The sequence below is a fragment of the Aplidium turbinatum genome, chromosome 13, assembly GCF_918807975.1.
Source record: "Aplidium turbinatum chromosome 13, kaAplTurb1.1, whole genome shotgun sequence".
NCBI classification, from domain to species: domain Eukaryota; kingdom Metazoa; phylum Chordata; class Ascidiacea; order Aplousobranchia; family Polyclinidae; genus Aplidium; species Aplidium turbinatum.
The window spans coordinates 4,739,280-4,811,368 of NC_137484.1; the positions used below are offsets into that span (position 1 = coordinate 4,739,280).

General features: G+C 37.4%; 2 protein-coding genes across 4 annotated transcripts in view; one reads left to right on the forward strand and one right to left on the reverse strand.

Moving 5' to 3' along the window:
• LOC145782381 (uncharacterized) overlaps positions 1-4,809 on the reverse strand; it is an 8,538-nt gene extending 3,729 nt beyond the window's left edge. Inside the window, exons 1-3 of the mRNA XM_082594164.1 lie at positions 4,211-4,809; positions 3,134-4,078; positions 2,802-3,001 (exon numbers count right to left, since the gene is read on the reverse strand). Coding sequence (XP_082450290.1) covers positions 2,802-3,001; positions 3,134-4,078; positions 4,211-4,809 — 1,744 coding nt within the window. The remainder of the gene's footprint in view (positions 1-2,801; positions 3,002-3,133; positions 4,079-4,210) is intronic.
• Positions 4,810-32,250: 27,441 nt separating this feature from the next.
• LOC145781823 (uncharacterized) lies at positions 32,251-43,687 on the forward strand. 3 transcript variants are annotated; one of them, XR_014290786.1, is made up of 4 exons: positions 32,251-35,626; positions 39,536-41,488; positions 42,161-42,225; positions 43,364-43,687. XR_014290786.1 is itself a non-coding variant. In XM_082593503.1 (2 exons), the coding sequence occupies exons 1-2, from the start codon at positions 41,301-41,303 to the stop codon at positions 43,623-43,625; spliced, it is 450 nt and encodes a 149-aa protein (XP_082449629.1). In that variant the 5' UTR covers positions 40,702-41,300; the 3' UTR covers positions 43,626-43,687. The 3 variants fall into 3 exon arrangements, 1 of the variants encoding a protein (XP_082449629.1); XR_014290787.1 differs by lacking the exon at positions 42,161-42,225; XM_082593503.1 differs by lacking the exons at positions 32,251-35,626; positions 42,161-42,225 and having other exon boundaries at positions 40,702-41,488.
• Positions 43,688-72,089: the final 28,402 nt, after the last annotated feature.

A 72,089-nucleotide genomic window follows, 5' to 3' on the forward strand; every position in this document is an offset into this window, starting at 1 on the left:
CCTAAGAGTCAATGCATTTAACAGTCTGTGTGAAGCTTGTGTTTTTTTTGTTTCGACAACTCATGAATGTGGTGGGAGAATATTGGAAAGAGAATAACGAATATCCTTCTCCACGTCTAATCCGTTTCTCTGTTTTGTTTTCATCTGCAAGAGTTAAAAAACCTGATTTGCATAGATAAGTGGAAACAAACGGAAGGATACTTCGAATAGCTTTCTCTGTCACTTTGGGATAGGAATTACTAATGGCCACAATCCAGTGATTGATTTTTTCTCTGAATAAGTCGACTCTTGCGCAAGAATCCCTTTTGAGTTCAAAAAATTCATTAGAATGAATTGCAGAACTGCAATTTATCGGGAAGCTTTTCTATCAACAATGTGAATGAATGTCGTATTAAATCAAGCTTATCGTCATAAATTTCAGGAAAATATCAAATGAATTCCAGTTCTAATGCTGTGAGATGTTACAAAATCAATTCTTTTTCCAGCTCTAGAAAAACTTATTCTTTGCCGTCAACAACCAGCACTGATGATAATTCTTTAAATATGGTGACATGTTCAATTGTTCATTATAACTTTTCTCTTTCAATTATCAAGCTTGCTGGTGAAAGCTTCCAAAGCATCTTTAAATGCTGAGCGGTACTGGCATCTGCTCCTGGAAGGGCCACCCAAAGGCAGAGGCCAGACAAAACGTAAGTTAGTTTCCCCGCGATCAGAACAGCAGAGCTTTCTAGTGCATTAAGACAATCTCCTAATGACAGTGACATAAATCAATCACTCTCTTCCAACCTGCCTTGAGCCAGCATGAAAGCAGTACAGTTTGTAAATTCACATGGTATCAATATTTTAATGGCTCATGCATACAACCCATGTTGATGCCCAATCTGCTTTAAACGGAGATGGCGATTGAATATATGCCGTATATTGGTGATTTTCCCTTGCATTTTCAGATTCAGCTTATTCAATGGACCAAACATATCAACCAAATAAGCAAGGAATCTAATCCGTCTGTCATCATTCAGCAATGAAACAAATTCCAATTTTATTTAAAGGTCAAAAATTTATTTAAGCTGGACTCTGGACTCTGAGCTCTAACTCTGAGCTTGGTTACTTTTCCTCTTGAAAACCATGAAAAAAAAGTAGGCCTAAGTGATGGTTTGCATCCATGTCGATGCACAGTGTTGCTTAAATAATCGGGAGGGCGCCTGCTTAAAGCTCTGGTCTAGGCCAACTTACTAGGCTTAAACAGCTTTACAATCCTAAAATCAAATTCCCCCCTAAAAATTGCAAAATTCCCCCCTAGTGGGGAATTCCCCCCCAGTTGGGAACCACTGGTCTAAAGTTTGCACTCTTAGTTAGCACGCTAGTCACTGATTAAAAATGGTGTTTGTGTAGGAATGGGGTCAAGCTGAGGTTACAGATAAGAATATAGATAACTATAACCCCTCAGGCCCTCAACCTTAATTCAATTTACAATTCCAATTTTAACACTGGAGGAATATATTAGACATTAGCTGGTAAAAGAACTTGTACAAAACTTGGAGGTGTATTGTGCTGAGTTACCGTATCATATGTAGTTCACTATTCTAAATATGTTTGTCCACAATCTTTGGACACATCTAAACCACTTCAGATGCAGATAACATCAAATAAGTCTTTGATCAAGCTGGGTTGTAGTAGTAGTAGTAGTAGTCCAGTTTTTATCCGGTGATGTCCCCGTTACCGAGGGTGGCCGGATTCACCTCCAAGTGCCGCAATCGTCTTCACACCCTGCCTCCACATCGATCTGTCTAACGCGTCCTCTCTTGTCAAGCCCACCTTGCTGCTTTCTTCCTCAACTTGCTTTTTCCATGTTTTCTTTGGTCTTCCTTGTTTTCTCCGACCCTCCACTCGCAACTCCAGCGCTCTTCTCAAAACATCATCTTCATCCCTTCTCAAAACATGCCCATACCACCTCACTCCATTCGCTTTTGCCAACTTATCAACACTCTCATTCAACCCAAGCAAGCTCATAAGTTCTTCGGTATTTCTTTTGTCCATCAGCTTTACACCACACATTGCTCTCACCATCGCTCTCTCAGTTCTTCTTAAAATCGCCAATTCGTTTTCCCGTAAGCACCATGTCTCACTTCCGTACAGCATTGCAGATCTCACACAACTAGTATAAATTCTTCCTCTCATTTTCAACGGAAATCTTCTACCACATAACAACTCTCGACACTCTCTGAATTTCACCCAACCAAACCTTCCTCTTGCAGTCACTGCCGCTTCACAACCACCACTGGCATTCAATCTATCTCCTAGATAGCAAAAGGCATTTACTGATTCAACTTCATCATTCAGCTTTTCAACAGGACCAATCATTCCTTCCTCAATCTTCTTGCATCTTTCACATTCAAAACCATCTCCAGATCTGCATGTCACTCTCTTCATCTTTGCACATCTTCCATGCACCCATTTCTTGCATTTCGTACATGTAACAGAATTTGCCATCACTCTTCTTCCGCAGACGCCACATGGGTCAATTTTGCTCATTGTGATTTCCCCTTCCGTTCCGCTTATTACGACCTTTGTCTTTTTGATGTTCACACGCATACCTTTACATTCAAACGACTCCTTCCACTTCTCAAATTTCCCTCTCAGATCTTCCATTGTGTCACTCAACAAAACCAAATCATCGGCGTACAGTATCTCCATTAATGAATCTTCTCTTACACATTCGGTAATCACATCAATCACAATGGCAAAGATTAGAGGAGAGAGGACAGAATCCTGGTGTACACCGACCTTCACCGAAAACTCACCTGAGAGGGCAGATCCAACGCGAACTCTCGTCCTTGCACCGTCGTAAAGACCCATTACGGCTTGAACGAGAGCTTCTGGCATTACTTTTTTTCTCATTGCCCATTCCATCACTCTTCTTGGAACTCTATCAAACGCCTTTTCCATGTCCACGAAATGCATGTACAAGTTCTTACCCTTGTCCCGATATTCCTCTTGCAACCTTCTCAAAATAAAAATAGCATCTGTCGTTCCCTTCCCAGGCATAAATCCACACTGCATCTCGTCCAGCTTCACCACAGATCGTATTCTATTCTCCAACACCCTTTCCACTACCTTCATTGCATGCTCCAACAGTTTTATTCCCCTATATGACCCACAATCCATTACATCACCCTTTCCCTTGAAGATGGGTATCACCACACTCATCTTCCATTCATTTGGCATTCCTTTTCCATCTAACACACGTTGACTGATTTCCTGCATTACTTTCAATCCTGTCTCTCCACTTGCGCGTATCATTTCCACAGTGACTTCAGATAGTCCAGGAGCCTTCCCCGATTTCATTTTCTTTATTGCTTGCATCACCTCCTCTCGAGTAACTCTCTTTAATGGACCTGCTACCACGTCGGCTTCCACATTTTGATCCCAATCGTTTTCCTCGTTCATTATCATCTCCATATGTTCTTTCCAATTTCTTCCACGATCTTTCTCACTGAAACCAAGTTTTCCATCCCTTCCTTTAATACATCGTCCACCATCTACATCTTTCCCATCCCGCTTCATAACCTTCATAAACTTATATACTTCGTTAGGATTGTTTTTTAATTTGGTCAATTCCTGCTCAGCTTCTTTCTTCATAGCTTTTGCAACTATTCTCTTTGCCCGATTTTTCAATTGTTTGTACTTGAGCTTAGTTTCTTCTGATCTATTTCTGCACCAAGCCTTGTATGCGACTTTTTTCTCCCCAATTACTTCCCTCACATCTTCATTCCACCACCACGTATCTCCTCGATCTATCCTGCCTTTTGTTTTCCCACAAACTTCATCGCAAGCTTGCAGAACTCCATTCTTGAAGGATCCCCATACATCATTCACATCGTTGTGAACAAGACTTTCAACTCTCTTTTTAAACCTTTCTCTTGTGTCGGCATCTTCTAACTTCCAAACTTTTCTTTTGATCACCCTTTTTTTATTTACAGTTTTCTTCAGACCTTTCTTGTCCAAATCGATAACCACCAACCTATGCTGAAGTTCGCATGGTATCGCTTTCACATCTTTGATCAGTTTTCTGTTTTTCCTGCATACCAACCCAAAGTCAATTTCGGTTTTATTTCCACCTGCACTGAAAGTCACTTTTCGTCCTTCCTCTTTCTTGAACCAGGTATTTGCAACACACAGGTCCTTTTCATCACAGAACTCAAGTAGTCACCTTCCATCGCGATTTCTTTCTCCCACGCCAAACCCTCCATGAACACCTTCAAACCCATCAATTTGTTGGCCAACGTGGCCATTAAAGTCCCCAAGACCCAATACAATTTCCTGATCACTTCTTGTGCTCCATTCATAGGCCATTTCGTCATAAAACCTTTCTTTTTCTGCATCGGATCTTCCACTTTGTGGCGCATAAGCACAAATTACTCTCATCACTACATTCTCGACCACCATCACTATCGCCATTACTCTGTCACTCTGTCTACGAACCTCAACAACATTTTCATATAGCTCTTCCTTTACCAAAATCCCAACTCCTCCGGTCCCAATATCATTGCCCGACCACCACAGCTTGTATCTCCTTCCTTTGACACCCAAAAACCTGGCTCCTTTGTTCCTCCATCGGACTTCCTGTAAACAGCAAACATCTACCTTCCTCATTCTCAGCTCTTCACTCACCTCAGTACCTCTACAACGCAAACTTCCAACATTTAGACTTCCTAGTCGTATCCCTGAATTTTTAACAGAAATGTCAGACAACCCGGAGATTCTTCGCACCCCCTGCCCATTTAAGGGCTGCCGGGGACTGGGGGCCATTCTATTTTTGACACTTATCATTAGGATTTTTTGGTGCATGGTTTTCTACAGGGAGCATGCCCTTGCTTACCCCCAACCTCCATTTAAAGACGGGAGTGGTCTTGATGACCGGCTGCCTCTGCACGACAACTAACGAGTTCGGCCAACCCGGGTTTGACTTAAGTTTTTCTTCTTGAAAGATGTTGCCATTGTAGCCGTTGTAGCATGTAGCTATCATCCGCTTACGCCGACAACCTGCCTGGCACGGGCATCAATGTCAGAAGTGAGGTCCAGAACTACCAGCGGGACGTGTTCCGGTGCCAACGGGCCCAGACCTGGAGTAAGGTGCTACCTCTCCTCCTGATATTGAGGATGCAGTTTAACGTCATACCCAGGACCAAGGACCTAGGATACCCAGGACCTAGGGTTGTCTACTTTCATTATATGCTAGTAAATTCTATCCAATTAAACACAACCTTAAAGCAAAAAAAAACAAGACTGGGCTCTGCCCAGGTTAAGCAGGCAAGGAATCAAATTGACTGCTTGCTCCCATTTTCATGGAGTCAAAATGAATTTTAGGTGTCATTCAAATACTGGTGATTTTTTTCTAAACCTTGTGTTTTGTTAATTCAATTCTGTAGGCCTCTGTGAGGCTATTTAAGCTAATTACCTTTTAGCCTACTAAGTTAACTGTTGTTTTAGGTTTATGCTCTTAGCACTTAGATTGGATTGAAATGTCTGCTTCTGAATCGAGTGTAGTTTGTAAGTCTACTAAAGGAAAGTATTGTTGCTTGCCAGGATGTAGAAGTTGTTCTGGTAGAAAGATTAAACTGTACAAAGTTCCCCATGGTCAACGTCGTTTTGGTATATCAACAGCGGAATGGTCAGCCAGATTTCATCAGGTTAACAATCTCACAATAAAAGTTAGGCTTTAATCAACTCTTTGTTAATAGATTTTACAATGACTTGTGCTGTTTTTTCCCATGCTTTACAGTATCTGCCAGTTTGCAACTGTTAGTAAAAGGGGTATTGTAGTTGTAGTACTATAATGGGAGCTGGTATACAAGTCTCCCCCCCCCCTTGGTAACTCATGTAGACAGGAATTGACCAAAACATGTGGATTGAAGCGTATGAACAGTAAAGCAAAGGTAAAGTAGTTTCACTCGGGTGCAACCTAGTTTGTACCCTGAAAAGATTGAGAGAAAAAATTAAAAAAAGCCGAAGTTGCCGATTGCAGTTTAATAGCACAAAGCCGAAGTCGCTGATCAGAGTTTCCGCAAACAAACTCGAGGGTTACGGTTAGCGGAAACTGCGATTAGTTAGGGTTAGAGAGCATAGACTACCCAATGGTTAGAGTTAGGGTACCGGTAAGCGGAAGCTGCAGAAAAATGTTTGCGAAAACTGTGATCAGCTAGGGTTAAGGTTAGAGCATAGATTACTCTATGGTTTGGGTAAAGGTTAGCGGAAACTGCGGTTAGCCGAAACTGTGAAAAAATGTTTCCAGAAACTGCGATCAGCGAGGGTTAGGGTTAGAGCATAGATTACTCTATGGTTAGAGTTAGGGTAAGGGTTAGCGGAAACTGCGGTTAGCAGAAACTGCAGTTAGCGGAAACTACGGAAAAATGTTTGCGGAAACTACGATGGGTTAGGGTTAGAGCATAGATTGGTCTATGGTTAGGGTTAGCGGAAATTACGGAAAAATGTTTGTGGAAACTGCGATGAGCGAGGGTTAGCGTTAGGGTTAGGGTAAGCGGAAACTGCAATCAGCGACTTCGGCTTTGTGCTATCTTTTTCTCGATCTTTTCAGGGGGAAAGAACTGCATTCAGCGACTTCCGCTTTTTTTAATTTTTTCTCTCGATCTTTTCAGAGTACGAACTGAGGGTACAAACTGTCATAGGCGCCGACTCCAGGGGGGCTGGGGGCGGCGCCTCCCGTGAATTTAGCTTGAGGTGGCTGCCCCCCGCAAATTATTTAAGAAAAATCCCAAGTCAAATGTTTCTAAGTTCAGATTTGCGTTAGTTTGACCTTCATTGCGGATCGATCTCAATTGAAAGATCTACTTGTTGCAACAAGAGCGCTGCTCCTGACCTAAGATAGCAAAAGAAACAGAAGTACGGTAGCTGATAAACGCCAGCATGGTGCCGTTGTTTTTGCTCGGTTTAGTATCTACGCGTATTAAGAGCTAAAGTTCAAAGTGACCAGCATATAATTCGAAGTAGCCTACAGGCCTGGAAATTCGTGTTTGTTGACGGCGGACAAACGTCTCCGGTCTGAGCAGCTATCTCGGCGGACAAATTAAGTCTCACAGCTGACACACCAGTTTTAGCCGTCGATCGTCATGCTTAATCACTTTATCTTGATAATCATTCTTCGCCATTTCAGAACTATAACTATCATACGGTTTTAGAAGGTTTTTTAAAAATTCAGTAAAGTCACTTGGAGTCACGTGAATTTCAGTGTCAAAGTCACGTGAATTTTCCTTGGGTCTTTTCTTTCTTACTGTAATACTAAAACTTAACAAATTTTGTTGCATCTTGCTGTAATAGCCTACTCGTATAATCTAATTTAGTGACCAACCTTGCCGTATCATTATTACTCGGAGATCAAAGCCAGACATTGTGACGTAAAACTTGAACTAAATTGTGCGTGATTAGTGTAGAACAGGGGTCACCAAACTACGGCTAACTGATTTCATCCGATTTCATCTGATTTTCTAACTGATTTGATCCGGCCCACTACGTGCTGCGGAAATAACAGCTGCACTACAACTGTTAAGGGACAAGCAAGTTGCGTTGCAGCAGGACAAGCAAGTTGCGTTACAACTGTTACGCAACTTGCTTGTCCTGCTAAGTGCTAAATAGAGATGTACCCATACGCGCCGACTTCTGGGGGGCGGCGCCCTCCGTAAATTTATGGTTGAGGGGCAACAAAAATGTCTATTACAAGTGGTGTTTAAAAGATAAAATACTTTGCGAAAAAGATTTAGATCATTTAAACGGATTTAAAGAATGCCGAAAGCGAAAAACAGCCTAACGTTGCTCTTGACTGCAAAACAGCAGCTGATTGCATGGCTTTCTCTGGAACGTGAATTACTGAGATGCGCACGTTCACAGTCACACACTGCTTATCTTCCCGTGCGTGAGGAGCAACTTCAAAGCCAAAACGCGTGGTAGCAAAAAAGCGAATGCGAGGTTGAATGTTTATTCTCATTTCACGAGTTATCCAAGCATCCATTAGATTTTTTTTGTGACTTCAAACATGAAATCAATTTTAGCAAATTTTATCGAGTTGAAACTACGACACAACGAACAATTACGTGAATACAGCTTTAAGAAAAAATGCATTTTTTAAAACTGTCATCCGTGTTTTGCTTCAATAAGCAAATTGATGCTTATTGAAGCAAAACACGTGCTTATTGAAGCAAAACATTCAAATTGATGTAAATATTGTGAAAATATATATATCTCATACACTCATCAATATACACTCATCTATATGAAATATGACACTCCTGCACTACCGTGTAGCCTATACTCGAGTATAGGTCAATCTCGTATACGTCAAACCTCGTACTTTTGAGCTGAAAATTGGTCATATTTCCTTCACCCGTGTATAAGTCGAATAGCTTATTCCCGACACTACCATTCGATGGTTCATCTAAGAATTGGTATTGACATGAGGTATAGAAATTTCAAATAGATCGTAGTGTAACTTACGCTGTTGGAATAGTCACGTAACTATTCACGGCAATATTAAGTAAACCAACTAAATTAGACGCGCTATTTTCAACGAGGTCTTCCAGCTGTGAGATCAATAATGATTGAACAGAACGCATTGTTTTGTTCGCAATGTGTGAGAATTAAATCGAAAACCGATAAAAGAAAAGGTGTTTAATGAGCTTGGTCGCAGGTATTGCCTGCGACGTCTTTTACCGTTATTATCACCTAGCCAACCTGACATCATCGTTTTATGCGGCCGCTAAGGTTTGACATCGACTTCAACGATCATGGAATGTTACGTAATAAGAACGATTATATATATGCTACATGCAAAAATAAAAAAAAATGATCTCAACAGCTCTTTCTGCTGTTTTGTCTCGTGAGCTTTGCATATTGCTCAACAAGTGCATAAAGTTTAGAATTGACAAGAAATCATTAAAATTGAAAATTAAGGTTGAATCACTGCAAATAAACGTATTCAAAACTTTGCTTCCGCCGACGCCATTTCACCTTCCGTAATCTATGTCAGCAATTTCCCTGCAGCAAAAATGCGTTCATTATGTAAACTGCCTGGAAAAAACAGCTTGTTCCGTGTATAAGTTCAACCTGTCTTTTTAAGGTGAACATCACTTGCGAACATCTCGACCTATACTCGAGTATATACGGTACAGTATTCGACTATAAAGACTTTCGATAAAAAACAAGAGAAAACACTTCGCCGTTGTTAACGCTTTAAAGGTAAGTAATTAGCAAAACGAGGTTAATAAAACTGATAGCTGATCATCATTTTTTGCGTTTTATTTCGATAACTTCACTGTCTTGATCGTTGTTATGCCCTCGCAGGAAAGGAAATGAATCGGCTTGTTTTCCAACTGTTCCAATTATGACCCAACAATATCAATTTTTTTACGTCTAGGCGTCCTGCATGTGTAAAACTAATTGTTTCAAGCAGCGGTTTTAATAAATTCGGCTTGCGACCTAGGTGTCAATATAAACAAGACAGTAAGCTTAATCAAAAACTATTTTAATTGAGTAAAATAACGTTATGGTTATGACGTCATCACCTTTCTTGCCCCCCAAGGTTTTTTGAAAAGTCGGCGCCTATGGATGTACCGATATATCGGTATCGGTGGTATGGTATCATAAGATACTGTGGCCGATACTAAACATGTAAAAAAGGCGCTTGCTGCGGATTTTCTACAGAAGCAAAGATATAAATTTTTTAAAGTAGTAACAAACGTCACATTGATGTAGAAAAATAACAACCTGTTTAAATTTTTGATACGTCACACTCCCATGACTTCTTGCACGTGCCTTTTGGCATTGGTTGCTTGCTGTGATTCTTTCACTCAAACAAAATGTTTTGTCCCAGCAGTTTTGCGTTGTTCGATTCTTAAGTTGTGAAAGAGACTCAATTTCTCCAATATTTATCATTTGTCTTTTTTTTTTAATCTCAGCAGAGTATAAAACTTGTAAAAGTTTTTCATCCATACGACATCATCCATTATTGCCGACCTAGATTACTGAGTGTGAAATAGCGTCGGCCGAAGTAAAAGTTTTGAATACGTTTATTTGCCGTGATTCCAACTTCATTTTCAAATTTATTGATTTTTTGTCAATTCTAAACTTTATGCACTTGTTGAGCAATACGCAAAGCTCACGTGACAAAATCGATTTATTTTTGTTTTTGCGTGTAGGATATAATCGTTCTTATTACGTAACATTCCATGATCGTTAAAGTCGATTAGCGGCCGCATAACACAATGATGTCAGGTTGGCCAGGTGATAATAGCGGTAAGAGACATCGTTAATGCAGGCAAAATTTGTGACCAAGACCATTAAACACCTTTTCTTTTATCATTTTTCGATTCAATTCTCACACATTGCGAGTATCTTCAAGCTTCAAGAACGTCATGGGGAGTCATAATAGCACATTTTGCTGGTCTAGTTTTGTTTGAGTTCAACCGCTCACGTCAGAAGTTACAGTTTCTCCTTCGCACTACTGAATAAGCTTTTTCGCCCGAGATAAATAATTAATTACTGGCGCTGGCGGACATCAGCCTATTTTTAATATTGGTTCAATGTCTACCAGCGTTGAATCTTCACTTGCTGACTGAGTTTTTGTCATGAACATGAAGTTAGGAGTTTTTTGCCGACGCATACGTCTGATAACAAAACAATGCATTCTGTTGCATCATAATTTATTTCACAGCTTGAAGATCTCGTTTGAAAATAGCGCGTCTAATTTAGCTGGTTTACATATTATTGGACAATGTCTAGTTGGACAATGTCACAAAAAATGGAGAAACGGATCGATGCCGTCGAGCTCTGGACAGACAGGCAAATGTTAAAAATTTCATGGAAACAAAAAATCACTAACGATGAAGTACTCTCCAAATTCAATTCAAGCAAAATGCTCTTACAAACAGTCAAATGAAGAAAATTGAAGTATTTCGGACACACAATAAGGCAAAATTCATTACAAAGATCATTAATAGAAGGGAAGATAAACGGTAAAAGAAGTAAAGGCAGACCAAGAATGATTTGGACAACAAACATCACAAAATGGACAAAATTAACTTAAATGGATGTGCAGTATGCACAGCTCATGGTCGAGAACAATGGCGCATTGTATCCAACTCTCCATACGAGGAAGGAACAAAATTATGATGACATATTATTGCCGTGAATAGTACAGTACTGGACAATTTTGTGAAGAAAGGGGCTGTTCTTCCCGGCTATCAGCACAAGGCTGAGCACTCACTAGTGCAGCGAGCAGTTGCGATTCGCTAACCATAACGGTGTAGCTTCCACGCTAGCCATTCAGACCATCCAATCAACAATATGTTTCTCGGCAGCCGATTTGTAGCAAGCATTGACAGCGATAGACACCGTGTTTCGCCCATGAGGCTGGGCTCGTCAGTATCGCACCACTAATTCTGCCACAAAGGTATTCGACCACCGCTTTACCAGTCAGTTTAACTCTTATCTTTGTGGAAAGAAAAGAGCCAACAAAACCAGCAGGCGCCAGGGCAGAGGACATTGTGAAGAATGCTGTCAGTTTCTAGACAAGAGACTGGGCTTGCAAGGGATTGTGACTCATGAAACGGCACCAGAATATCTGTAGTGTGTTGTTTTAAAATGCTATTTTTAAAAGCAGCACAAGTAAAAGCACTAGTGAGTGCTCAGCCTTGTGCTGATAGCCGGGAAGAACGCCCCTTTCTTCACAATGTCCTCTGCCCTGGCGCCTGCTGGTTTTGTTGGCTCTTTTCTTTCCACAAAGATAAGAGTTAAACTGACTGGTAAAGCGGTGGTCGAATACCTATGTGGCAGAATTAGTGGTGCGATACTGACGAGCCCAGCCTCATAGGCGAAACACGGTGTCTATCGCTGTCAATTCTTGCTACAAATCGGCTGCCGAGAAACATATTGTTGATTGGATGGTCTGAATGGCTAGCATGGAAGCTACACTGTTATGGTTAGCAAATCGCAACTGCTCGCTGCACTAGTGAGTGCTCAGCCTTGTGCTGATAGCCGGGAAGAACGCCCCTTTCTTCACAATGTCCTCTGCCCTGGCGCCTGCTGGTTTTGTTGGCTCTTTTCTTTCCACAAAGATAAGAGTTAAACTGACTGGTAAAGCGGTGGTCGAATACCTTCGTGGCAGAATTAGTGGTGCGATACCGACGAGCCCAGCCTCATGGGCGAAACACGGTGTCTATCGCTGTCAATTCTTGCTACAAATCGGCTGCCGAAAAACATATTGTTGATTGGATGGTCTGAATGGCTAGCGTGGAAGCTACACCGTTATGGTTAGCGAATCGCAACTGCTCGCTGCACTAGTGAGTGCTCAGCCTTGTGCTGATAGCCGGGAAGAACGCCCCTTTCTTCACAATGTCCTCTGCCCTGGCGCCTGCTGGTTTTGTTGGCTCTTTTTTTTCCACAAAGATAAGAGTTAAACTGACTGGTAAAGCGGTGGTCGAATACCTTTGTGGCAGAATTAGTGGTGCGGTACTGACGAGCCCAGCCTCATGGGCGAAACACGGTGTCTATCGCTGTCAATTCTTGCTACAAATCGGCTGCCGAGAAACATACTGGACAATTTATTATTGATTTTATTTTTTTTGGACAATTTTACAGCAAATTTCAGATTCTTTTTGTGATAACTGAGAGCACTACAATAAATGTAGTGGTGGTTCAAAGCAAAGAAGCTGCAATTCTCCAACATCGGTATTCAACATCATGTAATAATGCTGGATTGTGACGTCACAATGGCGCAAGTCTACTACAATGCCAGCAGTTCAGTCGAGCCTTTGCGACGTCACATGTGGCACTGTTGAATACCGATTATGTAGAATAGCAGCTTCTTTGCTTTGGGCCACCATTACAATTATTCCCGAATACTCAGTTATCGGAAAAACAAAAAAATTGAGATTTGCTGTAAAATTGTCCATAATAAATTGTCCAGTACTGTATTTCATGACTATTCCAGCAGCGTAAGTTGCTCTACGCTCTACTTCGAAATTTCCTCACCATATATCCATGCCAATAACTTATTTAGATGAAACTACTGAATAGTAGAGTCGGGAATAAGCTATTCGACTTGTACAATGTACATGAGAGAAAAATATCTTTGATTTTCAGCTACAAAGTAGGGATTCGACCTATACACGAGATCGACCTATAATTGCTAAATAATATTTATAAGTGCTAAATTGTAACGTGTTCAATAGTTCCTTATATGTATGGCTACTGGACATTAAAAAAGCATTGTTTGGAAATTTTTCAAACTTTCAAAAGACGATGAAGCAAAAGTTATATGTGACCTATGCCACGCTGGTGTGTCAAGGGGTGGAAACGATGGAAAAACATTCAACACTACGAATTTGATAAAGCATTTACAACATAGCCAAGAATTTTTATCAATTATGATAGCCTACTTGGAGAGTTTACGCAAACCCTAAAATATTAATTTTTCAGAAACCCCAATTATGATGTGATGTTGCTTCCCTTATACCCCTGTCCTCAATCACGGTGGCTTTTCATTACTAAGACCTACTATTATGACCAGCGGCGCAACTAGAAAAAACCAAAGGGGGTCGTGGGGTCGGCAACGAGAGAGAAAACTAACAATTATTTGTAGAAGTGGATATATCACAGTTAGATTGTTAGAATATTAGCCTAGTGTAAATTGATAGCGCAATGAACCAATTCTGTGACGCGCGAAGGGACCTTTTTCGCTCTGTGCGCTCACTCTCAAAAAAAGTTTCCCGCGCTTACGAAATTAGGCAGCAAATTGTATGCTCTCCAGGCCCACATTTTAAAAAGTAGTCCACACAAGCTTAGGGCCTGGATACACGTCAAGTTTGACAAGATTATAAAGAAAATTTAATTGCTGTCTTTTTGATACCAAAATTATAAAATTGGTTTAAGAATGTGTGAAGTTGCGACCATACAAAGATTACAAATCAGACTAGCCTAAAGCCAGATACAGTTTCGTTTTGTGGGTATAAGGTTACATCCTAAGTAGGGATGCCCAAAGTAGAATTTCGAGTCCTTAAGATTCGAATCCATCCAGAATCGAATCTAAAAACTGCTTTTTGTTGGGTAATTGTTGCATGAATAAATGACGGTCTGTTAATATTTTGTATTGCGGTTTGTGCGACTTGAGCGTGAAACAAGTTTGGTATGCATAGAACGTAGCTTGAACTGACACACATTAAGTAGTAGGTAAGTCTTAGTCTAGTTAGTCGTCCGTCTTCTTGAAGTTGCAAATCTTAAAGGGGGCTGTCATGCCGACTAGACGACCCCCCTAGTTGCACCCCTGAATTTATGACACAACAATGCGGTTGAGATTGAATTCTTGAACCTTTAATAAATTGTGTCAATTTAAAGCTTTTTTTAATAGTTTTATGCAAATAAGGTCAAACTTACCATTTGATATAATTCCTTGCAAATACCAAAATTGCTTCTTTTTGTAACACTAAACTAAAGTATCGGCCAAAATATCGGTATCGGCCTAAAAAAGTGATATCGGTATCTGCCAAAATATTGGTATCGGTACATCTCCAGTGCTAAATAATGATTTTTCCATACTGTTTCTTCTTATGACATCACAAACTTTGTTGTTCAAAACACCAATGTTTGATCAGTGCGATATCTCTGTTTAGGCAAATCATACCAGCCAGACTAGACATCATAAGCAGAAGGATTTGGACAATTTAAGTCAGTAGAGATTCTAAATAGTTGTATATCTTTTCGCAATTTGCATCCGGCCTGCAGCTGTAATCTCGCAGCAATCCGGCCCTCAGAGAAAAAGTTTGGTGACCACTGGTGTAGAAGTACCTGTACTCCTATCGATTCTTAGCGAAGAATTCACCTTTGTCACGCTGATTCAATGTCATCAATCATTGAAGCAATGTAAAAATCGAAAGTTTTCTTCCTTGAATGGAAGCTAAGGGATACAGTATTCACATTTTCTAGATGCGCGCTAGAATGCGCTGGAAATTATATTATTGCAACGATTGTTCGTGCTATGCAATGACGATTTGTATCGCTAGTTCCGGTATTTCTCGGCGGACAAATATGACCAATCTAGATGGTACTTCCCGCGGACATCACATGCTGTGACGGCGGACATGTCCGATGTCCGCCGTGAATTTCGAGGCCTGAGCCTATATTATAAAGCTTGGCGATATACAATGGCATATAGACACAAAAAAACATCAATGCTGACAAACAAACATCAGCATTTTGAATGTAAGCAATCAGTCGACTAGAAAGTTTGCCCCTCCCCGGCGATTTTCAAAACCCGGCACCTATGCGAACTGTTCAGGGTACAAACTAGGTTGCATCCGTTTTACCCTGTATGTTTGGTCGATTCCTGTCTTTGTCATGAGTTACCAAGGGAGGGTGGGGATTGGGGGGGACTTGTATACCAGCTCCCTATAATGTAGTATACTTAAAGTGCCAGCTCCCTATAATGTAGTATACTTAAAGTGCCCCTGACAGGTTGGACCCAAGTATAGTAACTTTTCTAAGCATTTCCTAGCGCAGAATTATGCTTAGCAAACTTTTTAATCTTAACCTTGAAGCTCAACTGGTTAGGGAGAAATTTATACAAAACGACTGCTCCACAGCGCCACCACAGGCGAAACTCCATATTTCATTGCTCTGGGACGACTTTGGTGGTGTTACGTCATCCTGGGTGGGCGTCGTTAGCGACGGATGAAACAAATGCTTTCTAGATGTAATTGATCACAGTTTGGTCGGAGTTGGTACAAGTGGTTGCTTTTTTCTAAGATTTATTGTTTTTTGCAGTTTAATAAAACTGTACTGGATAGGTTCCTACAAAACCTAAAATATACTTGAAGTGAAAAATGAAGAAATCGTACGAATCATCATTCATATTTAATTCATCATCATTCATCACTATTTATAAATAAATAAAAGTTCTCTCTCTCTCATAATGTGCCTTCAGTTGGCCATTGAAATCCGGTGTAACGGCTATCTGGACTTGAAAATTGTTTCGGATTCGCCAAACAATGCATGACGGCAGCACAATTCGATTGTTGCTTCCGAGAGCACCACCTTGTAGTATCCACTCCAATACATGCCTGTAAGCGACTAATTACCGATAGCCTACTGCCTGCAAGGAAATAAAATCACTTCTTTTAGTGTGCATTCTTTAGCGTTTAGGGTATTTTTAGCCTAATGTAGCATCCTTACTCTTTTGATAGGTCTCCGTTTTCTCCTTTCAGTTTATTGCTTTTTCTCCAGTTCTTCCTGCTCCTCATAAAAAAAGTCCTCAGAACTGCAGGATGTAAGTGTGCCTCAAAATTGGTCAAATTTGTAACACAGCTAGATGCGTCTTTCTTCAAAAGTTCTTTCGTCTGTGGCACTTCATGGCAACATACACAATTACACATTCATTGAGCTGGGACATAGACTCGCACTTGTGGCAAATGCAACATGCACCTACACTACAGTTCCCAGCACGCCACTCATTGCTGGGAGGATCCAAATCGGGTTGGTGGTGTTAACAAAATCATCTCCAGTAAAGTGAAGAGAACATATAGGACTAGTTTTGTATGGTCCATCCCACTTTCGAACACTTGAAGAAAACTTTGACTATTTTCCTCTCAGCACCTTGTTTTGTTTGAAAGCATGAAAAGATAGCACACGTCTTTGTCACTGACACTGTCACATAAACAGCAATTTGCAGGCATTACCTCAACCATAACTTAAGGGTACTGTTTGTGAGATACTGCTGTTACACTGCAAATGGCTATAGCCAGATTAGGACAAATAAAAATTTATCAAAATTGTAGCCCTACAGGAGTTTAGAAAAACTGCAATTTCAATTGAATTGAGATGTTGTTTGATAAAAATAAACTCAATCTATTTGATCTAAACCTGATAGTAATAATAAGTTGACTTTTTCTTTTCGGTATTTCTCATTTTGCACATGCTTTAGACCAATAGAGCCCCACACATTCACGTTTTGAAGTAGTCGTACCATACCTTACTAACTCACCACAGAGAAAGAATGTATCCTTCCCACCCATGGTGACGTCACAGCGGAATTGCCGTTTTTATTTTCGCAATTGAATGAGTGCCAGATTCGCCGAAAGTGAACGAAAGTTTGCAAGCGTGTAACTTAGTAGCCTGTTGATATTTTTTACTATTTGCTGGTCAGGGAAGTTTGTTAGTGTCATCTCTTTGGTATCTTAGGTAAATTTAGCGAATTTATTTACCTGTCAGAGGCACTTTAAGGTTTTGGATACCGGTGCGCAAATTGCAAATGAGCAAGGTTCGGAGTTGAGTCAGGCTAGTGTTAGGGATGAGATTAAGAACAGAGTTAATAATTGTCTTAACTTTAACCCTTCTATAACCTCAATTTTAAACATTGGAGGGATATGCTATACATTAGCTGGTAAAAGTATCAGTACAAAGTTGGAGGTTTTATGGTTCAGAGTATGTACCGGTAGTTCACTAATTTTAATACCTTCATCCTTAGGCTTTATCTGAACCACTTCAGATGCAGATATGAATATTACTTACTATGAATATGAATAATAACAGACATGAATATGAATAACATGAAATTACTACTCACTCTTAACAAACTGAAACTACCATGTAATGCTATGTTTAGATCATCTTCAAGTTTCGATATGATGTGCAATTTAAAAGAAGAGTCAAGTCTGGAAAAGCTTTTATATGTGAAAAACATTTTCTCTATGATGATATGCAACGAACATCACACAAGTCTTGGATCAAGCCAGGCTGTCTACCTTCGTTAAATATGCCAGTAAAATCAATCTTATCCAAAGCAACAACAAAGCGAAGAAAATTAATAAGGTATTCTGCTTGCAATACAGAGGCTAGTAACATTTTCAGGGATGATGATTTCTGTATTGAAATTGATGCTGACAATACACATTTGCCAGAAATCAACAATTTATGTCTTCTGGGTATTAAATGACAGAATGTGAGTTCAATGATTTAAATAACAAAGAATGGCGATTGCACTCTGAAATAATAAATCTTCCAACATATGAGGGTCCCTCTTTCATACTACACGGAGTGACATAATTAGAATTCTGGGACAGTTAAGTGGGTCAGTTTAGAAGTCGGGCATTAATCAAAGAATAGAGAGAAATTAACCCTATTCGGACTAACGGGTGGACGGGTTCCATCCATACCTATAACTTTCATCGATTACATAAAAGCTACTGGCTCAAATTAACTGAAATTTTATGACTTTTCCTAAAAATTATTCATCTTTGATTTAGTAAAAGAATGACATTTTTGTGTAATATAGTTTTTTAGTAATCAGCAGTTTTTGACACCCTACTCCCAAAATTATCTGCAAAACTAGTAAAAAAATAATCAGCGTGAAATTGAAGAGGGATTAACTCCACTGCTGGATTTTGCGTCAGCAGTTGTCGAAAGAAAATTATTCACGATGTCAAATCTTCGCTCTGCTTGATATCAGATGTGTTGCAATGTATTGTTCAGAAAAATCAGTGAACCATGACAAGTAGACTGGCATTTATGAACAAATGCAGTTGATCTCGTGGGACATGTGTTTTCGCAAACAAAAGTGCATGAAGTTTAGAACTCAACTTTGTCACAATTTTGTAATCGGTTTCTAGCAACAATTTCCCTATGTAAAAAATTAGGCTACGGAACAAAAAAACCTCCAAATTTTATGATAAACAACATGGTTGATAAATAATATAAAAATGTAAGAAATATAACGTTGGTATAATAAATAAATACAAAGATTAAATGTAACCATAATTTTACTGCATACTTTTAGTTTATTTTTATGGCTTTACGAAGGTCAAAAAGAAGACTTTTATTTCATGTCAAACTTGTCATTTTTGTGACTTGTCTTCAAGTATGCTCTGTATATTTTAGTTTACACAAAAACAGAAAAAGTTAGTTTCATTAGCTGTTGGAGCTTTTTTCACCAAAAATGACAGAGGTTCCCAGACAACAAAATCTGTCATTTTTACGTTGATTCAAACGTCTGTCGACGTTGAATCAATTTAAAAATGACGGATTTTGCTGCCTGGTTTGAAACTTCAATAGAAGTTTGAGGTTACAATATTGTGTCTAATGCTAATAGGTTATCTAATATATAAATTTGCAAATTACAAACACTGAATAGAACGGTTTTTTTTTGTTTTTTTTTATGCAAGCAGGATTGCAGCCTAACGTAATAAAGTTTCATGAAGTAGTGAACATCAATGATCAAGCTGTACAAAATAACCCAATCGAGATTAGTCAACATCGCTTTGTTTTGTAATCTTGGAACTTTACTCTTTATTGTTCTGCACGCAAAACAGCAGTTTGAACAAAATAAAATTGTTACAAAGTCTCCTCAGAAATGATTAGAACAAACATCCAGCATAAAATTAGGTTAGGTAAAAGAAACGCTCAAGCTGCTGTGCAAACATCGCTGTTTTTAGAACATACCTATTGATTGCATTCATTCCTTTGTCTGTACTATAACAATGCCAGCAAAGTTAAAATTGTTTCTAGGCTAATTGGTTTTTACAAACAGTATGGTGCAACCAATTTCCACATAAATACTCAGAAAACCCAACATGTACATTTATTTGTGAGAAAAATTTGTGCATGACATACAACCACACTTCAAATGCGCAACATGGCTCGACAACAATTTTCTGCAACCGAAGTTGTCGAACAACTGGAAAATTCTTTTGAGGAAAATATTAACGATGTGCTAATGTCTGAGTCTAATAAAGAAATAGATTATGAGCCATCGACAGAAGTGCTTAATTTAGAGCAAAGTAATGTGGAATCAAATGCTGGTAGTAGAAGAGTAACTGTAGCAGTTTCTAAACGACGAGTTCACGATATTACTTCGGCCTTGAATGAGGAAAACTATGATGACGTGAATGTACTTAGAGCTCATAAATCGTACGTAGGAATATTAGAAAAAGAAAACAAAAGCAAAAAAGATAAGGAAATTGGCTGGACAACTAAGTCACCGCAACAAACTGGTCGCCAAGCGAGGTCATGTGTTATTGTGGGAAGAGAGCCAGGACTCAAAGACACTGCAACGCATGCAGACAATTGTGAGAAGGCATGAAAGCTATTGTTTTCTCAACCAATGATTGACTTGATGGTTGATAGCACAAACAACCGAATACGTTGCATGAATTTAGGCAGAGACGATGATGATCTAGAAACCAATGAAAACGAACTATTGGCATATATTGGTTTGGTTTATATGCGAGGTATGCTGGGTCTCAACGGTCATGAAATAAACCAATTATTCGCACCTGTAGTAGTACCGCCAGGGTTTGGAGTAACAATGAGCAAAAATCGCTTCAAGTTTCTCCATGCTTGCTTGACATTTGATAATCAAGCCACTCGCCAGACAAGATGGAAGCATGACATATTTGCTGCTATTCTCACACTGTTTGAAATGTTCAATGATAACTGTTCCAAACATATTATTCCAGCAGAGTTTCTGGCATTGGATGAAACATTGTATCCAATGAGAAATCGTATTGGTTTCAAGCAATACAACCCAAGCAAGCCAGCTAAATATGGAATGCTCTTCAAATCGATTAACGCAACTAACTACAGTTACACTTTTACCACCTATCCTTATTGTGGAAAGCCGCTGGAAAATCCCACCGAGTATTATGTTTGTGGAACGGAAGAAACTGTAAAATACCTTGTAAATAAGCTACAGCTCAGTCATGATTTACAAAGACAAAACCTATCATATGACAGGCTCTATTCAAGTATTCCACTTGCTCAGTGGCTATTGAGTCTAAATATAACTTGCGTCGGGACATTGCAAAGCAACAGAAAAGGAATCCCTGCCGAAATTAAAGATGTCCACTGTAAGAAACTCCTCTTGTCCTTCTTCGAAAATATCAATTACTTCGCATTGAAACGGGTTTCTGATGAACTTCCAGGTTTTACGCTTCTCATCTAGATCTGGAAAGTATTTGATGAACTTCGCTTTCAATTCGTTTGGGCACGATTTGATATCAAGCCAATACCCTGTTAAACTGCCGAACTCATCTCTTCTCTCTCTTGGCACGGTACAAAACCGCAATATCCGCACAGTCAGCCAGTCACCTGTCCAAACATTTTGCAGCAAATCCGAAGGCGCCACTTTAAAGATAACAGGTCACGAGTCACGCGCTTTTTAGGTCGCAAAAGAAAACATAAAAGAAGTTTGTTTAGTTTAGCAACGCTCATAAGATCGCAAGGCGCAACAAAGCAAACATCAAACCTATTAAAGCTAAATTGCTGCAGCGATGCAAAGTGCAAACGCAGTCTTTGTGAGAAAGACTAACCATTGCGAATTTGCGAACATACACATTCAATGAAATCTGTTTGAAAACTTTTGCCCACCCAGAATTTCTCTCTTCTAAGAAAGAAATCAACGCCTATGTTTGTTACTGTTCGTTTTCAGCTGACACAAAAGTGTTGGTAAAAAAACGTTTAAATTTCAAATTATTTTCAAAGTTGGAGGCAACAGCTTGTGTTTAGGCTACAAAACTATGCAGTAACTCTTATAGCAAGACATCATATTCATTTGTTGTAATGTAGTTTTATCTTACAAAAAATAATTTTGTTTTTGCGGTAGAATTCAAATGAAACTTGGTTTTGCATTTGAATTTTGCTCACGCTAAGTTGGCCTTGTTAAGATGTTTGATGCTCATATTATAATATTTTACCCACACTTTTTCACATCCCATCCTTTCTGTTGTTATCGAGTTGCACGATCAGTTCGCAAGAAACAATTAATTATCATTTTACCTTTCAGAATGAATCAAGATGAAAAAGTTCGAGTGAAGCTTGAAGTTCCTGAATCATGTGAAATTATAAACCAAGATGATTTAAAAACTACTGCAGCCACCAAGGAATGTCCTCCATATTTGTATCAAGAAATGTTGTCTTCCATCCAACCTACTGAAAAGGAAACTCTGAATTGCAATGTATGTTATGAACATTTCCAATGCAAATCAGCATTGAATCCTCATCGAAAAATTCACTTCAGTGAGCGTTCTTGTTGCAATTTTTGTGGTAAGATTTTTAAATGGAAATCTGAATTGGAAAGACATCAGCGAATTCACACTGGTGAAAAACGATATAAATGTGATGTTTGTGAAAAGTCTTTTTCGCAATTTGGTAATTTGAAATCTCATAAGCTAACTCATTGTGGTGAAAAACCATATTTATGTGATGTTTGTGAAGAGTCATTTTCGCATATTGCCACTTTAAAATCTCATAAGCTAACTCATTCCAGTGAAAAACGATATAAATGTGATGTTTGTGAAAAGTCATTTTTGCAATCTGGTAATTTAAAATCTCATAAGCTAACTCATTCTGGTGAAAAACCAAAAATGGTGTTTGCAGTTTCTACCAATTTTGAATATGAATCCACACGAAAGTGTCCCTGTGAAGCTTGAAGTTTCTGAAGTATGCGAACCTTTTGGAATCATTGGCCAAGATCATTTGGAAATTGGTCCAAACACCAAGGTCAAGGAATGTTATCCATGTTTGCATCAGGAAGAATTACCATCTCCAATCCAATCAACTGAAAATGAAGTTCTGAATGACGTTGTTTGGTATGTATGTACCGTATGTTTAAGCATTTTAAACTGAAATCATCGTTGGTCAATCATTAGCTTGTTCATCAGAGAAACCGTTTTACTGTAAGTTTTGCATTATATGTTGCAAATGCATATCTACTGGAACGTGAAAGTCATCAGTGGGCCCTTTGTTATCAAAAGACAACGTGTTATGAATAGAGCTGCCTTTTAGTATGAATCAACATGTAAAGATTCAAATGAAGCTTGAAGTTCCTAAAGTATGCAAATTGTATGAAATTATTGACCAAGATGATTTAAAAACTGCTTCAGACTTCGAGAAATGTCATCCATATTTGTATCAAAAAGAGTTATCTCCCATCCTATCAACTAAGAAAGTAACTCTAAACTGCAGTACATATGTAATAAAGCTTTCCAAACTAAGACAGCATTGAGTACGGTACTCATCAAAAAAACAACAGTTGAGGGAACAACCTTGTTGCAATTTTTGTGATAACAGTTTTTGAATGCAAATCTGAATTGGAAGGACATCAGTAAATTCACGCTGGTGGAAAACCATATACTGTAAATGTGATGTTTGTGAAAAGTCATTTTTCCAATATGGTGGTTTGAAGTTTCATAAGCTCTAACAACATACTTGTGATGTTTGTGATAAACCGTTTTCACGCAAAGATAATTTAAATCGGCACAAACTAATTTACACTTTTGACAAACCATACAAATGTGATGTTTGTGAAAAATAGCTTTCTCAATCTTGTAATTTGAAATGTGACAAGCTAACTGTTTTTTTTTTCGCTTTAGTAATTTGCAACGTCACAGACAACTTCGCACTGTTATTAATGATAATAACGGCAAGATTTTAGTTAAATCAGTTGGGTGCAAAATACCTTAGCATCAATAAAAGTCTCTATCATTGGCGATTTTTAGCCAGTTTTTATTTTGTTTTTTGGGGCTGTACTCGGTAAAAGATTGAATTCTTCGCATGAAAGTTTGTGCTGGTTTTCCATAGTAAATGTGAAAATTGGCTTCCTTGACTTCCTGTCTACTTAATCCGAGTATTTCACTTGCTGGGCATTAAGCCTTGATGTAACAAAAATAGAATTAGGAAAGAATGTATTGAGTTGGTGCAGTAGGATGACTTACGTCACAGAGCAGTGTAGCAGTGTCTAAAAAGAATAGTGCAGTTCGCAACGAAAATTTATCAAGAAAATAGAATACGTTTTAAAAAATTTCTTTTTTGGACAAAGATAAAATAGAGAGTATGTAGTTTGCAGCACGTGGTTTTGCGGAAAAATGTATTCCACGTCGAGTTGTTGTTGCGCCAAATTAATCTTGGTCAATAGTCTCACGGAAATTTGGTTTTGTCAAAATGTCTTGTAGGCTTACTCATATTATACTACTTTTTATTATACTTTTTCACATCCCATCCTTTCTGTTGCTATCGAGTTGCATGATCAGTTTGCTAGAAACGTTTAATTATCGTTTTACCTTTCAGCATGAATCAAGATGAAAAGGTTCGAGTGAAGCTTGAAGTTCCTGAATCATGTGAACTTATAAACCAAGATGATTTAAAAACTGCTTCAGCCACCAAGGAATGTCCTCCATATTTGTATCAAGAAGGGTTGTCTTTCATCCAACCTACTGAAAAGGAAACTCTGAATTGCAATGTATGTTATGAACATTTCCAATGCAAATCAGCATTGAATCCTCATCGAAAAATTCACTTCAGTGAGCGTTCTTGTTGCAATTTTTGTGGTAAGATTTTTAAATGGAAATCTGAATTGGAAAGACATCAGCGAATTCACACTGGTGAAAAACGATATAAATGTGATGTTTGTGAAAAGTCTTTTTCGCAATCTGGTAATTTGAAATCTCATAAGCTAACTCATTGTGGTGAAAAACCGTATTTATGTGATGTTTGTGAAGAGTCATTTTCGCATATTGGCACTTTAAAATCTCATAAGCTAACTCATTCTGGTGAATAACAAAAAATGGTGTTTGCAGTTTTTACCAATATTGAATATGAATCCACACGAAAGTGTCCCTGTGAAGCTTGAAGTTTTTGAAGTATGCGAACCTTATGGAATCATTGGCCAAGATCATTTGGAAACTGGTCCAAACACCAAGGTCAAGGAATGTTATCCATGTTTGCATCAGGAAGAATTACCATCTCCAATCCAATCAACTGAAAATGAAGTTCTGAATGACGTTGTGTGGTATGTATGTACCGTATGTTTAAGCATTTTAAACTGAAATCATCGGTGGTCAATCATTAGCTTGTTCATCAGAGGAACCGTTTTACTGTAAGTTTTGCATTATATGTTGCAAATGCATATCTACTGGAACGTGAAAGTCCTCAGTGGGCCCTTTGTTATCAAAAGACAACATGTGATGAATAGAGCTGCCTTTTAGTATGAATCAACATGTAAAGATTCAAATGAAGCTTGAAGTTCCTAAAGTATGCAAATTGTATGAAATTATTGACCAAGATGATTTAAAAACTGCTTCAGACTTCGAGAAATGTCATCCATATTTGTATCAAGAAGAGTTATCTCCCATCCTATCAACTAAGAAAGTAACTCTAAACTGCAGTACATATGTAATAAAGCTTTCCAAACCAAGACAGCATTGAGTACGGTACTCATAAAAAAAACAACAGTTGAGGGAACAACCTTGTTGCAATTTTTGTGATAACAGTTTTTGAATGCAAATCTGCATTGGAAGGACATCAGTAAATTCACGCTGGTGGAAAACCATATAAATGTGATGTTTGTGAAAAGTCATTTTTCCAATATGGTGGTTTGAAGTTTCATAAGCTCTAACAACATACTTGTGATGTTTGTGATAAACCGTTTTCACGCAAAGATAATTTAAATCGGCACAAACTAATTACAGTTTTGACAAACCATACAAATGTGATGTTTGTGAAAAATAGTTTTCTCAATCTTGTAATTTGAAATGTGACAAGCTAACTGTTTTTTTTTTCGTTTCAGTAATTTGCAACGTCACAGACAACTTCGCACTGTTGATAATGATAATACCGTCAAGATTTTAGTTAAACCAGTTGGGTGCAAAATACCTTAGCATCAATAAAAGTCTCTATCATTGGCGATTTTTAGCCAGTTTTTATTTTATTTTTTGGGGCTGTACTCGGTAAAAGATTGAATTCTTCGCATGAAAGTTTGTGCTGGTTTTCCATAGTAAATGTGAAAATTGGCTTCCTTGACTTCCTGTCCACTTAATCCGAGTATTTCACTTGCTGGGCATTAAGCCTTGATGTGACAAAAATAGAATTAGGAAAGAATGTATTGAGTTGGTGCAGTAGGATGACTTACGTCACAGAGCACTGTTAGCAGTGTAGTAGTGTCCAAAAAGAATAGTGCAGTTCGCAACGAAAATTTATCAAGAAAATAGAATACGTTTTAAAAAATTTCTTTTTCGGACAAAGAGAGGACAAAGATAAAATAGAGAGTACGGTGCGTAGTTTGCAGCATGTGGTCTTGCGGTAAAATGTATTCCACGTCGTGTTGTTGTTGCGCTAAATTAACCTTCATCAATAGTCTCACGGAAATTTGGTTTTGTCAAAATGTCTTGTAGGCTTACTCATATTATACTACTTTTTATTATACTTTTTCACATCCCATCTTTTCTGTTACTATCGAGTTGCATGATCAGTTTGCTAGAAACGTTTAATTATCGTTTTACCTTTCAGTATGAATCAAGATGAAAAGGTTCGAGTGAAGCTTGAAGTTCCTGAATCATGTGAAAACACTGGTCAACAGCAAATTTTAATCGAGCTTGTGATTGATTGATTCTAGAAGCATTTTGTGCGCTGATTTCAAAAATGTCTTTATTGTTTTCCTAGCACATCATGTTTTCTAGATATTCCAATTTTAAAATTTTAAAGACATGCCACATTTACAGGCAAGTAAAGCAGTTTTTTTTTCGCAAATTAAGTGTGACGTCATAATAAAACAATGATAAGCCGTACAATTGATGAGCTGGAGCCGTACAATGTTACGGCTTCGTATATGAACATTGCATGAATCGATCAAGTAATAGAAGCTAACGATCGAACGAACGATCGTGAGAGATTGAGACGAAAGACGATCCACAAGTTAGAAAACTTGCGTTTATCATCTACTAGAAACTGAACCCTAGTGTCTTCCAACATTGACACTACGACAACTCACATCAATTTATAAGTTTGAGTTCAATGTAGCCCAGGCTAGCCTACTAAAATAACATTTGTTTGCCACATTTTAGAATACCGTGCACTGTTTTCAAAATAGCTATGTCAAGACGAAAGTGCACAAATCATCCAGATCTTTTTTGCTATATTTGTGGTAGATTTACTAGCAAAATCCAGCAAAGAAATATAACTCAAGATATCAAGAAAATATGCATGGCATATTTTGGCTGTCCACTTGGTGATCTAGACAAGACCTGAGCTCCTCGTAAAATATGCGTTACTTGTGCCCATGGCTTGCATAACTGGTTGAACAAACGATCATTGTCTATGGCATTTGCAGTTCCAATGATTTGGCGAGAACCAAAAGATCACTACCAAGATTGCTATTTTTGCATCACAAAAGTAAAAGGATTTTCTTTCAAGCAAAAGGACAAAATAACTTATCCAAACTTGGAATCTGCTTGCCGGCCGGTTCCTCATGATGAAACCATTTCGCCACCTTTACCTCCACAGGGAGGCCTAGATTCCATTGAAGATGATGGTGATGACGTCGCTTCATTAAGCGAACTCTCATCAACAAGTTCTGAGTATCAAGAAGAAGGCAGGCCACAGTTATTTTCCCAGAAGCACCTCGATGATCTGATTAGAGACCTTGGCCTTTCAAAGTAAAAGTCAGAAATCCTTGCGTCAAGATTAAAAGAGCGAAATCTGGTTGAGGAAGGTGTTGCGGTGAGCCATTACAGAAAACGAAACAAAGACCTTGCTGCTTTGTTTAAAGTTGATGGCCCCCTGTGCTTTTGTCATGATATTGAAGAACTTCTTCACAAATTGGGAGAAGTTCACAATCCTCATGAGTGGTGATTTTTCATCGATTCCTCGAAAAGAAGCCTGAAAGCTGTTCTTTTACATAACGGAAATGAAAAGCCATCCATTCCCATAGCACGCTCGGTGCACCTAAAGGAATCTTATGAAAACATCGAAATTCTTCTCAATGCTATTAATTATAGGGATTATGAGTGGAGTATTTGTGGAGATCAGAAAATGATTGGAATCTTAATGGGGATGCAAGGAGGATTTACAAAGTACTGTTGTTTCTTGTGTCTGTGGGATAGTTGCGCTACTACTGAGCACTACCAGAAAAAGGATTGGCCAACAAGAAGCTCCTACAATCCTGGAAGAGAAAGTGTCCAAAATGTTCCTCTAGTTAATCCTGACAAAATTCTTTTGCCGCCGTTACATATCAAACTCGGCTTGATGAAGAATTTTGTGAAAGCAATGGGCAAATCAAATTCAAACGGTTTTCTGTACCTCTGTAAGAAATTTCCAAAACTAAGTCATGCAAAGCTTAAAGAAGGAATATTTGTTGGTCCACAGATTCGAGAAGTTTTAAAAGATACTGACTTTGAAAAATCACTTACTTCATCAGAATGTCGAGCATGGCAACCCTTTAAATGGTTATGCTCTAACTTTTTGGGAAATTTCAAGGCTGCTTCCTTCAGAAAAGGTGTTGAAAGGTTGCTCTCAACTTACAATGACATGGGCTGCCGCATGTCCCTCAAGATTCATTTTCTTCATTCCCACCTGGACTTTTTTCCTGAGAACTTTGGTGCAGTGAGTGATGAACAAGGTGAAAGGTTTCACCAAGATATCCAAAGCATGGAAGCACGCTATCAAGGGTTCTGGAACGAAAGGATGATGGGTGATTACTGCTGGATGCTGCATCGCGATGATCCAACATGTACACCTAAACGAAAATCATATGCCCAGCGGTTTTAATGCAGCAATGTCTAAGTGTCATTGCAACATTCTAAACACTATCTTTGGTATCATGCTGAGCGTTTTTCTTGTGTTTTTGTTTGTTGGTTATTTGATGTATGCAAGGTTTTGAAGCTGATCTTGTGTAGCTTGTTTGAAGCGCACATTCAGCGTCAACCATGACTGTTTGAAATATAATATAGGGAGCTGAAAAACCTGACACTTCAGTACTGTGCTAGCTCAAGTGTTTAGTACCTCAGACAAGGTTTAAGAGGCATTTTTTGCACTCTAGTGTCTATGCATACATATGCAACTAAATAGTGTTGAATCTGTGAAAGCAACGCACAAATCTGAAACACTCTGCTCTCTGAAGCTAATCTAAATTTGAAAATTGTAGCGACAAAATCGGTATTTGAACGCAATATTGACGTTTCTGGTCAAAAATTTTCAGACCAATATCTTTAAAACCTGATGTGCTAGAGCAAAACTAGCGCCAGATTTGAAATCAGCAGCAAATTGTAGTCTAAGAAAAGTTACTCCCATTCTCGATTAAAAAATTTTTTCGAATTTTGTTAACCTGTGATTATTGACCAAGATGAATTAAAAACTGCTTCAGCCACCAAGAAATGTCCTCCATATTTGTATCAAGAAAGGTGTTCTTTCATCCAACCAACTGAGAAAGAAACTTTAAAGTGCAATATAGCCTATGTTATAAACATTTCTGAAGCAATTCAGCATTGATCAGTCACAAAAGAATTCACTTGAGGGAACGACTTTGTTGCAAATTTTGTGGCAAGAGTTTTAAATGCAAATCTGAAGTGGAAAGACATCAGCGATCTCATGCTGGTAAAAAACCATATCGATGTAATGTTTGTGAAAAATCATTTGCCCGATCTGGTCATTTGAAATCTCATAAGCAAAGTCATTCTGGTGAAAAACCATATAAATGTGATGTTTGTGACAAGTCGTTTTCAGTAATATGTAACTTAAATCGGCACAAACTACTTCACGCTGGTGCAAAACCATATAGCCTAAATGTGATGTTTGTGAAAAGTCATTTACACGATCTGATTGTTTAAAATCTCATAAGCTAACTCATTCTGGAGAAAAATCATATAAATGTGATATTTGCGCAAAGTTGTTTTCGCAAACTCATAGTTTGATATATCACAAGTTAACTCATTCTGGTGAAAAACCACAACAATGTGATATTTGTGACAAGTCGTATTTACATATAGGGTCATTCCATGCCAAATGAGCAAATTTTTTGGAAAAATTACACCACATGTCATAGATTTTATTGAAATTTGGCATACTTGTAGATGTCAAAGAAATATTAAGAATGCAAAAAAAAAATTTGAAAAATTTTATACATTGGTGGAGTTATGGTCGTTAGAAAAATCACCATTTTTGCCTGTTCCGCTTTAGTGATTTTGTCCAATTTCTTGTCATATTTCTAATTTCTTAACCTACAATCATACAATATGGCTGAAAATTGCTAGACAGACATTTTAAGACCCAAGGAATCCAAAAATATAGATTAAAAAGTCGTCAGAGAACTTCTTGATAAGATTATAAAGATTTCAATTTGATACATGCATTTTTCGCAGGCCAAACTTTGGGGGCCTATAAAAAAAATGGGTATAAAAATTAAGAACTGAAATTCACATATTTTATACTTACACAATTACTTTTTCATGTCAAATAAAAAATATGAATTAATTTTGATAACTACTATGATAAAAGCTAAATTTTCTGACTAGCAAATTTTATACCTTTTTACACTCATTGTACAAGATTTTTGTCTATGACATCACAATTTCCATTATTGCTTGTTGATGACATCACAATTTATATACATATTGTTTGTCATGACAATTGTTAAAACAATGAAAACTATCAATACTACAAAAAAGTGCTCAATGCTAAGCAAAAAAGCAAAGCAGAGCAAATTAAATCAAATATAGTTATTACTATCTGAAGCCTTTACAAATTGTTTCACCTAACGGATCATCAGAAGGTCTTATTCAAATAGAATTATTTATTGTTTGTCATGACAATTGTTATGTAGATCATCAATGAATTGAATACTGGTATATAATGCACTTAGGTTTAGTGTTGTAGGCCATGCACCATAGTAATATTAGTGGTAACTTGTAGAGTTAATTACCGTACTCTTTTAATTGGGATTTCAATGTTAGGTTGTCCTATTAGTAATGTATTATTCCTAACATACTCGACAGATCTTGCAACCAGGAAATATACTTTTCCCACTGTTCAAGTGTTCAAAACCCATTTATCTGCTTAAGCAGAGAAATGTCAATGTTCATAATAAACATGTTCATCTGTTTTTGCAAGTCCACCAATGTCCACAAACCCAATGCTTCTAGCAAAGTGAATTTTATGGCATAATTTCTCCATTTTTTTGCAATGTCGCATTGCTGTGATGAATAATTGTGTTATTGTAGAAGTAAAACTAATGTAGTACTAATAGGACAACCTAAAATTGAACACTAAACCTAAATGCATTACCAGCATTCAATTCATTCATGAGCTACATAACAATTGTCATGACAAACAATATGTAAATTGTGATGTCATCAACAAGCAATAATGTAAATTGTGATGTCATAAACAAAAATCTTGAACAACAAGTGTAAAAAGGTACAAAATTTGCAAGTCAGAAAATTTAGCTTTTATCATAGTAGTTATCAAAATTAATTCATACTTTTTATTTGACATGAAAGAGTATTGATATAAGTATAAAACATGTGAATTTCAGTTCTTAATTTTTATACCCATTTTTTTTATAGGCCCCCAAAGTTTGGCCTCCAAAAAATGCATGTAGCAAATTGAAACCTTTATAGTCATATCAAGAAGTTCTCTGTCAACGTTTTAATTTACATTTTTGGATTCCTTGGGTCTTAAAATGTCTGTCTAGCAATTTTCAGCCATTTTGTTTCATCACAGGTTAAGAAATTAGACAGATAATAAGAAATTGGACAAAATCACTGAAGCGGAACAGGCAAAAATGGTGATTTTTCTAATGACCATAACTCTACTAATATTTAAAATTTTCCAAAAATATTTTTGCATTCTTAATATTTCTTTGACATCTACAAGTATGCCAAATTTCGATAAAATCTATGGCATGTGGTGTAACCCATTTGCTCATTTGGCATGGAATGACCCTATAGCCAATTTAAATCGGCACAAACGTCTTCACACTAGTGAAAAACCGTATAAATGTGATGTTTGTAACGAATTATTTTCATACATATGCATCTTTTGAATCGCCACAAACTACTTCACACTGGTGACAAACCATATAAATGTGATGTCTGTAAAAAGTCATTTGCACGATCTCGTGATTTGAAATGTCATAAGCTCACTCATTCTGGTGAAAAACCATATAAATGTGATGTTTGTGGAAACTCTTTTTCGCAATCTGGTAATTTGAAATGTCATAATCTCACTCATTCTGGTGAAAAACCGTATAAATGTGATGTTTGTGAAAAGTCATTTTTGCAAATTGGTATTTTAAAATATCATAAGCTCATTCATTCTGGTGAAAAACCATATGAATGTGATATTTGTCAAAAGTCATTTGTACGATCTGGTATTTTGAAATGTCATATGCTCACTCATTCTGGTGAAAAAGCCATATAAATGTGGTTTTGGTGAATAGTCATTTGCGCGATCTGGTCATCTGAAATCTCATACCATACTCAAGCTATAACTCATACCAGTGAAAAACCATATAAATGTGATATTTGTGAAAAGTCATTTTCACAATCTAGCAAGTTCATTCTGGTGAAATGCCATATAAATGAAAGGTTTGTGAAAAGTCGTTTTTGCAATCTAGTAATTTGAAATCTCATATGGTAACTCATTGTTATGATAAACTACACAAATGCGATGTTTGTAACAAATCATTTTCACGCATGAATAATTTAAATCGGCACAAACAAATCACACACCTCATATGAGAATAATGAGATTCACTTATCAATTTCAGCAATTCAGTTTTTCTGCAAGAAAATTTAGTTTTTCAACGAGAAAAAGAATACGTTTAGCTTATCTTTTGATATCTAAATTACATCGGTTTCCAGTTACGACTAGACTATAAGTTCGCACGTGGTCAAGGCCTGTGTATATTAGGGTGATAACATTTTTACAACCTCATATTCTTGGGTGTTATTAATTGTGAATGTTTTGTATTTACATGTTTGTCATATGATCGACTTTTGTTATTTACGTGAGTAAACTCTTGTTACTAATGTTATGTTTATAACAATGAATATGATGCTTTTGACAAAGTTGATTTTACGTACTCGTAGTTTAGACTGTTTATCTTTACTTTTTACATGTTGATTCTGTTTGATTTTCAGGAAAATATTACTTAATTCAGTTGCTTTAATTAAGATAAGTATTATCAAAATAAGTTTGTAGTTCCCTTCACGTTTCAATATGAATCCACACGAATGAAATCATTGACCAAGATCATTTGGAGATTGTTTCTGCCACCAATCAATGTTATCTATATTTGCCTCGAGAAGATTTATTTCCCATGCAAACAACTGAGAATGAAACTCTGAATGACAATATGCGGTTGTTACAAACCTTATAATTGTATTCATTGTTGGTCAATGCTTAACCCATTGCAGACCATTAATTATCCTAAAAAAAAATTTAAGTAGAATTTGTTTGTTTACACTTCATTTGTCATATAAAAAACATCTATGATCCAAAAAAATGTATATATAGGGAGATATCGCATGGGACATATAATAATGTCCCATTGGTCCTCAGTGATACTTTTTTACAGGGTTGAGAGAAACCCGGGTTTTTTTGGGTTTTATTGGGTTTTTTAAAAAAGATGCAAAAAATGGTAGATTCATGCTTATTTCACCTCAAAACTACTTTTTACGAATGAAGTGCCTTTCACTCACAGTACATGCTTGCATAACTCAATAAAATAATGCACTAGGGCTGTTGTTGCTTGAATGTTGCATCATCCATTAATTTCAAGATCAAGTTGGATGTTGCATCATCCACTGATTTCTATACCAAGTTGATGCTACCGTGGTAGAAATCACATTATTGCATCATTTGCTTTCGATTTGAAGGCAAGGAGCATTTATGCCATCATGTTTAAATATTTTTTATCATTTATATATATCATATATAGTGATGGATGAGCAATTGAGCGATTGCATGGCCAATGGCCATTTAGGCAAATGCTCTGAAACAGCCATGCGTTAGAATCCAGAATCTGTAATTGGTAAATAGCCTCCTAAATTGCATTTCACATCGTATATGCAGACTACAGTAGAGTAGTACTTTCACCAGTTTAACTCTAAGGCCTTCTTGCATAAATGGGTTTTAGTGTAGTATACACCAAGTGGCATTACTTGATTTTTAGTGTACAATATCCACTGCGTTTTCAGTTTATTCTTGAAAATTTACTCAGGGATTCATACTATAGGGATTGCCAACTCGGTTGAATATCCGACAACCGGAGTGTAAAAGTGTTGCCAGATAGTTTTTATATTTGTAGAAAAAATATTATTTTGTCATTTTTAAAGTAGTAGTTGCCCAAAACTTGCCCGTAAATAAATATTTTAAAACTAATCTAAATCAATTTTATTGTTCACTTATCAAACTATCATATTTTTGGCAAATTTACCCTCTCTTGTACATAAAACATATTAAGCCTACTTGAAAAATAATTACCGGCTTCAACACTTAAAACATGAAGCTCTTTATTCCTAAGGTGTATTTTAATTTTCTCAATTTTTTTTGTTCTTAACTGGTTTCTAATAATTTTTTTTACACCTGCAAGTTTTATTTAAGTTTGGTACATAAATTTAGAACATTCTTATTGCAAAGTTACACAACTACAAACTACTTTAACTCAATCTTGTGCAACTTTAAACTTCAGGTTAGTTTTAAACGGACAAGCTTTGGGCGACCACTACTCTTTAAAAATGCCAAAATAATATTTGTTCTAAAAATAAAAAAAACATCTGGCAACACTTTTACACTCCGATTGTCGGATTCAATGTTCAAGTTTCAAGTTCAATGACAGTTTATCAGTGTTTTTCTACGTTTAATTTAAGTGACGTCGAAAGTGTTGAAGTTGAATTGTTAACTTGTTAGGTAACTCATTCTGATGAAAAAGCATTGGCTTGCTCATTTAAATGTATTTAAAACTCATGCAATAAACTCATTTTGGTAAAGAACTGTATCAATGTTGCATGGATTCTTGTCACATGTTGGCATGGAAATCGAAACAAACGTATTCACACTCTAATAACATTTTTCAGTTCTTGCTTAATTTCAAGTATATATATATCAGTATAGAGTAGACGTTGCTGTCGAATAGCTAACACATAAGGGAACTCGTTCTGGTGAGACATCATATGCATCTAATGTATACTACAAAGCGCTTTCATGTTTTTAATAACTTGAAACCTCATAAGGTCAATTATTCTATGCCTAATATAATAAGGTCATTCTATCATACCAATGTGTTGTAAGTGGGACAACACATTTTTTCTCAATTTCTTTGAAAAGCATAAAAAAGTTACACTTTGTTACAATGAAGCATCTGAATATGATGATTTTGACCAATGTGTTTTGTTTGACCAATCGTTTTTGCATCGGCTTAGAAGTGTTTACTCTGGTGAATAACCCATAATAAATGTTATGTTTTCGACAAAGTTGATTCTACGTACTCGTAATTTGAAAGTTTATCTTTAACTTTTCCATGTTTTTTTTGTGATTTCCAGAAAATATTTGCTTCATTCAACTACTTCGTTTTAAATAAATCCTCTTAAAATAACATTGTTGTTCCCTTACTTTTGAATATGAATCCACACGAAAGTATTCCTGTGAAGCTTGAAGTTTCTGAAGTATGCACACCTTACGGAATTATTGATCAACATCATTTGGAAACTGTTGTAGACACCAAGGAAGATCATCCATGTTTGTATGAAGACGAATTATCTTCTATCCAATCAACTGAGAATGAAACTCTTTATGGCAATATACGGTATGCTGTAAACATTTTAAACGTTCATCATTGTTGGTCAATTATTATTAGATAGCACTGGGGAACAATTTTGAAATATTTTTTCGTTGACTTTGATTTTGCACTTGATTTAGGCTAATTCCGGCGTGCTGATTTCAAAAATGCCACCAGTTTTTTTCTATCACGTCAAGTTTTTGCTCTACAGCATACATCCAAAATATGCAACTTTTCACGAGTTTAGCCGTGTTGCTTTTCCATACGTAAAAGGAATGCACAAGCTAATCATATAGTAAGTTATATACAAGGAGGTTCAACTGAATTATTAAGTAAAAAAGGCACATGCATCGATTTCGGTGGATGCTAGGCTATTTCCCCATTTTTGGTAGGAGGATGCAATCATCCAACGAAACTAGATTACCGTGGTAAAATTGAAGTTAGTTGCTTTCCACTTTCAACCATGTATGTACTACATGTTTGTTTGTTAGAATACTATCTTGTCTGCGTCTGCTGTTTCTCGTCGTCAGTGTCTAAATAATCCGGATTCCTTTGCTATATTTGCAGCAGTTTTACTATTTTTAGCCAAAGAAAAGACGTCATTTGTCAAACAAGCCTACTTCACATATTTTAAAAATAAAACTTGGTGATCAAAATAAGTCTTGGGCACCCCACAAGGTATGCAAGCAGTGTATCGAGAGTTTGCGGATGTAGACCAAGGGAACACGTGACAAATTGGCATTCGGTAGACCCATGGTTTGTGGCGAGAGCCCAAAGATCATTAGTCTACACAGTTACTTTTGCTTGGTGCAAACTTCAGGGTATAAAAAGAAAAACAAACGTAAACTTGAGTATTCAAGTCTTCCATCAGCTATATGTCCAGTGCCTCATTCAGTTGAAATCCTAGTTCCAGTTTTCGTTCAAACACCTACGCTTGAAGATTTGGATCATGATGAATGTTTTACTGATGAATCAATCATTCTTTATTACAAAAATACATGGAAAATCAGCAAAGCCCAATTGGCATATGCATTTCGCTCTAACTGTAGAGCATCCTTACTCATTAGTGCCTTATTCAAATAGAAACTAAACTGTAACTGTAACTAATACAATAACAACAATAAATAATATAATAATAATAATATGTAATAGAAACTAAACTAAACTCTAACTGTAGAGCATTATTAGTGCCTTATTCAAATAAAATCTATTTGACTAAGGCACTAATGATGCTCTACAGTTAGAGCGAAATGCATATGCCAATAGGGCTCTGCTGATTTTCCATGTATTTTTGTAATAAAGAATGATTAATTGATACTTGATGGAGAATCGCTGGCCTGCTGCTTCTTAGTCAGGAGATCCCCTAGCCTATCCTAAATTGAAATCAATATATGTATTGTTTTAGTGATGGCAGGCCTAATGATGAAGATTTTGAAATTGAAGACGATTCAGAACGTGGTGTATTCCATCAACATGAGTTGAATGATTTGGCACGAGATTTGGAACTAGGAAAAAATCTTTGAAACTCTTAGCATCCAGATTAAGTTAAATGAGAAAAATTTAATTTGAAAAAGAGCGAAGGTATCATACTTTCGATCGATAGAAAGTGCGTTATTACCGTACTTTCAAAGTGACAGCAGCTTTGTTACCGAGATCTGACCTTAAACCTGGTGATCTCAATATTCTACATGAGCCACTTGTTGACAGAGAGAAAATTATTTTCCCACCTCTCCATGTAAAGCTCGGCCTAATGAAGCGATTCGTTAAAGCATTGCCAACTGAAAGTGAAAGCAACTGTTTCAATTACCTCGTTTTGGCTTTTCCTGGCCGGTCAACACAAAAAAGTAAGACTGGTGTATTTGATGGTCCACGAATTCGGCAACTGATCAAAGATGAACGTTTCAGTGGTTCAATGTCAGAATTGGAAGAAAATGCGTGGTTATCATTTAAAACTTTGCCAAGGGGTTTCTTGGGAATACACGGGCAGAGAATTATATCGAAATTATTCAGAAGCTATTGGAAAGCTACAAAGAACTCGGCTGCAACATGAACATCAAGATGCATTTTTTGCATAGCCATCTTGATAATTTCCCGGAAAACCTAGGTGCGGTCAGCGATGGGCAAGGAGAAAGATTCCACCAAGATCTGAAGGTGATGGAGGAAAGATATCAGGGAAGATGAAACTTGCATATGCTGGCTGACTATTGCTGGAGTATTAAGCGAGACTGCCCATAGCTTGAACATGCCAGGAAAAGCTACAAGCGTAAATTTTGCCCTAAAAGTCGCTCTTTATTTGTCCTGCAGAAGCAATATCCGTTTTAAGAAATAGAATATAGCTGTACAAATGTTTATTTGAAAACCATGGAGTTACTTTCGGTTGCTTGTAGTTCTTAAAACGTTTTATACAATAAACGCAGATGTCTTAAATGTTGTACTTTTTGTGGGTTATGAGACAAAGTGGTGGGTGCCTAGCTCAAAAACGTGACGTGATAGAAAAAAACTGATGTCATTTTTGGATTCAGCGCCCAAAAGTTAGTCAAAAACAATTGTTAGATCGAAGTCAACAAAAATTGTGTTCCCTTGTGTAGTTCATCAGATGAACCATTTTGTAGCGATTCTTTGATTATGAGTTGCAAAGTTGCAAACTAGAAAGTCATCTGTGAACAGTGAACACTCTCTAGTGTAAAAACATATGTAGGTCGTAGGATGTAGAAAAATTTTTTGTTACAACTGTTTTTTTGTTTGTTTTAGTAATTTGCAACGTCACAAACAGGGATGCCCAAAGTAGAAGAATTGCCTATTCTAGAATTTATTTTCAGATCTAGAATTTCGAATCCTATTCTAGAATCTTTGGCGTGAATTTTTAACCTTTTCTTTTTATTGAGAAAATACACATAACGCCATGAAAAAGAAGCTTTACAAAGCCATCATTTTAACAAGTTCTCAATCGTTCACAACAGTGATGAATTGCAATGTAGAACGTTTATTTCCTCTGCGCGCACACACACGTAACCTCGTAACCACACGGGACCTCTGTTAATCACATGCAGAAACGGATTGGCATGCACAACGCACGTGACTTGCAGGCGTTTTGCGGATCGGCGGAGCATTTAAAAAACAAAAATATAATTCTTTTCCTTTCTCCGAATTACTTCCGAATCCAATTACCCGATAAAAAAGCAGTTTTTAGATTCGATTCTGGATGGATTCGAATCTTTAGGATTCGAAATTCTACTTTGGACATCCCTAGACTCACAAACAACTTCACACTGTTGATAATACTAAAACCGGCAAGTTATTTTAGTTACACTAGTTGGGTGCAAAATACTTTAGCATTATTAAAAAGTCTCCATCATGGAGATTTTTAGCCAATCTTTATTATTCTTCTGGACTGTACACTGTAAGAGCTTAAATTCTTCGAATAAAAATTTTTGCTGGTTTTCCATAGTGAACGTGAAAATTGGCTTCCTTGACCTCCAGTCCACTTAATCCAAGTATTTAACTTGCTAGGCATGAAACTTTGATGTGACAAAAATAGAGTTAGGCAACAATGTATTGAATTGGTGCAGTAGGATGAGTTACGTCACAGAGGACTGTGGTAGTGTCCTAAGAGAATCTATAGTGCAGTTCACAACGAAAATTTATCAAGAAAATAGAATACGTTTCAACACTTTTTTTTTTCGAACAAAGACAGGACAAAGATAAAATAGAGAGTATGTAGTTTGCAGCACGTGGTCTTGCGATAAAATGTATTCCACGTCGAGTTGTTGTTGCGCCAAATTAACCATGGTCCATAGTCTCACGGCAATTTGGTTTTGTCAAAATGTCTTGAAGGCCTACTCAATACTGATATTATACTACTTTTATTTAAACTTTATCACTGCATATTATTTCTGTTGCCTTCCACATGCATGATCAGTTTGCTTTACCTTTTAGTATGAATCAAAATGAAAAGGTTCCAGTGAAGCCTGAAGTTCCTGAATCATGTGAAATTATTAACAAAGATGATTTAAAAACTGCTTCAGCCACCAAGGAATGTCCTCCATATTTGTATCAAATGTTTTCTTTCATCCAACCAACTGAGAAAGAAACTTTAAAGTGCAATATATGTTATAAATATTTCCAAAGCAAGTCAGCATTGAACAGTCACAAAAAAAATCATTTGAGGGAACAACTTTGTTGCAAATTTTGTGACAAGAGTTTTAAATGCAAATCTGAATTGGAAAAACATCAGCGATTTCACGCTGGTGGAAAACCATATCGATGTAGTGTTTGTGAAAAATCATTTGCCCAATCTGGTCATTTGAAATCTCATAAGCTAACTCATTTTGGTGAAAAATCATATAAATGTGATGTTTGTAAAAAGTCATTTTTGCGATTTGGTGATTTGAAATCTCATAAGCTAACTAATTCCGGTGAAAAGCCATATAAGTGTAATGTTTGTGAAAAGTCATTTTCACAAATAGGTACTTTAAAATCTCATAAGCTAATTCATACCGGTGAAAAACCATATAAATGTGATGTTTGTAAAAAGTCATTTGTACAATCTTGTAGTTTGAAACGTCATAAGCTAACTCATTCTGGTGAAAGACCACATAAATGTGATATTTGTGACAAGTCGTTTTCAGTGACATGTAACTTAAATCGGCACAAACTACTTCACGCTTGTGAAAAACCATATAAATGTGATGATTGTGAAAAGTCATTTTCGCAATCTGGTAATTTGAAATCTCATAAGCTAACTCATTCTGGTGAAAAGCCATATAAGTGTGATGTTTGTAAAAAGTTATTTTCACAAATTGCTACTTTAAAATCTCATCAGCTAATTCATACCGGTGAAAAACCATATAAATGTGATGTTTGTAAAAAGTCATTTGTACAATCTGGTAGTTTGAAACGTCATAAGCTAACTCATTCTGGTGAAAGACCACATAAATGTGATATTTGTGACAAGTCGTTTTCAGTGATATGTAACTTAAATCGGCACAAACTACTTCACGCTTGTGAAAAACCATATAAATGTGATGTTTGTAAAAAGTCATTTGTACAATCTGGTAGTTTGAAACGTCATAAGCTAACTCATTCTAGTGAAAAATCATATATATAAATGTGATGTTTGTAAAAAGTCATTTGCACTATCTGGTGGTTTGAAACGTCATAAGCTCACTCATTCTGGTGAAAAACCATATAAATGTGATGTTTATAAAAAGTCATTTGCGCGATCTGCTGATATGAAATCTCATAAGCAAACTCATTCTGGTGAAAAACCATATAAATGTGATGTTTGTGACAAATCATTTTCACGCATGCGTAATTTAAATCGGCACCAACGAATCACACACCTTATATGAGATTCACTTATCAATTTCAACAATTTAGTTTTTCTTGTAGAAAATTTAGTTTTTCATCTAGAAAAAGAATACGTTTAGCAAAAATTGTGAGTGTTTAGTTTTTACATGTTTGTTACATGATCGACTTTGGTTGTTTACGTGAGTGTACTCTTCTTACGAATGTGATATTTTTAACAATGAATATGATGTTTTTGTCAAAGTTGATTCTATGTACTTGCAATTTAGACTGTTTAGCTTTACTTTTTACATGATTGTTCTGTTTGATTTTCAGGAACATATTACTTCATTCAGTTGCTTCATTATAAAATAAGTGTTTTTAAGTCAGTTTGCAGTTTCCTTCAATTTTGAATATGAATCCACACAAAAGTGTCACTGTGAAGCTTGAAGTTTCTGAAGTATGCGAACCTTATGGAATCATTTGCCAAGATCATTTGGAAATTGGTCCAGACACCAAGGAATGTTTTCCATGTTTGCATCAGGAAGAGTTATCATCGCCAATCCAATCAACTAAGAATGAAGTTCTGAATGACATTGTGTGGTATGTACCGTATGTTATAATCATTTTAAACTGAAATCATCGTTGGTCAATCATTAGATTGTTCATCAGAGGAACCATTTTACTGTAAGTTTTGCATCCGTATTTATCCGTGTATAAGTCACATCCGTGTATGTCGCACCCCAAAATTTGGCTCAAATACTGGTACAAATTTTTTTTTAGCAAATTTTATTGAAAAACAACAATCAAAATTTTAAAAGCCTTCAAACTCGTTTTCATCTTCACTGATGCCAAAAAAAAACATGCATGCTGTGCAGTGAGAATGTTAATGCGATGCTCGCAATCCGCGCACGCAAAATACAAACGCTTAATATCAGCGCTAATGCGCGATCTGTAGCATTCGTTTGTCAGTAGTTCAGAACCTTGTGTATAAGTCGCACTCTCGTGCATAAGTCGCACCCCAACCTATTTAGGCAAAATTTGGTGCGAAATTTTGCGACTTATCCACGGATAAATACGGTAAATGTTGCAAATGCATATCTACTGGAACATGAAAGTCATCAGTGGGCCCTTTGTTATCAAAAGACAACATGTGATGAATAGAGCTGCCTTTTAGTATGAATCAACATGTAAAGATTCAAATGAAACTTGAAGTTCCTAAAGTATGCAAATCGTATGAAATTATTGACCAAGTTGATTTAAAAACTGCTTCAGACTTCAAGAAATGTCATCCATATTTGTATCAAGAAGAGTTATCTCCCATCCTATCAACTAAGAAGGTAACTCCAAACTGCAGTATATGTAATAAAGATTTCCAAAACAAGACAGCATTGAGTACGGTACTCATCAAAAAAACAACAGTTGAGGGAACGACCTTGTTGCAATTTTTGTGATAACAGTTTTTGAATACAAATCTGCATTGGAAGGACATCAGTAAATTCACGCTGGTGGAAAACCATATAAATGTGATGTTTGTGAAAAGTCATTTTTCCAATATGGTAGTTTGAAATTTCATAAGCTCTAACAACATATATAGTTGTGATCTTTGTGATAAACCATTTTCACGCATAGATAATTTAAATCGGCACAAATTAATTTACACTGTTGACAAACCATATAAATGTGATGTTTGTGAAAAATAGTTTTCTCAATCTTGTAATTTGAAATGTGACAAGCTAACTGTTTTTTGTTTTTTTCGATTTAGTAATTTGAAACGTTACAAACAACTTCACATTGTTGATAATGATAATACCGTCAAGATTTTAGTTAAACCAGTTGGGTGCAAAATACTTTAGCATCAATAAAGAGTCTCCATCATTGGCGATTTTTAGCCAGTTTTTATTTTATTTTTTGGGGCAGTACTAAAAGATTGAATTCTTCGCATGAAAGTTTGTGCTGTTTTTTTATAGTAAACGTGAAGATTGGCTTCCTTGACTTCCTGTCCACTTAATCCAAGTATTTCACTTGCTGGGCATTAAGCCTTGCTGTAACAAAAATAGAATTAAGAAACAATGTATTGAGTTGGTGCAGTAGGATGACTTACGTCACAGAGCAGTGTAGTAGTATCCTAAAAGAATAGTGCGTTTCGCAACGAAAATTTATTTTAAAACATTTCTTTTTTGGACAAAGAGAGGACAAAGATAAAATAGAGAGTATGTAGTTTGCAGCACGTAGTCTTGCAGTAAAATTATTTCACGTTGAGTTGCTGTTGCGCCAAATTAACATTGGTCAATAGTCTCACGGAAATTTGGTTTTGTCAAAATATCTTTTTTTCAGACTTTTTTATGTGGGTCAGAAGTTTCAAACCCCCATATTGTACTACTTTTTATTATACTTTTTCACATCCCATCCTTTCTTTTGCTATCGAGTTGCATGATCAGTTTGCTAGAAACGTTTAATTATTGTTTCACCTTTCAGTATGAATCAAGATGAAAAGGTTCCAGTGAAGCTTGAAGTTCCTGAATCATGTGAAATTATTAACGAAGGTGATTTAAAAACTGCTTCAGCCACCAAGGAATGTCCTCCATATTTGTATCATGAAAGGTTATCTTTCATCCAACCAACTGAGAAAGAAACTTCAAAGTGCAATATATGTTATAAACATTTCCGAAGCAAGTCAGCATTGAACAGTCAAAAAAAAAAATCATTTGAGGGAACAACTTTGTTGCAAATTTTGTGACAAGAGTTTTAAATGCAAATCTGAATTGGAAAGACATCAGCGATTTCACGCTGGTGGAAAACCATATCGATGCAATGTTTGTAAAAAGGTATTTTCGCAATCTCGTCATTTGAAATCTCATATGATAACTCATTCTGGTGAAAGACCACATAAATGTAATATTTGTGAAAAGTCATTTGCACGATCTCGTGGTTTGAAATGTCATAAGCTAACTCATTCTGGTGAAAAACCATATAAATGTAATGTTTGTGAAAAGTCATTTGCACGATCTCGTTGTTTGAAATGTCATAAGCTAACTCATTCTGGTGAAAAACCATATAAATGTGATGCTTGTGAAAAGTCATTTTCGCAATCTGGTCATTTGAAATCTCATAAGCTAACTCATTCTGGTGAAAAGCCATATAAATGTGATGTTTGTGAAAAGTCATTTTCGCAAATTAGTACTTTAAAATCTCATGAGCTAATTCATACTGGTGAAAAACCATATAAATGTGATGTTTGTAAAAAATCATTTGCACTATCTGGTTATTTGAAACGTCATAAGCTCATTCATTCTGGTGAAAAACCATATAAGTGTGATGTTTGTGAAAAGTCATTTTCGCAATCTGGTAATTTAAAATCTCATCAGCTAACTCATTCTGGTGAAAAGCCCTATAAATGTGATGTTTGTGAAAAGTCATTTTCGCAATCTGGTAATTTAAAAGCTCATAAGCTAATTCATACTGGTGAAAGACCATATAAATGTGATGTTTGTAAAAAGTCATTTGCGCGATCTGGTGATTTGAAATTTCATATAAAGCTAATTCATACTGGTGAAAAACCATATAAATGTGATGTTTGTGAAAAGTCATTTTCGCAATCTGGTAATTTGAAATCTCATAAGCTAACTCATTGTGGTGAAAAACCGTATTTATGTGATGTTTGTGAAAAGTCATTTTCGCAATCTGGTAATTTGAAATCTCATCAGCTCATTCATTCTGGCAAAAAAAAACATACGAATGTAATGTTTGTAAAAAGTTAGTTTTACGTAAAATTAACTGGAGTCTGCATAAACGACTTCACACCTGTTAAAAAACATGTCAATGTGATGTTTAGTTCAAATCATAAAACTACTTTAAATCGTCACCATGACTTCACCCTCGTCACCATGATGTAAAACAAGAATTGTGATTAAAAACTACATAGATGCAATGTTTGTGACAAATCATTTTCACGCATGCGTAATTTAAATCGGTACAAACGAATCACACACCTTATATGAGATTCACTTATCAATTTCAGCAATTTAGTTTTTCTACTAGAAAATTTAGTTTTTCATCTAGAAAAAGAATACGTTTTGCAAAAAGTGTGAGTGTTTAGTGTTTACATGTTTGTTACATGATCGACTTTGGTTATTTACGTGAGTCAACTCTTCTTACGAATGTGATATTTTTAACAATGAATATGATAGTTTTGACAAAGTTGATTCTACAGGGTGCGGCAAAAGTCCTTGGACAACTTAAAAATTGAATAATTATTTTAAAAGTTAATGAAACAAGATAAAATTTTAAGATGCATTAGAGAAGACAGTTCGCAACATATTTACAAAATTTCATTCAATATGACGTCCTCTCGCCTGAATAACAAGTTCAAGTCTCTTACGGAAACTCTTAGCAGCGTTACACAGGGTTTCCTGGGGTATTTTTTTAGCCATGCTTTTTCCAAGGAGCGCTTCAGAGCATCCACTGACCCATGAGACGAAGCACAAGCATTTGCCTCCAAAATGGACCAAACAAAATAATCCATGGGGTTGAGATCTGGTGATGAGGGTGGCCAAAGTTCCTTGCTCCAGAAACTTGAAAAATTGTCCTGACACCATTTCTGGGTTTTGTTTGACGTGTGTGACGGCAAAATCAACTCAATGTAAGAATTTGTATTCACTTTTGCACCTTGAGAGACAAAAATGAGAGGAGATTTCCATGTCTTGGATATGGCGGCCCAAACCATGACGGATGAGGGCTTTTGACGTCTGCAAACCCGCTTTACGGAATCATGAATGTCTGCTGATGATTTTGCAAGAATTCGATCATTTTGTCGATTGCAAATTGCCTCAACTGTGAACAATTTCTCATCAGAAAAAATGATTTCATCTGTGTGTGTACCATCTTTCAGTTTGTTGAGGAGAATCTTCGCTTGAGTCAATCGTTTTTTTTTTGGAGATCTGTGAGGTGCTGGCAAGTTTGCATTTTGAGAAGCGACAACTTCAATTCACTTTTAACAATTCTTCTCATGGTTTTTTTCACTCACATCCATGTCATGAGCGATTTACCTCATGGATCTCTTTGGGTTGCGCCTAACACGAGCTTTGACAGCTTTGATGAGCTTTGAAGTCCTAGCAGTTCGTGGTCTTCCACTGCGAGGTCGATCTGCAGCATTTCCAAGTTCCTCAAATCTCTTCACAGTGTGATAAACTGTTGATCTGGGAGCTTTAATCAGCTTTACAATCTCAGAGTTTGTCTTTCCCGCGTGGTGGAGTTCAATAATGGCTTCACGTTTAGAAGTTCAATTAAATTTTATCACCCAAGTACTGAAATCTTAAAAATAGGGTTTATTACGCTCCATATTGAATAATAGCAATGAGGTAAACAGATTAAAACCTACTTTAAATTAATTTACAAAATTTCAAGAAGTTGAAATTTATTGCATTTTATCAATATTTTTAGATTCCTGATGAGGGCTTAGGTTAAGCCGAAAACGTTTGAATGTTAAACTATTCTGTAAATATGTAAAAAAAAATATATACTGTTGTAATGCTCAACCCTGTGGTATTGTTGTGTCTTGCCTGTCTTTGGTATAAAAAAAGCAAACTCTCTCCCGAAACTATATTTACAAAATATGTCCAAGGACTTTCGCCGCACCCTGTATGTACTTGCAATTTAGATTGTTTAGCTTTACTTTTTACATGATTGTTCTGTTTAATTTTCAGGAATATATTTTTTCATTCAGTTGCTTCATTATAAAATAAGTGTTTTTAAGTCAGTTTGCAGTTTCCTTTAATTTTGAATATGAATCCACACAAAAGTGTCACTGTGAAGCTTGAAGTTTCTGAAGTATGCGAACCTTATGAAATCATTTGCCAAGATCATTTGGAAATTGGTCCAGACACCAAGGAATGTTATCCATGTTTGCATCAGGAAGAATTATCATCTCCAATCCAATCAACTAAAAAATAAGTTCTGAATGACGTTGTGTGGTATGTACCGTATGTTATAATCATTTTAAACTGAAATCATCGTTGGTCAATCGTTAGGTTGTTCATCAGAGGAACCATTTTACTGTAAGTTTTGCATTAAATGTTGCAAATGCATATCTACTGGAACATGAAAGTCATCAGTGGGCCCTTTGTTATCAAAAGACAACATGTGATGAATAGAGCTGCCTTTTAGTATGAATCAACATGTAAAGATTCAAATGAAACTTGATTTTCCTAAAGTATGCAAATCGTAAGAAATTATTGACCAAGTTGATTTAAAAACTGCTTCAGACTTCGAGAAATGTCATCCATATTTGTATCAAGAAGAGTTATCTCCCATCCTATCAACTAAGAAGGTAACTCCAAACTGCAGTATATGTAATAAAGATTTCCAAAACAAGACAGTACTGATATTTTGCCTTCATCAAATGCTGGCATTTGCACAACAATCTAACCTCTTAGTTAATGTTATTTATTAAGTAAGAATCGATTTCTCTATAGTAATAGCATCGTCAGCTAGCACATGTAAAAAAGAAAATTTGAAAATACGTAAAACGAACTAATAAAGCAAACTCCGATATTATCAACATGCATAAAATTCTATTTTAAATGGATGGTTACATAAAATTAAAATCAAAACTTGCAAGCCTAAATCTTAAACTGGTGTTCTGCCACGATTTTCAACATTATACTGGTACAAAATTCAAGAACACATGAACATTATCATCCATCAAGTAAATTACAATCGTTCGACAAAACGAATACAAAGAAAAACGCAATTTAGATTACAGTCCACTGCCATAAGTTTACATTGATATAACGCCAAAAAGAATAAAGTGTGAATGGGCATGGTTGAATAATCTACACTACAGGGGTCGGAGGTTGCTGATGACATGGGAGTAACAAAATAGACTAAGCTGTTGGTCGAATCAATTTTTGTATGTTAATGGTGGCTTTAATTTTATGTAGCCGTTTATCTTCAGCGATGTCTAAATATTGTTTGCTGGGTTGTTCGGCGAAAATAACGACAAAGCAGTCTGCCAGAGCTGGTTTCTTTTTTAGTTCACTGTTGTGGAATTTTGCATAATGTTTCAATAATGCTGCTTTGTCACCGGATTTATCAGAGTAATTAAAACTGTTCCAAATAGGTCTGTGTGTAGCCCAACGTGTGGAAAACTTTGTGATGGTTTGGCCTACATAGTGTTCGTGACATATACAGGGTGCGGCAAAAGTCCTTGGACAACTTAAAAATTGAATAATTCTTTTAAAAGTTAATGAAACAAGATAAAATTTTAAGATGCATTAGAGAAGACAGTTTGCAACATATTTACAAAATTTCATTCAATATGACGTCCTCTCGCCTGAATAACAAGTTCAAGTCTCTTACGGAAACTCTTAGCAGCGTTACACAGGGTTTCCTGGGGTATTTTGAGCCATGCTTTTTCCAAGGAGCGCTTCAGAGCATCCACTGACCCATGAGACGAAGCACAAGCATTTGCCTCCAAAATGGACCAAACAGAATAATCCATGGGGTTGAGATCTGGTGATGAGGGTGGCCAAAGTTCCTTGCTCCAGAAACTTGAAAAATTGTCCTGACACCATTTCTGGGTTTTGTTTGACGTGTGTGACGGCGCTCCATCTTGCTGGAACGTGAATGGTCTTTCTTTGTAGTGTTTCTTGGTCCCTTGAAGTGCCGGAGTCAAAATCAACTCAATGTAAGAATTTGTATTCACTTTTGCACCTTGAGGGACAAAAATGAGAGGAGATTTCCATGTCTTGGATATGGCGGCCCAAACCATGACAGATGAGGGTTTTTGACGTCTGAAAACCCGCTTTACGGAATCATAAATGTCTGCTGATGATTTTGCAAGAATTCGACCATTTTGTCGATTGCAAATTGCCTCAACAGTCAACTGTGAACAATTTCTCATCAGAAAAAATGATTTCATCTGTGTGTGTACCATCTTTCAGTTTGTTGAGGAGTATCTTCGCTCGAGTCAATCGTTTTTCTTTTTGGAGATCTGTGAGGTGCTGGCAGGTTTGCATTTTGAGAGGCGACAACTTCAATTCACTTTTAACAATTGTTCTCATGGTTTTTTCACTCACATCCATGTCATGAGCGATTCTCCTCTGGGATCTCTTTGGGTTGCGCCTAATACGAGCTTTGACAGCTTTGATGAGCTTTGGAGTCCTAGCAGTTCGTGGTCTTCCACTGCGAGGTCGATCTGCAGCATTTCCAAGTTCCTCAAATCTCTTCACAGTGTGATAAACTGTTGATCTGGGAGCTTTAATCAGCTTTACAATCTCAGAGTTTGTCTTTCCCGCGCGGTGGAGTTCAATAATGGCTTCACGTTTAGCCTTCATACTATTAAGTTCAATTAAATTTTATCACCCAAGTACTGAAATCCTAAAAATAGGGTTTATTACACTCCATATTCAATAATAGCAATGAGGTAAACAGATTAAAACCTACTTTAAATTATAAACAGACATAAGAGTTACCTCTTATGTCTGTTATGTCAGAAAAAGAGTTACCTCTCTACCCAAATTGTACTTTAAATTAATTTACAAAATATGTCCAAGGACTTTCGCCGCACCCTGTAGTGCATGTTGCAATGTATATTCCGTAGTTTTGGCAAGTTAATTTTTGTTTAAGACTGAAATTTATGTTGGGTTTACATTTAATAGAGGTGCATTCTTTTATCATAGGCTTATGCGCTCCATGGTTACCGCATATTGCACATTTGCCGCATGGTTTGGAGAAGCCGTTGGTTGGTGTTTCTGTATTCAGGGCAATTTTTTTGTATTTTGTAAGTAAATTTCCTAGCGTGCTTGGCTTTTTATATGTAATCATTTGATTGGGCTGTAGTTTTTTCTCTGCGTTGGTGGTCTTGAATAAACTAGGAAATGATGTAGGCCAGATTACTCTGTTGGCTTTGGTTGCATTTTTTTCTGTGGGTTTAGGTAGTCGTTCTGTCCATTTTTCAGCAAGTTGAATTTTTTCTTTGGTTATTTTTTGGGGAAAGTTTGATTTCAAAGCTTTGTTTTTAAGTTGTTCCAGTGCTGCAGTATAATCGTGTTGTGTTTCATTCAATCTCCTGAGTCGTAATGCTTCCCCATGTATGATTGCTTTGAATGTAGATGTGGGGTGATGTGATTTGCCATTGAGGTACAAGCGGTCTATAGCTGTTTCTTTGGTGTAGTTGGTGGTCACAAATTTGAAGTTCGAAGTTTTGCAAATGCGATGGTTAACATCTAGAAACTCAACATTTTTATCAGTTTGGGAGGTGTTGATTTTTCTGAAAGTAAGTTCCAAGTCGTGATCATGAAATGCTGTAATCAAGCTATGTTTTATCAATTCTGTGGTCTTTAGGCCAAATGATATCCAAATTATGTCATCTATAAAGCGTTTGAATATTTTTGCTTGTTTCAGTGTGTTGGAAGCTGTTTTGATGACGTAGTGCATGGCAATGCTGGCGATCGATACAGAATGGTTGTCACCTGTTATTATACCTTCCGGTTGCTTATAGAAACTCTCACCGTTTTGCGTGATAACATTGTCAAGACAATACAACGTCAAATCTGTGAGTGTTTCTATTGCAATCCGAGGATATGTCGTGTGTTGATCCAAAGCTTATTTCAGTGCCTTTTCAATTAATGACCTTTTGACGTTAGGATATAAAGCCTTGACATCAGCCGCGACTAAATGTGATTGATTGCTTTTGAGGTTTTCTGTGATTTGGGTTTGTTTGTCAGATTGCCATTGCATGAGTGTTTCTAGATAGTGTTTGCTATCTCTACAAAATTCGTTTATTTCACTTTGACAAAAGGTTATGCTGACGGGTTTAAGCAAATGTTCAATTAAAGCGGTGATTCTGGATGTTGTGATGTGGCCAGATGCCTATAGCAATCGTACAGGAATTTCAGTGACATTGATGGTTTTTAAATTGTCTGGTGTGAGTTTGTGTGTTTTGAATAGGGGATAGGCAAATGCCGGGTCTTTGGTCGAAAAATATTTTGCTTTTCTACCTGTAATTTTGGTATATGACACCTGTGCAGATTTTTTCTTCCAATGGTATGGAAGAGTAAATCGTTGTCAATAACATTTAGTTCGTGAAGTGATATTATTTCCTTTTCACATGTTTGCAGGATTAAGTTCAGTTGTGCATCAATTCCTTTCTGTGTAATATCCATTTTTGTAAAAGAATTACCGTAACTCTCGTTCCAAGATTTGTTGGTAATCTTGTAATTTAGTATCAAAATTTTCCCGTCTTTGTCTGCTCTGCAAATGACGATTTTATTGTTTTGTGTCAGATTGGTGAGCTTTTTTAAGCTTTTTCTTAGACCTGCGTCCAAACTGTTCTTGTGTTTAAAATTATGTGTGACCATATCTCCTGGATTTCTTAATTTTGAAGTAGCCATGTCAGTGTAAACTTTAATTTTTTCGTCAATGAGATCTGGGTCCGGTCGGGAGTGTTTTGTTACTTTTAATTTGGGTGGTATGATTGTTTTTTGTTCCTCCTCTTGTTCGCCATGTTTTAAAACGTTAAACCACTCAACTCTTCTAACTTTTAGCCAGTTTTTATTTTATTTTTTGGGGCTGTACTTAGTGCCGAAGGCTTAGTATAATGAGAACCTTATCTTCTCATCCCCCGATGCTTGGGTTCAAGTATGGGAGTCACCTTTACCTTTACTCGGTAAAAGATTGAATTCTTTGCATGAAAGTTTGTGCTGGTTTTCCATAGTGAACGTGAAGATTGGCTTCCTTGACTTCCTGTCCACTTAATCCAAGTATTTCACTTGCTGGGCAATAAGCCTTGATGTGACAAAAATAAAATTAGGAAACAATGTGTTGAGTTGGTGCAGTAGGATGACTTACGTCACAGAGCACTGTAGTAGTGTCCTAAAAGAATCGGAATGGCCCGTTTCGGTGAGTCCGATTCGGTGAGTCCGATTCGGTTAGTCCGATTCGGTGAGCCCGACCCCTTAACGGGGGATTTTTTCAATTTTTTTTAAATTATCGGGTACCGTAGCCTAATTATCATTGCCGTTTTAGGGTTAGGGTTAAGGATTAGGGTTAGGGGTTAGAGGTTAGGAACTCACCGAATCGGACTAACCGAATCGGACTCACCAAATCGGACTCACCGAATAGCAGCAGACCCTAAAAGAATAGTGCGGTTCGCAACGAAAATTTATCAAGAAAATTTATTTTAAAACATTTCTTTTTTGGACAAAGATAAAATAGAGAGTATGTAGTTTGCAGCACGTAGTCTTGCGGTAAAATGTATTCCACGTCGCGTTGTTGTTGCGCCAAATTCACCTTGGTCAATAGTCTCACGGAAATTTGGTTTTGTCAGAATATCTTTTTTTCAGACCTTTTTTTTAGACTTTTTATGTGGGTCAGAAGTTTCCGACCCACATAGGCCTACTCATATTATACTACTTTTTATTATACTTTTTCACATAGGCGCCTAACTATTTTTTTGGCCGTGGGGGCGAAGCGTGTTTCATCAGCAGCAACGTAAATTCAGCAAAATGTCACGCAGATGGATGACGTAATAATGTCATCACACTAGGATTGCTTTTATTGCCACACTCGGAGTTATCGCTACATTCGACCTACTGGTACCGTTAATTATTATAAACAAAACTCGACCACTTCGGTTAAGCAAACACATGCGTCTGCGTTGGCTAGCGGTTGATGGACTGCGACTCTTTAAGCTAAGCACAACATAAAGTTTAGCAACGAACTAGATTTATTAGCATGAAACAAGAGATGAAAACGTTTACTAGAAGGTATACTGTAAATGGAATGACAATGTTTTGAAAATAGAATGCAAATACCAACTTGATCATACGCTTGAAAATATACCTGTTGAAAGTAAAATCATTAATGTTTACATCAATTCAACAGCACGTCACCTTGAATAAATTTAAAAGTTGCTGACATCCGTAAACAGCCCTTGAAAAATAGTTACGGAGAGACGTTTGATTAAGTTTTCGACTTGACATTGCTCTCTTTTCACTACAATGTCGCAACTTATGACTGACCTGCTTTCAATTCGCTGTGAAACGCCCGTTTTCGTGTTCCAAGAAACAAAAGATGCACATACTCCCGCCTTTGATCGGGTTTCTATGACAACGGTCGTGTGTGCGCCATGAAGTTTGCGCGAGTCCGTTATTGCGTTGATTATGCCGTGTGTGCGCAATGCGGTTTGTACCAGCCCTTGTTGCGTTGGTTAGTGTTAATGGTTACCTCGGGCCGGGCCGCAAAATTTTTTTTCCCACGAACTTTCTGTCTCATTTGCATATTTCTGGTTTCCGCGCGGCGTGCGTAACTGTTTTTACCGATTTTCGCCCTCACAGCAGCCGATACTCACGCTCCAGGTCCAAATCAAAACATTGAAAAAAAAACGTAGCCTGGAGACACACCTAGTCTAGTCAAGTTTAAAAAGGTTGAGAACAGAAATTGATTCTGGTAACTAGTCTAAAAGTAAGATTTTCCGAATTGATTAAGAATTAACCCTAACCTTACTTTTTATGAAAAGCTTTTGTGCACCGCAAAAATTAATGTAAAAAAATGACTTCGAAGGGCGTCGAACCGATGTCCTCACGAATGTAAGGCGAAAGACGAAACCACTGAACCAAACACCCCAACGAAGAACGTTTGCATTCACACGGTCAGCGTTGGAAGTCGTCAGTCAAAAAGCAATGACTATTTCGCTATTCGATAGTGCCCAAAAAAGCAATGACTTTCCGCTATCGATACTTTAAAAAAGCAATGAATAGCAATTACTAAAAATTGACTGGCCAAAAAACAAGCAATCTGCAAACTTAAAAAAATACGAAAACTCGAAAAAACAGAACTATGTTGCCGCAAAATTTTCCTTAAAAGTTCGAAAACCGGAAGGGGACTAGGTCGAATAGTAATCCAAAAACTAAATCTCGTAAATTCGTTTTGACGATGAAGTAAGTCAACAACAAAAAGTGATTCAGCAGTTCTCCTCAATACCGATTAGTGAAAAACGAATAATGATTTCGTTGCTTACATAAAAAAGCAGTGAATAACGCACATTCGATATTCATTTTTAAAAGGAATGGGTATAAGCATTCGATATTCAGAAAGCAACGAATAACGCTATCGAATAGTGACAACTAGTCGTTACTTCCAACCCTGCACACGGTATAAATACAAACTCTATGCGAAGTAACAGAAAGTTCATGGGAAAAAAAATTTCGCGGCCTGGCCAAGTTCATTTTCACAGCGAGCAATTCACTGCAGAGGTTTCGACTTTCGAAAGCGACATCGAGTCTGTTTGCAAGCGCATAAAGCTAACCGCACGCTCCGTCTACGTAGCAAATTATGCTGTTTTTGGGTGCATTCAACATCTGATGACTAGGGCCATTTTTATATGACCTTAAAAAATCAATAATATGACTTTATTTTTTGGAAAATATGACTTTATATGACTTTATGTGAAAATCGTTTATTTTTACATGCGAACAACGTCACTCACGGAACTAAAGAGTAAAACATACGCAACATAACAGTAATACACATCCATTTTTATTTTAAACCACTGTTGTAGTACAGTTTCATGTAGTGTGGAATGTTAGAGTCTTTGAAGTTACGATTTGGACGTAAAAATGACTTCAGTAGGCTAAGTTTTACAATCGCTTTGACTTTCGCTGCATTTGATTCTTTCACTTTTGGCATGCTGAACCAGATATTCTCTCTATGTGTAAGTCTCTATATATTTAACTGTTATATTCTTCAGTTTGCTACTAGTTGTACTGTATTTGTATATAAGTAGACCAAGGTTGAGCTTTTTAGCTTGCTTACCCACTGACTGAATCTCACATGACCTCCCACTTCAATGCACAGAAGTAGAACAGATTGTGTTGCAACACAATGCAATGTGTGACCTCATAATGCATTGTGTGACCTCATAAAATATAGGTCTGTGACTGTAAGTGTTATGTAGGCTAATCCTACAGTTTGCCTTCGTTCAATCAGAAATTGCCTAACTTTCTTAGTGCTTAATTGCTTCACCGCTTAAATTGGTACTTTTTATTTAAAGTATACAACGGTATGGCTTTATAACTCAAAAATATGACTATATAACTTAAAAAGCTGATTTATGACCTAACCAGGAAAATATGACTTTATATGACTTCATAACTTTCTTAATATATCATACCACATAGGGATGCAGTTTTTGCGTTAAAATTGATTTCACGACTTACTGATGCATAGAAAAAAATATGACTTTAATGACTTTAAATGGCCCTACTGATGACACTGAATCGACACAAAATGGTAGATTTTTGCTATCCCAGGCAGCAAAATCAGTCATTTTTACACTTTTACAACTTTTACAAAATGACAGATTTTGTTGTCTGGTGTGGGATTGTAGCATGGCTACTCGTTCTAGTGATTATTTATCGCGAAGCTGTTGCGGTTTGCATTCAAAAAATGTTTTCCTGCTGTCGATCGCTAGTTCATCTATTGTTTTATGTATCAATACAGCATAAAAAGTTGCCCCCACGGAGAAATATGCGTGGGGGCCTGGCCCCCACGGCTTAGGCGCCCATGCTTTTTCACATCCCATCCTTTCTGTTGTTATCAAGTTGCATGATCAGTTTGCTAGAAACGTTTAATTATCGTTTCACCTTTTCAGTATGAATCAAGATGAAAAGGTTCCAGTGAAGCTTGAAGTTCCTGAATCATGTGAAATTGTAAACCAAGATCATTTAAAAACTGCTTCAGCCACCAAGGAATGTCCTCCATATTTGTATCATGAAAGGTTATCTTCCATCCAACCAACTGAGAAAGAAGCTTTAAAGTGCAATATATGTTATAAACATTTCCGAAGCAAGTCAGCATTGAACAGTCACAAAAGAATTCATTTGAGGGAACGACTTTGTTGCAAACTTTGTGACAAGAGTTTTAAATGCAAATCTGAATTGGAACGACATCAGCGATTTCACGCTGGTGAAAAACCATATCGATGTCATGTTTGTGACAAGTCATTTTTTCAATCTAATCATTTGAAATCTCATAAGCTAACTCATTTTGGTGTAAAGCCATATAAGTGTGATGTTTGTGAAAAGTCATTTGCACAATCTGGTAATTTGAAACGGCACAAGCTAATTCATTCCGGTAAAAAAACATATAAATGTAATGTTTGTAAAAAGTCATTTCCACGATCTGATGGTTTGAAATCTCATAAGCTAATTCATTCTGGTGAAAAACCATATATAATAAATGTGATGTTTGTGAAAAGTGTTTTTCGCAGTCTAGCAATTTAAAATCTCATAAGCTAACTCATACTGGTGAAAAACTATATAAATGTGATGTTTGTGAAAAGTGTTTTTCGCAGTCTAGCAATTTAAAATCTCACAAGCTAATTCATACTGGTGAAAAACCATATAAATGTGATGTTTGTGAAAAGTGTTTTTCGCAGTCTAGCAATTTAAAATCTCATAAGCTAACTCATACTGGTGAAAAACCATATAAATGTGATGTTTGTGACAAGTCATATTTACATATAATTTGATTTGATTTGTGACAAGTCATTTTTAGTGATATGTAACTTAAATCGGCACAAACTACTTCACGCTGCTGAAAAACAATATAACTGTAATGAAAAGTCATTTTCGCAATCTGGCAATATGAAATCTCATAAGCTAACTCATTCTTGAGGTAGTGAGGTAGGTGTGTGGTACAAGTAGCACCTTTGAAGCCTGGGCAATCGCCATGGATTGTTACACCATGGGTCTCGGGATACACTGGTCTTGATCACACACCAAACTAACAAGTGGGTCCACGTCCCACCTCATGGGCAACAACCTCGACTGGTTGGCTAAAACTTGTTAGAAATCCTGCTGCCTTGCAGGAAATACTTTTTTAAGTAAAGGCTAGGCCCACCGCCACTGTGGTTAGCGTCAGGAAGGGCGTCCGGCTGGAAAATCTATGCTCCAAAATATTATGTAAATGCAGCAAAAGCTAAAAATGGCCCCTAGTCCCCAGCAACCCTTAGATGGGCAAGGGGTGCGAAGAATCTCTGGGTTCCGAGAAAACAAAAAAACATTGAAAAAAGATTATGGTGTTAGAATCGGATGCTGGAATGTGGGAAGTTTGTGTGGTGAAGGAACTGAAATATGTGAAGAACTAAGAAAAAGAAGGGTGGATATATGTTGCCTAGAGGAAGTAAGATGGAGGGGACAGTCAGCGCGGTTTTTAGGTGCCAATGAGAGGAGATATAAGTTATGGTGGTCAGGAAATAACACGGGAATCGGTGGTGTTGGTTTCTTGGTAAAAGAGGAATTATGTGAGAAAGTAATAGAAGTTAGAAGAAGGAGTGACAGAGTGATGACAATGGTACTTGCTTTTGAAGAGGAGGTAGTGAGGCTAATCTGTGCATATGCACCTCAAAGTGGTAGGCATTACTTAGAAAAGGAAAGTTTTTATGATGTTTTGGCAGAGGAATGGGATTTACGGAGTTCAAAAGAGTTGGTGTTTGGATTAGGAGATTTTAATGGACATGTTGGAAAACAAGCAAATGGGTTCGAGGACATTCACGGAGGGTATGGTTTTGGGGGGAGACACATGGAAGGAAGAATGCTACTTCAATTTTGTGATGAAAGGAAACTTTGTATTGCCAACACATGGTTTAAAAAGAAAGAGAAAAGGAAGGTGACTTACAGCTCAGGAGGATATAAATTGATTTTATTGTGGTTGGGCAGGAACAGAGAAAGTACTTGAAGAATGTGAAAGTAATTCCGTGGGAGTTGCAGCATAGACTAGTAGTAGGAGACTTAAATATGAAAAAAGTGAAGAAAATTGTGAAGAAAGAACGAGTTTTTGTGAGAAATGTGTGGAAACTGGTGGAAAAAAAAACGAGAATTAAGTTTGTGAAAAGAGCAAAAGAGCTGGTAAACATGAGTGCGCAGGACTTGTGGGCTTCATTTCAGAAAGGTGTCCTAGCAGCATGTGATGACGTATGTGGGAAAAAGAAAGTGAGGAGGGATCGTGGCGACACATGGTGGTGGGATGAAGAGGTGAAGCATGCGATTTCACAGAAAAGAGATGCATACAAGTAGTGGCGCAAAAATGGGTCAGAAGAGAATAAAAAGAAGTATAAGAGTATGAAAACGAAGGCAAAGAGGGTTGTTGCAAGAGCTATGAAGAATGGTGCTGAGGAGGAACTTAATAAAATGGGGGAAAGCCAAAACAAAGTATTCAGACTCATAAAGCAAATGAAAAAGGATGGGAAAGATATTGTAAGGAGTGGAGATGGGAAGTTGCATTTCAGCCCGGAAAGCAGAGGAGAAGTGTGGAAGGAACACATGAAAAATGTTATGAATAGGAAGAATGTATGGGATCATATGACAGAGGTTGATCTGGTGGAGGGTCCAGTGAGAAAGGTGACTCGTGATTAAGTGATGGAGGCAATGGGGCAAATGAAACTGCATAAAGCAGCCGGTCCATCAGAAGTGAGCGTAGAGATGATAAAAGCAAGTGGAGAGTTGGGAATCGAAGTAATGCTTCAACTTAGCCAAAGGGTATTAGATGGAGAGGGAATGCCGGAGGAGTGGAAGCATAGTACTGTTGTTCCACTGTTCAAGAGAAAGGGGGATGTGAGGAGTTGCAGTGCATATAGAGGTATAAAACTACTAGAGCATGGAATGAAAATTGTGGAGCGAATACTAGAAAAGAGGTTGAGAACATTGGTGAAATTAAATGATATGCAGTTTGGATTTATGCCAGAAAAAGGTACAGTGGATGCTCTGTTTATATTGAGAAGAATGCAGGAGGAATGCCGAGAGAAGCAGAGAAAACTATATATGTGTTTCGTCGACTTAGAAAAGGCATTTGACAGAGTACCAAGGAAAGTGATGGAGTGGGCAATGAAGAAAAGAGGTGTACCGGAGGCATTAGTGAGAGCTGTGATGTCTATGTATGAGGATGCAAGAACAAAAGTGAGAGTTAGATCAAATTATTCAAACGAGTTTTTTGTGAAGGTTGGTGTACACCAAGGATCAGTTTTGTCATCTCTGATATTTGCAATTGTGGTTGACGTTGTAACTGAAGGAGTGAGGGAGGGCTTATTGAGTGAAATTTTGTATGCAGACGACCTGGTCTTGACAAGTAATAGTATGGAGGGACTGGAGAGAAAGTTTGAGAAATGGAAAGAAGCATTTGAAACCAAGGGTATGAAGGTGAATCTTGAAAAAACAAAAGTGATGGTGAGTGGAGCAGAAGGAACAGTTGTTGAGAGCAAAGTAGATCCCTGTGGAATATGTGGCAAGAGAGTGATGAGAAATTCAATGCAATGCAAGGAATGTGGAAAGTGGGTACATGCAAGATGTGCTATTGTCAAGAGAGCCGCAACAAGATTGGCGAAGTGTTTTGTTTGTTGGAAATGCAGTAAAGGAAGGAATGAAGTGGAAGGCCATGATGATGAGTTCTGTCATGGCATCGAAACAGTGACAGACTTCTGTTATCTGGGTTATCGGATAAATGGAAGTGGTGGATGTGAAGCAGTGGTGACAACAAGGGCAAGATTGGGCTAGGCAAAGTTCAGGGAATGTGGGGAAATGTTGTATGGCAGAAAATTTTCACTAAGGATGAAAGGAAAAGTATATCGGAGCTGTGTGCGGCCTGCAATGCTATATGGTAGCGAGACATGGGTATTGAGAGAGAGTGAACTGGCAATCCTGAGAAGAACGGAAAGGTCAATGGTGAGAGCAATGTGTGGGGTGAAAACGAGAAGGGAAAAAAGGACTGAAGAATTGTTGGATATGCTAGAGACGAGAGAGACCATAGACCAAATGGCAAGGGCAAATGGAGTAAGATGGCATGGACATGTGATAAGGAGGGAGGAAGGAAGTTTTCTTAGAAAGGCACTAGATCTAAAGGTGGATGGGAAGAGGAAACGCGGTCGTCCAAGAAGAATGTGGAAACAACAAGTGAAGGATGAATTTAAAAAAGTCGGACTGAAGGAGGAAGATGCAAGGGACAGGGTGAAATGGAGAAAAAGGATTAAAACAATTGCTGCGCGAAAACAATTGGCCACCCCCACTAGTGGGGAACAAACCGACGATGGATTATGATGATGATGATGATTCTGGTTAAAAACCATATAAATGTGATGTTTGTGAAATGTCATTTGCACGATCTGATGGTTTGGAATCTCAAGCTAACTCATTCTGGTGAAAAATCATATAAGTGTGGTGTTTGTAAAAAGTCATTTTCACAATCGGGTAATTTGAAATCTCATAAGCTAACTCATTCTGGTGAAAAACCATTTTGAATTCTCATATGCTAATTCATTCTGGTGAAAAAACATTTTGAAATCTCGTAAGCTAACTCATTCTGAAAAAATAATAAAAACCATATAATTGTGATGTTGGTGTAAAGTCATCACATATCGTATAGGCTTCCTGGCTTCTCTCTCGCTTGTTTTACTTTTACTGAATTCAACAGCAAAAGGTAAGTGGTCTCTGCACACATAATGGCACACAGCATAAGCGACAATTAAGAGTTAAACATCTGGGTAGAAAAGGGCCATTTCTGCCTGATTAGGATTTTAGACTCACATAAGATCTGTGTTAATGGCACCACAACTCTCAAATTCAAGTTGGCAGAAGAAAAGTTTCCAAATGTTACAAATAATTATGTTTTTGAGAAATTTTTTCATTGGTTTGGGTGTTAATGTGAAAATTAAAAAAAACGTACATGGCAAAAGAAACAGCATTTTGATGACCCACCAAACACTTATCCATCAAGAGATGTTGCTTTTAGTATGATTTGATTTGTGTAGTATAGTTATAATCAACTAGCGCAGCAATTTTTTTATTCTTCTTTCACAATTACAATAGAAGTTATGGAGTTCTGAAATCGCTATTTGCTGCCCCCCATGTCAAAAACGAGGGGAACACTCGAAATTCAAATGGCCGCCATGGCCAAACGTTTAAGGTATTGATCTAAAACTTAGTATTCTTTCGTTTGATAACCTAAGGCATAGTATAAAAAAATTATAAATGTAATGTTTGTGAAAGGTTGTTTTCATGATCTGGTAGTTTAATATCTCTCATTCTAGTGGAAAACAACATAGATGCGAAGTATGTGACTTATTATTTTTACAGATGTGTACTTTAAATTAACACGAATTACTTCACACTCGTAAAAAGCCATGGAAATATCATATTTGTTTCGTCATATCATTTGAAATGTCGTATGTTAACTCATTCCCAGAGGTGGGCAGTAGCGCGCTACTTTTGTAGCGGCGCTACTTTTTTGGTAAAAGTAGCGGTAGCGGCGCTATTTTTTAGTTGGAGTAGCGGCTGCGGGAGAGGCGCTACTTTTTTTCAGTCGCACTCCCGCTATCCGCTACTTTTTAATTTAAATTGAAAAAAATGTTTGTTTTTTTTTGCAATACTGGCGTGGTCAAGCAGCTATATAATCGACTTGGTTGCAAAGTTTCCGTCTTTTCTAGCTGACGTCACCTTCTTCGGCGAATGTCTCCGTGTGATGAAGCCCATCTGCCAGGCTTTAGACATTCTCCAGGGCGAGTCCAAGGCATATTACGGAGTCTTGCTTCCAACCATCACAATTTGCGAGAAGAAGTTGACCGAGATCAGTGATCTTGTGACCTGTGAGGAGTTGAAAGTGAAAGTCCTTGAAGGGGTGAAGAAACGATTCAACAAGTGCTTCAACAACATTAAATGCGTTATGGCATCATGTCTTCATCCCTCCTTCAAGACGTTGTGGCTACAATTTCTGCACTACGTTTCCACGGACGATGCTGACGTACTGCGAGAAAAAGTCAAGACAGATGTAATTCGACTGTTGCGGGAGACATCAAGCCAGGTTGATACCTAGAAGAGTGACACCAACACCAATCATGACTCCGACTCCGAGGATGTATTTTTTGGAGTGTTTGCGCCATCCCATGAAACGTCGGTGCAGAAGGAAGCAACAATTGTGGACGCCTTTTTTTCGGATCAGAGCAAGTACTTGAGCTTTTCGAATACCAAGTTAAAACATCTGTTCATTAAATACAACACCCATTCCAGTGCTGCGGTGGAGAGACTTTTCTCTGTTGAAAAAGATATGCTTAAGCGAAAGCGGGCAGGACTCAGTGACTCTCATTTTGAAATGCTCGTGCTTTTGAAAGATGCATAACAATGAATTTCCCATAGAATGTGTTTTCTATAACGACGTTAAAATGACAGCGTAAACGAATGATAACATTCGTTTTCAAGGTCATTTTTGCGTCACTAGGGACTTGAGTGTTTTCTAGTGTCATTTTAGACAAAAGTAGCGGAAGAAGTAGCGGTAGCGCGCTCTACTTTTCCCCGAGTAGCGGGTAGCGGGCTACTTTTGCAAATTGGTAGCGGTAGCGCGCGCTACTTTGTCCCAAGTAGCGGGTAGCGCGCTACTTTAAAAGTAGCGGGTGCCCACCTCTGCTCATTCCTGTGATTACCTATATTAGTTTGATATATGCTAATGTTGGCACTTGTGACTTTGAAAGTAGCTCGCTCTTGCTAACACTTCCATATGTACAAAACAGGTGTGATTCCTCTTCTTGTTATGAGGAGATAAAAAGAAAAGCACTACAGCTCCCCTACTTTGTCCATAAATTGGCGCTTCCGCTACTTCTGCGTGTTATTGTTGTTTTACAATTGTGAAAAATCATAACATTTTAATGTTTATGACAGATCACATTTGCGAGTTTATACAGAGTGCTCTCAACAATGGATTTAAACATAAAGTCCGTAGTAGCTGAGATAAACAATAAATTGGAGACAAAATTGAATTCTGAAATAAATCAAAATTACGAAAAAATTTCCCTTTCGAGGATCTGCATTTTCTGGAAAATATTTTCCAAAGCTGATTTTTATGTGTCGAAACGGTGTGCACTGTCTGCAGTTATATTGTACATACCGGACTATATTATTTGTTTTGCTCCAGGAAGAGAACTGTTGTAAACGCGAAACTGAGGATTGCAAAAGAAAAATTCCCTTAGGCTATATCGCTAGCGTAACCTACTGCGAGAATTTTCCTTTGGCATCTCTTTAGTCTCGCTTAGTACGTAAATGGTTAGAGACGTACCCGCACGCAAACACAGTTAAAGGCGAAATATGCTAGTTACCAAGAAACACAGCGAAGATATAGCGAAAAATGAACTGCAGATAAAAGAAAACGGAACAATACTACGATAATACGAAACAACGGCATAATGCTACAGGCCTACTGCTAGTGCAAACTCAGAAACGTTATCACTGTCTCGTCGAGAAAAGAATGTATTGATGCGTTGTTCCTCATGTACTTGAACGGGCTTATCTATAAAATTTTATTGTTGAAAAGTGAAAACGTTGTAGGCGCATTTTATCAAGCATGCTTTTGCTTGCCACTATTAAATCAAACATGTTCAAAATTGAGAATGCTTTGCGACGTTAGGCTACGAAACGCTATGAGCCGGAAGTTTACCTGAATGATGTGCCGAAATGAATTGGCAATGCTTCTCTCGATAGCTTCTTCAAACAGATCCCGCACATCATTCGCTGTTTGCTGAACCTTATCCGCTTCTCGGTAAGACCAACAGAAGTTTTTGCCATCCGTGTTGTCGGAGGATTCTTTCGTTTTTTAGTCATTATAGGATACTGACTAACTGAAGACTATCGTATCTGTAGTTGGGCAGAGCTATGCTGTTCTTACAACTTGCCTATTACCTTAATTGCCTTGTCCACGCCCAGTGACTAGGCTATCTACTGTTCTTCTAGAAGCGAACTCTTATTTATAGCGGCCTTTCTCATCTGTGTTTCTGATTCTGAACATCTCGTCGGAAACTAGGCTATTTTCTTGATGTAAAAATCTTGCGGTAATAAGTATTCCACTGTAGACGTCAATTTATTGTGTTCTTGTATTGTGTGCTTCTGACATTGTGATTCAACGTCTGCAGACGTTGAATCGTTGAATCAATGTAAAAACGACGGGCTTGTTTCATCTGTATTTCTGAACGTCTGGTTGGAAACTAGGCTGTTTTCTACATGTGAAAAACTTTCGTAACAAGTATCCAACAGTCATTTTAACAGAGCAATATTGTTAATCGGCTCAAACGGCGGAATACAAACTGGCATAGACGTTGACAACTAAAAGTAGCCTAGGTTATTTCATCTATAAAAGAAACCTGTTGTGTTGAATAACACGAAACGTGTGTGGCGAAATGTTTGATGCCAGGCATTAGAACTTCGATCAAAGTATTCTCCCGCAGTGTTCAAAATGGCGCACGGACGCCTTGGGAGTTTCTCGTGTGAAGCGTCGCTTTTAGGCCATGCCTTGAAGTACCTGGCGCAAAAAAATTTACGTAAGTCGGCACTCTTATGATTGCATCAAGTGATGCCTTCCCCCCCCGATTGTTCCTCGACCTGACGACGCTTAGTCCTCTCTCATTTTTTTCCTTATGCACGGCGTTTGTCGAATAGTGACGGCGCGTGTTGAACGACGTCGTCGCCGAAAAAGGCAAAAATCGCAGCCCTGACCATGATCAACGAATTGTTTTTACGAGTCATCCTTTGTTACCGATACCTGAACAATGAGCTGGATGGAACAAGAAATGGTCATGGCCTTGAACGATGCTCTTGCTGGAGACCGAAGTATTCGCGGAATGGCGGAGGCACACGGTATTCCTGAGAGCACAATTCGACTACGCAAAAATAGATTGCAGGACTTTCCTAAGCATGAAAAAGGAAGGCGGCCCGAGCTGAGTTCAGAAATCGAGAAAAGTTTGACAGATTGTCTTGCAGTTTTGTGAAAACGGCTATAGTCTACGTCAGGCATGCACAACTCAAAACAGCAAAAATGAGCGAAATCACGGAATATCTCGTGGGCCGCATGAAAAGGTTTTGCGGGCCGTATGTTGTGCATGCCTGGTCTACGTCAAAGCGACTTGCTTGACGTTGTTCAGGAATATGTTCAGAGAAGCAACCTTAAAACTTGTTTTTTCAATGGCAGACCAGGAAGGGATTGGCTTATGAACTTTTTAAAACGTAACAAACTTTCAATGAAAAAGGCTATTCTGACTAGCCAAGCCCGAACATCTGCTACTGCAAATCCATTTCTAATTTTTGACTTTTATCAACTGCTTTCAAAAGTTATTGAAGAAAAGAGTTTGATTGCAGACGAGATCTGGAACTACGACGAAACTTCTTTTCCCCATGACCCAAGTCGATGCAGTGTCGTTGGCCCAAAGGGAAAAACTGCCTACCGCATCGCTAAGGGCATAGGTCGACTAAACACGACAGTGCTAGCCTGTTGCAACGCAGCTGGGAAAGCACTGCCGCCCCTAGTTATTTTCCAAGGGAAAATTTTGCAATCAACGTGGAAAGGCACGCAATCACTTCTGGGGACACTGATGTGTGGTGTCAGTGCGAATGGGTGGATGGAAACTGAAATTTTTCTCCAATGGCTGGAGCAATTTGCAAATTCTGTTACGAAAAGACCCTTGCTGCTGATTTTGGACGGTCATCTAAGCCACGTGTCTCTGCAAGTAATCAGAAAAGCTATCGACGAAAATATAACACTGCTGAAATTGCCGCCCATGCAACTGATGTGCTCTAGCCATTGGATGTGAGCTGTTTCTCTCCATTGAAGAGAAAGTGGAACGAGGATTTATCAGCATGAGCTGAAATGTTGGGGGATGGAAAGTCAATGGGAAAGTCAACCTTTGTCGACAAGTTCCATTTGGTGTGATTGCCTTTCGAACGAAAATGTTGTCAGCGGCTTCGACTCGACAGGTATTTATCCTGTTGACCGATCACGATACCCGCTGGAGAGAACAGACAAGCGGCTACTGAAAAGGTATACCAAAATTGGGTTGCAGTAAACAAACCTGAAGAAATAATGTGGGAACTGGCGCTTGCTAAAGCATTTCCAAAAAAGCTTACAAATGCAATGCCATCGCCTATTCCTGCTGAAGCATCATTGGAAGCAGAAAATATTAACCACAGGATACCCTTACTTGTAAAATGGAAATACGCCTAGAAATAATCACAACTTTTTTTTTACAGGTGAAAAACCACCAGGCGATCCTGGTCTGGGCTACGAAGGGAGGCCTGCGTGGAGCCGATTCAAAGTTTCGTCTTTGCAGACATCAACACCAAAATCAGCACAGACAAGCTTTGAAGAGATTCTTATGGACAAAATTAAAGGCCCCCAAAATCGACACCAAAAAAAAACGAAGAAAGGTGAACCTAAGGGCACGCGTCATCACCGAAGAAGCATATGCTCAAGAAATTGAGAGGCAGGAAAACCAGGCGTGTCTGCACTAATTTATTTGAAGAAGTTGATAAAGAAGCCGAAGTACACGAAAAAGAAGTTGTGGCAGATGCATCTGATGACACACAAGTCTGCTTAAAGTCATTTTGGCGTTCAATATCTCCTCCAGTCAAAGAGGATGAGATAAAGATGCGTTGGTTTGGATGCGTCTATATATCTAAAAAAAAGTCCATTCTATACATTGGACGGGCACTGCGTCGATTTCTAGCGGAAGAGGACGGTCCTGTTTCGAGTCTAGAAGTCGATTGTTGTCTGAAACAGTGGGGTAGAAGGCGTCTTTAAAAGCACACCCAAGCATTTAGAACGTGACATTGACATTTTCCCGGCTTGCAATTTCATTGCAAAAGCAGAAGTGGATGTTCTTCGTGGGGACAGATGGAAGGTGAAAAACTTCATGGAAATAAAGAACACTTTCGCGATTGTGAAATCGCAAGACCGTGACCAAATTTTCGCCAGTTTCCAGAAAGAATTTTCGGCCTGATAATGTTGTATTTTGATGCCAATTAAACCTCATTTGTCATTGTTACTTGGTGTGGTGATTCAGCGTAAATTGTTGGTGAATTAAAAAGCTTGTACTCAAAGGTTTATAAATTTCTATAACACTGATAAATTTCTCTTCCCCGACTTTGCCTGGAGGTACACTGTAAGGGCACGAAGCTGTTATAATGCAGGCTAACTGCACATTCGATTGCGCGGTGCGCTTTAGCGCAACGAGCACTGCGCATTCGTAATTTCGCGATTATTGCGCATGCGATGCGAAAATTCGCTTGAGAACAAACGAAAAGCGCACTTGACCTACTTCTTAGTACAATTAATCTACAAGTAGCAAGGCACTTAAAAAGTTAAAACTGGCTTGTTTAAGATGTAATTTGACCAAATGAGAGCAAAGTTTGTTAAAAATGCCTGCGCATCACCCAAATTGACTATAATAAGCATTTCCAAAACAAGTCAGTACTTACTCATCAAAAAAACAATAATTGAGGGAACAACCTTGTTGTAATTTTTGTGATAAGAATTTTTGGATGCAAATCTGCACTGGAAAGGCAACAGTAAATTCACGCTGTTAAAGGCAGGTAGATGTGATATTGGTTAAAAGTCATTTTTGCAATATGGTGGTTTGAAATCTCATAAGCTAACTCATTCTGGTGAAAGACAACATACATGTGATGTTTTTGATTAGCCGTTTTCACGCATAGATAATTTAGATCGGCACAAACTAGTTTGCACTGGTCACAAACCATATAAATGTGATGTTTGTGAAAAATTGTTTTCTCAATCTTGTAATTTGAAATGTCACAAGCTAACTGTTTTTTTTTCGTTTTAGTAATTTGCATCGTCACAAACATCTTCACACTGTTGATAATGATAATACCGGCAAGATTTCAGTTACAACAGTGGGGTGTAATTTTTGTTATAGAGAACAGCCTCTTGCTGGCCGGATGTCACTGGAAACGAGACCTCTGCATTACCCTACCTGTCTGTCGGAGCCGACCAGCCGCTCCCATGTAACAGAGGAACTGTTAGCTCTCGCGCCGTGCGGAGGAGATCCGACCCCGCCCTGCTCACGTGTTTATTGTTTTAATTTAGACAGTACCGTGTTACTGTGCCGTGTAGCCTATAGGTACCGTGACCGTGGTAGTGAACGTGATTTAGACGGTACCGTGATACTGTGTCTTGTACTTGTACGTTTCTTCCGCCTTACATCCTCATCAGACGCCAAACGGCTCCCCCTGTTTGCCTTCTTATGGGGGTGTCTGTAGCGCCTTGCGTTTCTTCGGTCTTTTTCAACGTTTGTTACCGTCGTTCTTTTTGCATATATGTCACCCTAGATGGGAATGCAAGTAATTTGTGCTTCAGGATTTTGACGCGTGAACAGGCATTTTTGCGTTCTCAAGGAATTGGAATGCCACATAAAAAATAGTTACATATCACAAAACACGCTTCACACTTTAATAACACTTTCAAGTATCAGTATGAACGTTGTAGTCGAATAGTTAAACCCATGTTTGTTTGTTTGTCGTATCCAGGCTTATACCCGGTGGTTGAAGATTTATATTAAGTGGACGGGAAGGCAAGGAAGCCAATCTTCGTGTCCACCTTCAGGCATGCCTTTAAGTGTCCTGCCAAAGACACAGCCGCATGCTCTTGAGCGGTGTCGAACCGGCACCCTTTCGATTGCCGTTCCAGGGTTCTCACCACTCGGCTATGCAGCCGAGTTAACACATAAAGTAACTCAATCTGGTGAAAAACCATATGCATCTAATGTAGGCTATACTACAAAGTGTTTTCATGTTTTTAATAACTTGAAACCTCATATGGTCAATCATTTTACACCTAATATATGCCTAATTATAACAAAGTTCTAATTATAATTCTATGCCTAATATAACAAAGTCATTCTATCATACCAATGTGTTGTAAGTGGAACAACATATTTTCTTTCGATTTCATTGAAAAGCATAAAAAAGTTACACTTTGTTACAATGAAGCATCTGAATATGATGATTTTGAGCAATGTGGTTTATTTGACCAATCGTTTTTGCATCGGCTTAAAAGTGTTTACTCTGGTGAATAACCTGTATAAATGTTATGTTTTCGACAAAGTTGATTCTACATACTCGCAATTTAGAAAGTTCATCTTTACCTTTTTCATGATTTTTTTTGCGATTTTCAGAAAATAATTGCTTCATTCAACTACTTTGTTTTAAATAAATCCTCTTAAAATCAGTTTGTTGTTCTCTCACTTTTGAATATGAATCCACACGAAAATGTTCCTGTGAAGCTTGAAGTTTCTGGAGTATGCACAGTTGCACACCTTACGGAATCATTGGCCAAGATCATTTGCATACTATTGCAGACACCAAGGAAGATCATCCATCTTTGTATAAAGAAGAATTATCTTCCATCCAATCAACTGAAAATGAAACTCTGTATGGCAATATACGGTATGCTGTAAACACTTTAGACGTTCATCATTGTTGGTCAATTATTATTAGATATTTCATCAGATGAACGATTTTGCAGTGCTTCTTTAATTAGGAGTTGCAAAGTTGCAAACTAGAAAGTTATCTGTGAACACTCACGAGCGAAAGAACATAATGTAGGTTGTACTTGTAGAACAGCTTTTTGTTACAACTGTATTTTTTTCGTTTCAGTAATTTGCAACGTCACAAACAACTTCACACTGTTAATGATAAAACGGGCAAGTTATTTTAGTTTCACTAGTTGAGTGCAAAATACTATAGCATCAATAAAAAGTCTCCATCAATGGCGATTTTTAGCCAATTTGTATTCTTCTGGCCTGTAGCCTACTCTGCATAATATTGTATTTTTGCACGAAAGCTTGTGCTGGTTTTCCATAGTGAACGTGAAGATTGGCTTTCTGTTCCTTAATCCAAGTATTTCACTTGCTATGTATAAAGCCTTGAAGTGACAAAAATAGAATTAGGAACAATGTATTGAGTTGGTGCAGTAGGATGACTTACGTCACAGAGGACTGTAGTAGATTACTTTAAAACTGTCCTTAAACAATCAAGAGTGCAGTTCAAAACGAAAATTTATCAAGAAAAGAGAATGCGTTTCAACACTTTTTTTTTGGACAAACATAAAATAGAGAGTATGTAAGTTTGCATAGGGATATTGGACTTAGGGGATCCGAAGCTTATCCGTTTTTTCATTTATTCCGTCCAACCATAGAGGTCCAACCATAGACATCTTATTATAACTAGACCGCGCATCGTCACTTCTCTCGTTTACGATTTTTGAAGAAAGCAGGTTCAGACGTCAGCCATTATTAGTGTACCTATTCCGCGCGTTTGCCAATGCTTTTGTAGGGACCCGTAATGAATTTTCATTGTTTTGAATTCAATTCAATTCATTTTTCCTTGTCAGAATGAAAAAGAAATGATATTGTGAAAAAGAAATACAGGAACAAAACCAACAAAAGGAAAAGGTGGCAAAACTATAATGGTTTGTTTAAGACGTGCATGAAAGGATCTAATATTGCGGTATATGAATCGATAAATAGGCCTATACAGTAGTTAAGCACGGCCACCAAACCTGATACTTTAAAACAAGTAGAAGTAGATGAATTAATTAGTTAAGAATCAGTCGCCTCCTCGTTCCTGAAACAACTGGAGCGCCAATTCTTAAAGCAATGAGAACACGACTGAACACAACTTAACTTTCTACAAAATGTAATTCTCCTATAATTATTTGCGTTTCTTAAAAAACTCAGTTGTTGTGAACAAATAATTGACAAAACAAATAGTTTTCTATGCAACAACACAACCGCAGCTTTTACCAGGATTCTGTTCAATAGAGATTGATGGCTTTCGATTTTCTCCGTTGTAGCAAAACGTTGCATTATGACGTAAATTCGTGTGATTTCATCAACAATAACTTTTAAAGAAATAGCTTCAGTTTCAAGTTGCTGTGAAATAACAACTAATAAATATCTCCGCAATTCACCTAGTATGACGAAATCTTTATATGATTTCACCTTTGCTGTTCTATAATCGCAAACATATTGTTGGAATTTGTTAATTTTAAATTACGTAATTGCTTCCTTTTTTTTTGTTTTGAAAGTGCTTTATATACCTCCGCACAAACAAGTTTTACATATAATATAGTAGGCCGTTTTGTCAGTTTACAAAAAAGCTGCAATTTTGTACATTGCTGGTTATGCTGCCAAAATGTGCGCAAAGATAACGTTATGTGCAAGGTGCCGCTTTGAACTGAGTTCACACACTTTACCTGTTCAACCCAGCTTCTTATCGTTTAAAGATAGAAGTGGACTTTTTAAACCTTCTTTCAGTGTTGTATATATTTGTGAGGAAACTGAATTATGCATTAAACGGTTACTAACTACCACAGCTGGGAGATTACCTCTTTGTCCAGGCATTGTGGAAGCTATTGCGGTAGCTGTGCTTGGAAATATAAATCATTCCAAGATATTTACTAATCTCACGGATCATGTGTTTGAATGCACCGTTACCGATAATCACATTTTTACGCTAGTCAAAACTGTGTCCAAATGTTATTTAAAAATTAGGTTTTACCACATTGGTAAGGAAACCTGCAAGCAAATACAAGGCAAATTGGTTCGTAAAACGCTTAACAAAACAGTGGTTTTCAAACACCAATAAACCACTTCCTTTCGACATCACATCAGTATTGGTGAATATTTAATTTGTTTTGATTTTGTTGAGCTATAGGCCTACGTTATAGCCGCTATAATATAGCGTATCATTCGCTTAGGTTTGATGTAATAAACTGTTTGTTGCTATTTTTACAATAGGCTAATCATCAGCTCAGCTGTAACGCCAAATTGAATACGGTAAGAGTTCTGCTGAACTGCTGCATTCAGTGTATCGTATACGTGCTCTCGCATCGCAGTGTTTATGCTTTATATTATAGACTGTATGTATAATTCTGTGCAATTTAACACATGCTTTTATTCATTTCATAGATGAATAAAACCTCTATTACACCAAAGTTCTAAATTATAGTTAACAAGTTAGTTTTCTGCAGAAGCGCAACCAGCTCAGAAATGTTATCGTTAACAGCGCAGCTTTCACGCGAGTTTGAGACACTAACAATGGCCGCCGCCTTTTTTCAATTTCTTCAATCGAAATACGAGAAGCGCAGTCTAGTTATAATAAGATGTCTGTGGGTCCAACTGAAGGGCATGCCTAAATCGTGGTGTGCTCGTTTTTAGTTTGGTTTAAGCTGGTAGGTTATGGATATGGAAGACAAAGTTGTGACTAGTGTCAGTCTGTCAGATAGGCTAGACCGAGCAGATTTTTAATTTTCAAAATTCTGTTGATTGGGTGAAGTGTCAAGCTGCTATTGCCTGGAGTGGTCATTTTCTAGGCCTTATGGT

Coding starts and splice junctions, on each gene's coding strand:
- LOC145781823 (XM_082593503.1), top strand. CDS start 41,301: ATGAATCCACACAAAAGTGTCACTGTGAAGCTTGAAGTTTCTGAAGTA. Junction 41,489..43,363: donor GTTCTGAATGACATTGTGTG/GTATGTACCGTA, acceptor TTCACCTTTCAG/TATGAATCAAGATGAAAAGG.